Source organism: Nomascus leucogenys, chromosome 3 (genome assembly GCF_006542625.1).
Source record: "Nomascus leucogenys isolate Asia chromosome 3, Asia_NLE_v1, whole genome shotgun sequence".
Classification (NCBI taxonomy): Eukaryota; Metazoa; Chordata; class Mammalia; order Primates; family Hylobatidae; genus Nomascus; species Nomascus leucogenys.
Genome location: NC_044383.1, coordinates 86,591,777 through 86,663,865, shown reverse-complemented (window position 1 = coordinate 86,663,865; position 72,089 = coordinate 86,591,777). Strand labels below are relative to the sequence as shown.

General features: G+C 37.6%; 2 pseudogenes; both read right to left on the bottom strand.

Moving 5' to 3' along the window:
* Positions 1-20,007: 20,007 nt before the first annotated feature.
* Positions 20,008-34,718, bottom strand: LOC100587680 (annotated as a pseudogene).
* A 27,730-nt stretch (positions 34,719-62,448) lies between these two features.
* Positions 62,449-63,056, bottom strand: LOC115832369 (annotated as a pseudogene).
* Positions 63,057-72,089: the final 9,033 nt, after the last annotated feature.

Genomic DNA, 72,089 nt, shown 5'->3' with positions numbered 1-72,089 from the left:
TTTCCATGTACTGCTCTCAACAAGTTTTCATCCCATAATTCTAGCATCTAATGATGACTCCTAACTGAGTCAATTATTGTTATGATCCTAGATACTAGTAAATGAATTACTTCCTGTTTCTTTAATTCCTTCTACATTTATTAGTCGACTTTTTAAAAGAATAAAGAAAACTTTTCCTTTTCTCCCTCCCTAAAAGCAAAGGAAAAGAAAAACCCTTTATAAGTATCAGTGTAGACTCATGGAATGCCTTTGTCTTTCTTTCTTTAGACAGGGCTTCACTGTGTCACCCAGGCTGGAGTACAGTGACATGCACTAGAGTCACTGCAGCCTTGACTTCCTGGGCTCAGGTGCTCCTCCAGCCTCAGCTTCCTGAATATGTGGGACCACAGGCACATGCCACCAAGCCCAGCTGATTTTTTGTATTTTTAGTAGAGATGGGGTTTTGCCATGTTGCCCAGGGTGGTCTTGAACTCTTGGGCTCAAGCGATCAGCCTGCTTCAGCCTCCCAAAGTGCTGGTATTTTAGGCATGAGCCACCACACCCAATGACTCATGGAATTTTTTAAAACATTGAATGTGTAAAAGTTTATTCCTATCACTCTTTGACGTTCAGCGGCAATTACTTATTTATAAGCTGGGTTCCCATTGGCCTGTGAACCTCTTGAATATGAGTCATAGAATATGTCTTGCAGATTTTTTCCCATTACCTAACACACATATGGAACCTATATATATTTATCAAATGATTGAGTTAATATAACTACCAAGTTGTCTATCAAATTTGTTCATGCTTTTAGCAATTAAAGTAATAAGATACTATTATTATTTTTTATTTGACAAATATGAAAATATGCTAATACTCATTTTTTATATTAACTTTGTTAGGTTTAAAAGGCCACTCATAATAGCCTACTGGAGGATAATTAACATGTACTTAAAGTCTTTAAAATATACATTTTCTTTGACTCAACAATTTTACTTCCAATGATATAAAGGATGCCATTTCTGAGATACCAAACCAATGTGTTTTGTTGTAATCCCCTTTTAGAGTTGTTTGGCAGCTGCCCTACCCAATGGATCAGAGGAATTCATTGCCATGTGGAAGTGGGTGGGGAGCTGCCAAGAACAAAGGAATCATTGCTTGACTTTAAGTTTCAAAACAGAGGTTATTAAATCCACAGAGAGTTAATAGCTTAAAAGCAAATACTTTTGATTTTCAAAAGCCAGGCTTTAATGAGAAATGGGAAAAATTGCATGTTTCAATGAGTCAGAGCTTAAAGTACTGACCACAGAGTAGATGGTAAAGCAGAAAAAAATCTGGAAAATTATGCAAGACTTTCCTGGGGCCAGAGAGGAGGACCCAGAGACAAAGGGAGGGGCAGCAAGGAGTCAAACGTGAATGTCCTTTTTTCCACCCTTACAGGTTGAACACCACAGAAAGCGCACATTTTTGAATGGGAAGCCAAAAGCCTGTGCTTTGATTCTCATTTGCTACCCCTTTAGGAGAATTGCAGAGTGGCCTGCACCAACAGGAGAGTAGAAATGGCAACATGGCTAGCTTAAAGCAGAGAGGGGTCAGGGCTCCATAGGCTGTATGTGGTTGACAAAGAGTCAGAGATTGCCATAGGCCCAGGGAAGAACACTGGGCACAACTGAGAATTAAAGTCTTAATTTTAAAGACTTTGTGTCTTCAAAGGAGTAGAGGTGATACCAGGCAAACAGGCAGCCCAAAGCTGGACTCAGAGGTAAGCATCAGTGTGCCGAGGGTGGGGCATGATCAAGCCACAAAATCTACCCCTGGGAATGGCCCATGCCAGAAAATAGATCAAGGGTTTATCATCTGCAAACTTGGCAAGTGGGGATGCATGACTTCAAACTCGTACAAGAGACCAGAAAGATGGTCTCTATGGATCGTAGAGCTATCTGAATACATAAGCTACCCCGTACTCAGACACCATCCTGTAAAGAAGGGAAAGTTTAATATTTGTTGAAAGACTGTGGAACGAAGGAGAAAAAATTAAATTACAAAAACATTTATAGTGGCATCTTATTTTTGTTAAGAAAAGCTACATTTATAAGTATGGGTGGAAAAAAGTCTCTGTGTGTGTGTATATATATGTATATATGCATATATATACGTGTGTGTATATATGCATATATATACGTGTGTATATATATGGACGTATACATGCATATATACATATATACATATATGTGCTTATATATGTATATACACATGTATGTATATATGTGTATATACACACATATAGATATACACACACATACATACATATACACATGTGAATAATAGTTACTACAGGATGGTGGAAATACAGGTGATCTGAATTTCTTTCTTTTTTTTCTTATTGTACTTTAAGTTCTAGGGTTCATGTGCACAATGTGCAGGTTTGTTACATATGTATACATGTGCCATGTTGGTGTGCTGCACCCATTAACTCGTCATTTACATTAGGTATATCTCCTAATGCTATCCCTACCCCCTTCCCCAACCCCACAACAGGCCCTGGTGTGTGATGTTCCTCTTCCTCTCTCCAAGTGTTCTCATTGTTCAATTCCCACCTATGAGTGAGAACACGTGGTGTTTGGTTTTTTGTCCTTGCGATAGTTTTGCTGAGAATGATGGTTTCCAGCTTCATCCATGTCCATACAAAGGACATGAATTCATCCTTTTTTATGGCTGCATAGTATTCCATGGTGTGAATTTATTTCTTTAAATTTATTTTTATCTCCTAATTTTCTACAATGAATAGGAATTTGTTATGTAATAATTTTTGAAAATAGTATTTTTAGGTTTCTAGTGAATTGCAAATACTTTGAGAATGAATAGTAAACAATTTGGTTTTAAAAATGTATTTTTGTATACATTATTTTAAAAATATAGGACATTTAGAGTTAAGTTTCACATACATCCTTTACCAAAAACATATTCAATGATTTGATTCTAAATGTGGAGTCATTAAATATTTGACAATCATATTCTTTATTTTTGAAAAAGATTCAACTTTCTTGCTGAATCTTTGTCCCTGTATTTGTTTCTTTGCCCAAGTTCACTTACAGGCCAAACTATAAGATGCTTTTTCTATTGGCAAGCTGGTCACAAGAAGATTATTAAATTTTAGGGTTGGTTAGGACCATCTACTCTGAAGTCCCATACCGAGTGAAATAAATACTTCCTACTTTGTTCCTACATGGAACAAAGTAAATTTAAAAAGTATAGTAAAAAGTATAGTTAAAAAAAAGACCTCTGTTTTTATTACATATGTGGGAAAATTTCAATTTGTCCGCCTGTCAAAAATTTCTTAGTCTTATTGTTAATGGTCCAAGATCAAAGCAAGGTCTGAGAGTAGGCGTTCTGGAGTTGTTTGGGGTTAGGTCAGTTGTAGCAGTTGTTTGCATTTAAAGTTAAGTTTCTGTTCCATGTACTACCCATCCAATCATAAAAGGGTAAATGAGATGAGATTGGCCAGCAATTTATACCTGGGTCAAAACTTAAGAGGATTGTCAATGTACATGGCTCTGAAGCCGGAATATTGTCTCCTTTTGAGGTACAGTGCATTTTCATCATGCTATCGAATGGCTTTTGTTTTTGTTGCCTTTTGTTTGTTTGTTTGGTTATTTGATTTTTAGGCTTTGTTGTTGTTGTTAAAATAGATGTGCCTTTAAGCTTTGTTTACTCTTGGCAATAATAGATCTTTTTGCTTTAAGGAAACAAAGCTTATAAAAAAATCTTACACGGCATTTTGGACATCCAATGGTTCTTACAAATGATTTAATTATAAGTCAATCAGGAACATGTGGATTATATTTCTCTTCCTAAATGCTCATTGGTTTAACATTGCAGGCAAGCTCTTAGAGTGCTTCAGAATATTTGTTGTTACTTACTAGCTTTCCAAATAGTAATGAAGTAATGGAGAAAATAAAAATTCAGGCCGGGCACTGTGGCTCACACCTGTAATCCCAGCACTTTGGGAGGCGGAGGTGGGCGGATCACAAGGTGGGGAGATCAAGACTATGCTGGCCAACATGGTGAAACCCCGGCTCTACTAAAAATACAAAAATTAACTGGACATGGTGGCATATGCCTGTAATCCTAGCTACTCGGGAGGCTGAGGCAGGAGAATCACTTGAACCGGGGAGTCAGAGGTTGCAGTGAGCCGGGATCGCACCACTGCACTCCAGCTTGGTGACAGAGACAGACTCCGTCTCAAAAGAAAAAAAAAAAAAATCAAAATTTAGATCCCTTTCCCCAATCACCTCAAACTGTTAGAAGAACAGTTTCTGTGTAAGCATTCATTCATAGGCAGAAGTAGTAGTTAATGGAACAAAATTTGCCCAATGACATGCTCTATTTAAAAATGTTCTTTTTGTTATAGAAGTCAAAACTGACTTATTCCTTTGTGAAGATAGCTTAACCTAGGGCTTTCTTGGTTAGGGTACATCATGGCATTGCACATTGGCACGTTTTTCAGTGATATTGACATGCATTGCTTAAATGAATGAAAATTTTTACTGTATGTGACACGTTTTGTAGAAACTATACTTTCTTATACCAGTTCATAGACTGATGCATGTAACCTTGCTCTTGAAAAATGAAATTGTATTTTTTGCCATATTTATAATTTTATTTCTATTTTTTTTTTTTTTTGCTCTTTTTCTTTGAATAGGAACATCAGCTGAACTGTGCCTGAAACTCTTTCTGTATACATTTTCTAAGAAACGCTAAGGTGTGGTAATTGCTAAGGTGGACAATTGCTCAGGTGTGGCATTATCTCAGTCCATGCATTCATATGTAAACCCTATTGGCAAATTCTCTTTTCAAATGACTTACTCATATAATCATATTGATTTAGCTGATATGGTTATTCTTCTTTCACACTACTGCTAACCAAGAATCAAATTCCCTGCTATAGCCTCCTAGGCCCTGGTCTGGACTGCTTTGACCTCCTTTTGCACCCTTCTCTGCCTCACTGTTCTCCAGCCACACTAACCTACCTTCTGCTTCTCAAAGGAAAGCAGTAAGCATGCTGCCACCTGCTCTTTCCCAGGCCTCAGCGCTGGTGGGTCTCAGAGATGCTTTCCCTGTCCACCTGTTCGAAGACACTGCATGTCTACTCCCTTGAAAATTCTCCTTCCATACTTAATTTCCTACATTGGATATGTCACTATTTGGATCATTTTAATGCATTTATTTTTTTCCTACCTGCTTCCCTTCATTAGAAAATAAGATTTAGGGGAGCTTATTGTCTTGATCAATGATGTGAGAAGGAGGTTGGCACATCGTAGGTTCTAAATCAACATTGTATAATAAAGAAATAATGAACAAACCAATGTTACTTTCATATAACCCTTGCAGAAGTCTGTATATATATTTTTAGAAAGATGGGTTGCTGTAAAAAAATGGAAAGAATGACTCAGATAAAGAACTTCAATACTGGAGCTTCTGCTGGAGACTAGGACCCCTAAGTGTGCTCCATGTTTTCCTCTGGTCCAGAGAATTTCACCTCTGGTTGAAGAAAGAACCTGATCCCCACCAAAGGATAGTGCCCAATGGAGAGGAAGGGTCTCTAGGACCATTCCTGGAGAGATGGACTAACAACAGGGAACAAATGGCTATGTCACAGCATAAAGAGAACACTGCTAAAGAGATGGTGGCCAGGAAAGCCACACTGCATGTTCCTGAAGCTTTTAAGAGATGGAGAGTTGATAATGGGTGAGTGATCTTCATGATCGAATCTACTCAGAAGAAAGGGAAAATGAGAGCTGTCTGGAGTTTTGGTAATTTGTCCTGCAGGGCTTGCCAAGAGAGAAATTATTATAATTTTAAAAATCAATATTATTATTATGCTACCTCCTAATTATAGCCCCCAGGTTGTTGTATTCTGGCAAACTTCATTACATATTTTCAAATAAAACCTGCCCCTATGCTGCTTCCAAGAACCAACACCCCTTGGGTGCCACAGCTATACTCATCTTCATTTGAGCTCAATATCCTGTTTTTATAGTATAGTCTCCTTCTTCTCATCATTTGAAAACATTTCAAAAGTAAATTGGCTTTTTTTTTGGTGTGACCTCCTCCTTTCATGTCCCTAAAAGAATTAAAGCTGGGCAGCAAAAATAATATTGCTTACATTTTTACAAAAATTATTATTTACAAAAATTATTATTTGAATGTAGAAGATTTTCATTCTATGAATTATAAAGTTTTATTTTGTTCCTACTAATTTTAATTTGAGAGATTGAATGTATTTGTATAATTTGATTTAAGGTTTTCAGCTGGGAATAATAAAGTTAATAATAAACGAATAAATTTCTTTCCCCTCAAATAATGAGCGGAGTAATGACTAATGTGTGTGTGTTTGTGTATGTGTGCGTGTGTGTGTGTGTATGTGTGTGTTGTCTTTCTTTTGGTTATAGATGAAATAGTTTACAGATGGTGACAATAAGTAAAGGACCAGATCTCTCATTCCTCATTCAGTTCAGTTTAATACAAACCAACAAACATATCAAACAGATATAATTTAGCCAAATTAAGATTTGGACATTGGAGAGCCTGCCTATGAAAACAAGTGTTGTGATTTTCACAACCATAGGGCATAATTTGGTGATTAAATATGACCTTATTTGGTGGGCAGGAGGTTTCAGTCCAACATAGATCAAGGTAAGAATCTAATTTCTGAATAGAGCCAACTGATAAAAATCAAGATGCCATTTTGAGTAATCTAAATTTTTTCAGTCACTTTTCTTTGGATTAGAGTGTTCTAATAGGTAGCATTGCACAAAGAGGAAAGATTTTTGGAAGTGGGGAAATATGGCTTTGTTTTAAATGTTTTATTTCTTAAGTTGGAGGGCCAAGTAAATGAGGGCAAAAAAGAATTGTTAGGGTCAATGCTGGCAGTGGGGGAGTGATGGTCACAGAAATGAATCGTTTAAAGAAAGGGAAGATCTCAAACCTGCATAGATTAAGGGAATAGCTATTATGTGAGCCAAGCCTCCTTTTTCTGATCTCCAGCTTTCCCTGTTCCATCTTTTTTCCAATTCGAAAATGCTAGAAGAGGCAGCACAGGCAGCAGCAGCTCCAACAGATCACAAGCCTGGCACTGCCAGCATCTAGGCCAGTCACAGCTGCAAATCTTCCTTCAGCTTTGGGGTCCCTGGCATTAACTGGCAGCTTTTCTAGACTCGTGGAGCAGCTAATCAACAGCACAATTCACACAGGGGGAAGAGGGAAGAGGCTCTCTTTCAGGCCACCTCTGTAGACCTTCAAGTCACACAATGTATTTTTAAACAATAGTATAAACGTGGCATATAGACACTATCTAATTCTGAGATGTGTGATGGATTAAGTGTATTTAACTATAACTTTAAACATATTAGGGCATCAAATTGTCTTGCAGCAACATCTATTATTTCAAAGTAGATTTTTGAGCTCCAGAAAATGTCATGCTTGTTTCAAATAATGTTTCCCATTATATTTCCCTAGAAAGGCCCCAGAGAGTTTGCTGCAATGAGATTCAAATTACTCACGAGTTTACTACACAGTTCATATGAAAATTCTGGTGGGGAACATTGTCATGGATGGGGTAGCAAAAGTAATATTGTTTACGCATCTAATTTTTAGAAAAATAGTTCTCTTGATCTAATTAGAAGGTCTAATAATTAGAGGAGGACCAAAAGTTACATGTGAATTGGCAAGACAAGACCTTTTGGAATACGTGAAAAGTCCATTGTTATCTTTTATGAGGAAGGGATATATGTAGGCAATGAGAAATAGTCCTCATGTACTCAGTTTGAGACCTGCTTTGGCACATTCACTCTAACTTTCTTCTCTATTTTAAGGGAAATAAAAGGAGCCTGAAGGTATTGAAGCAAGTACAGAGGAAAAATAAAAAGAAAGAAAAAAATAACTTTCTAGATGATAATGGTGAAATTGGTCCTTATTTATTTATTTATTTAGTCTGGGAAGGATTCAAGAGTAACAATTTCTGTCTTCGAGTCACTACATTTCTGTAAAGATTAGCATAAATAAAAGGAGAGTCTTCAAATACAAGGAAAGTTTGGTCAAGGAACACAGAGGGCTCCTCGGGCATTTCTGCCCCATAAGTATGATGGAAGATTGGCTCAGACCCCAATGTTCTCACCAAAATACTTGTTGATTCCAGCAGGGCTCAATCACTCAGGGTCATCTATGGCATTTATGTCCTGCCCGCACTACTTTCTGTTCTCCCACCATACCCTGTCCTTCCTCTACTCTCACCCTGGCATGGCCCAAACACAATGCAATCTGTTTCCTTATTTACACACATACACACAGACACACATACGCACTAGCCATTAATGAAAGACCCTTTTGGAAGCAGCAGACTTTATAGAAGGCTTTGGGGAGATAATGGTTTATACCAGAAAAACTCAAGCCACATAAACTTAAAAATTAGATGTCATAAACCCTTTGCCATGCCTCCCAATTCACCCAACTGTTCCTTATTTATACTCTTCTGTTTCTCCACCACTCTATTTGTTTGTCTTTTCATCGCTCCAAATTGCAATTGCATAGCAACTTAATCCGTTTTTTGCTTGCCTTCTGCCAAACCTTGCTGTCATGATTTCACTTTTCAACCCAACCAGTTTATCAGGTATTTTCCCAAACAAAAGACAGTTATTTTCTTCAAAGGCATTCTAACACCAACTATTTCAAGGTATTATTATTTCTTTACTTTGCTACAGTTTGAAATAAGATGAACATATTTATATATTAAAATGATTAAGTGTAAAACAGACTGTCAGATGAGGTGATGTACATATCAGTTCTAGGAGAACCCTAGATGAAGAGAAATGCATTTATTGATTCAAGAATATTTATGTGCTCAGTTATTTAAAAACTAAAAAGCAAAGAAAGTCCTTGCTGTCAGGGAGTTTACATTTCAGTGGAAGAAGACAAGCAAAAATCACATAAATAAATCAATAATAGAATATGTCAGGTGGTGATATGTGCTATGGAAAAAATAAAGATGGTGCCTACAGAGTAAACAGGATATAGGTATGATATTTTACACAGCATTCAGCAAAGTCTTGAAGAAAGTAAAGCTGTAAGCCATGCCAATATCTGGGGAGAGATTCTAGGAAGTGGAAATAACAGATACAAAGGCTCTGAGTCAGGAGAGTGTGAGGCTGTTTTTAAAGAATAGCCATATCCAAGTGACTAAGGCAGAGTAGGTGAGAGATAAAATCAAAGGCTGTCCAATGTGATGGAGGGCCATTTAGGAAATAACTTTAGAGTTTATTCCATGTGAAATAAAAAAACCATTGAAAGACTTTGTGCAGAGGAGTGCTGTGACATTACTTTTTTTTTTTTAATTGCTGCTATGAAGATACTGAAAGGGATGAAAGTAAGAACAGAAACAGGAACACCAGTTAAAAGATTATTGCAATAGTGTAGACAAGATAGATGATATTGGCTTAGACAAGGTCAATAGTAGTGAAATCATGAGAAATGATCAAGAGTGATGCTGAGATTTTGGGGTAGATCAATTCGAAAGATGGAGTTGCCATTTACTGCAGGAGAAGCAGGTTTAAGGAAGAAAATTAAGAGTTCAGTTTTAGACATGTTATGTTTCAGAAGCATAGAGCAACAAAGAACAGGTGTAAACTGAATACACACTTCCAGAGTTAAGGAGAGTGGTTGATGATCATATAGACCATCATGTAGATGGTATTTAAAGCCATGGGACTGGACGCAATCACATCAAAGTGTGGTTCCGAGGATGAAACACACAAGAAACTCAGAAGATGTGGCTAGTACTGAACTAATCAACCTCATCATCCCACTGAATAATACTGAGAGGTAGACTCTTTGAGAGCCCTTTAAGCTTTCATGCTGAATTGCCCTGTTTTACAACTGAAGAAATTTATGGCTGAGCCTGGGAAGAATCTCTTAAAGCAGGTGTAGAGCTTATGATTTCTGAAGGCTTCATTTCCTAGGTCACTTCGAAGCATAAAAGTGATGGGAAAATGGTGACCATGAGTGTGGAGCACCCTCAGTAAGGTTGGCTAAGAAAGGTTGGGGGGGTAGGGCATAGCTAGAGGAGGCTGTTGGGCAGAGAGGCTATTTTTAGGATAATAAGACTTGAAGTATTTAAATGCCAAAGAAAGAATCCATTTTAGAGGAAGCGGGCAATTTAAGGAGAAAGGGTGTAATTGGTAATGTATGGCTCCTGAGGGAGAATAACGGGCCAAATCTAAAGCACAAGTGAAGGAACTGGCTTCAGGAGGCAGAACAGCTCCTCTACGGCTAGATTTAAATGACAGAATAATATCCCATTGGATAGATACACTACCATTTCTCTATTATTAAATGAATCTTCCCTCCCTCCCTCCCTCCCTCCCTTCCTTTCCTTTCCTTCCTTCCTTCCTTCCTTCCTTCCTTCCTTCCTTCCTTCCTTCCTTCCTTCCTTCCTTCCTTCCTTCCTTCTCTGTTTCTCTCTCTCTCTTTCCCAGTCTCCCTTATTTCTTTCACTATTACAGGTAATTCATGTATGAATATCTCTAGTTACAAGTAGAAAATGAGCGTTTAAATCCTGTTCTGTAAACACTGATAATAGTTGGGTTTTTACCAATATCATATCACTGTAGTTACAAGTTCTTTTTGTTTAAGATGCTATTATTTTGGCCTTTCTTATAGTAGTATCCTAACTGATAAATCCTAACTAACTTATACCTAATTTTACTGCAGCATTTTCACAATATATTATGTACTACCCTATAGAAACTTGTCTCCCTACCCCACTGAGAACTGAGTTCCTATCACTGTCCTAGAAATATTATTCTTAGATAACTACTAAATTTTGTCAAAAATTAAAATTAGTGAAATAGGGAAATATAATATGAAACAGTTGACTGGGCTTCAGGAAGCATCAAACTGTAGCATTATTATGAAAATTAAATGACAGAAAATAAACAGCATTGAAGTCCTGAAAATTTTTAATTACTATTTTAACTAGAATGCAAAGTTGTAGATTTCCTTCAAAAGCCTTATTTGTTCATTCTTAATTTAAAAAAAAAAGATTTTTAATTCATTTAAATGTTATAGAGTCTATTCTGAGTTACACATTGTTCTCAGTGCTGGGCACACAAGAATGGATGGTGCCTGCTCTCAGAGTTCAGCTAAAGGACTTAACAAGTAAGCTAAGAAGATAATAGTAAGACAATATACAGTGATGAGTACTACAATACAGATAGACAAAATTAATTGGAACATATCCATTAGGATATTTTTATAATAAAGGCCAAAATACAGTAGCTTAAACAAATAGAAGTTTATTCTCTCACTGAATAAGACACCCTGAGGTTGTTAATAACTGCTCCACAGTGTGGGTGACTCAGGCTCTTTGAGTCCTACTGCTTTGCCAGCCTCATCTGTTGCTTCTATTTTTGTGGTCTGAGATGGCTGTTCAGCTCCCTCTACAATGACTATAATCCGGTGAGCAAGAGGGGAGATGGGGAAGGGGAGGACTAGAGCCATCCTTCAAATGACCTGAAAGTGGTATACAGCACCTGTGATCACGTACCACTGGCAAGAACTTCGTTACACAGCCATACTGGAGAGGCTGAGCGGTGTCATCTTCAGTGGAGTGTTGACGTGCCCAGCTCAGGATAGTGCAACTAAAGGAGAGGTGAACCTCTACCACCCTGGGCAAAAGAGAGGTCCACGAAGGATTTGCAAGAAAAGTGAGGTTTGAGTTGAGAACTTGTTTTAAGAATAGGGCCTTGGATTTAAATAGTATTTTATTAATAATGAGCAATTTTTCCACACATTATTTGATACAATACTGACAATAGCCCTGATAGGTAATCAGGACTAATGTGACTAATTTTATATCATAAATGAGAAACAGAGCCTTGGGTTAAAGTGATTGTTCACGGTCGCTTGTCTAATAAGGGATCCTAAAATAAAACCCATGTTTTCTGACTTCTCTAATCCAATGATCTTGCAGGGAAGACAGCAAAATTTGACTAGTATTGAATTAAATTGGTATTTATTAACTTATGCCTTATTTCAAAGGCATTTTCTATTTAGGGACTCTTTGTTGCTTCAGCAATGTATCATCCAATTTAACAGTCTGTAAAAGTAAGTGGAATGATGATAGGAGAAATATAAATTAAGTGTTATTTTCATGAGTTTAATTTATCATACTGAGAAAAACATCTAGACTTTTACAAAAGTCTAGGAGAGGAAGGAAGGAGACCAAGGTCCCTGAGATACTGATGAGGAGTCACAGCCCTTCCTGCCCTGGCTGACTGTTTCTACTTAGTGTGAGTCATTTCATTTGCGAAAGTGACTCTTGACGCTAACTGTTGCCCTTCAGGGAGACTGTGGCTGAGGGAACTAAAGTCTTAGTTTTGCTTTCACACCTTTCACAAGTAGAGACTCAGTGGCAACTGCCTGGCTCAGTATAACACTGGCTGTGACCACCTTCCTTAAACTCTTCATCTCAGTTGTATCTCGGATCTTAAAGCCTTTGCAGCCATCATGTATGCTCTTACATAGGAAGCATAAATTGTGGGGTCCTCATTTCATATTACACATCGGTGCATGGCTGGCTTCCTGTTACTTACACTTAACACGCCTTATGGGTATTATTTTTTGTAAAATAAGAGAAAAAATATTACCCAGTTTCATAATTAATTTCCTTGCAATAACCAAAAAACAAAAATAAATAAAGCCCTATCCCCGAATCTATCTTGTGGTGTGCACAGCTCAGCCTCTTCTGGAAAAAATCCACAATAATAGCATTAGTCCTGGAACACAAATTCTCCACGTGCCTTTCTTCTTGTGCTTAAGGTTTTACATTTTGGAGTGTTTGTAAGGTGATGTATATCAGAAGCATTTATTTAAATGAATAGATGGATCTATGAAAATTGATTCAAAACATGATAAAATTAGTCAATGCTGTTATTAATTTATGATGGAGAAGTGATGGGGAAGATGAAAAGGATAGAAAGAGAGTGAGAGTAGGAGACTGAGTAACAGCCAAAACATCTGCTTCCTCTGACACCTTGTACAGTTAAGAAAGAGCATACTTCTGAAGTGGGTTTTTCTTTTCCTCAGAATAATTTTGGCATTATGATAATAACATCTACCATAACTTTCTTCTCCCTGATTTTTTTTTTTTTATTGAGAGGGATATAGTATATTTTCAAGGGGGAAGTGAACAGCTGCCAATGCATCGGTACCTTCCATCCCCAGTACAAAGAATCTTCACAAAAACCCCATGGACATTCCCTAACTTTTGTTCTCTCCAAAGGATGTGATGAGAAAAGAGACAATTCCAATCTGGAATAGACACAGGTCTCTTGTCAAAAAAGCTTGAAATCAAATGAAGGGTTTCCGTCTGCTGCACAGTGCTCCTCATTTCCGTGCGAGTATGTTTGTCCTCCCCTTTGCTTTGGTGTCACACTCTAGGGACTGCTGTGGTCATTATCACCATCATCATCATTGTGGGACATGCTAGACTTCACAGATCCCTTGATCTTTATACCTTGTCCCCAAGGGAGGATATGGTTTTCCTCCTTTTCCATCACTGGCCAACTCTCCTCCCCATGTAATAAATAAGGTCATGAGGCTGGTCAGCAGCTGCTCTCCCTCTATTTGTCACAACTAGTTGGGCTCTTTCTTCTGCCCCATTTGGCTTGAGACCTTTGCTCACCCCTCACTTCCTTTCTTATCCTAGTTTTCTGCTTCAAACCCTTTTGGCTAATATTAAAATCACCCCAACTCCTATAGTCTTTTAAAATTTTCCCTAACTCAAAGCTTAGAAAAAAAAAAAGATTTTTAAATCAAATTTGCTGAAAACAGTGATAATAGAAGTATTTTTCAGAAAAATAAAAAACTTTTGGAACCACATTTTTTTCATCAGCTATCTATTTTCTAATGATTTTTTAAAAATAAACCATAAGGCCAAAATTTTTAAGGCAATTAACCAGTTAGTTATGTCTTGCATCTGGAAATGGGAATATTTAGTTTGATTGCCAGATGTCCCCATGTGGATCAGCTGAGCGATCATTTACAATGGGGAATTATAAATTACTAATTTATTAATTTGTATTATTATCCAGATGTAGCCCTTATGATTTCTCCTTAGTTAATAGAATGAACTTTGATAGCTTATAGGCTTTTACGCACTTACAGAAATGTATCAAATAATTATAAATAGAAACATTTTTCTTTTTAAGGTAGAAATAAAATGTTAATCAAATAAGGTTATTTTACCTCTGTTACACCCTCAAATCTTATTATCCTCTGTATTTGCCTTAAATTTAACTTATACATTGGCTTCTCAGATGAAATGTTTTTCATAGAGTTACACAGATACACACACACACACACACACGGGGAGAGAGAGAGAGAGAGGAAGAGGGAGAGGGAAAGGCAGAGAGAGAGAGGAAGAGGCAGAGGGAGAGGGAAGGAGAATAACTGCAAAATTCTCTGCAGGTAGAATAGATTGCTATTTGTGGGGAAACAGATGTCTGAAGAAGGCAGACACTTGATGTTCTCTGCAGCATGTTTCTCATGCTCTCAGAGAAAATCTTCTCATGGTTGCTTTATCTTATCATCTAGGACTCAGCTCAGACTTCACATGCTCATGAGGTCTTCCCTCTTTTTGATGCACCCATCTAAAGAGTCCCAGGTTCCCCTGCCCTCAAATGCTTTTTGAAATCATTCTGATTCCTTTTCTTCATGATCCTGGTTTCATCCTGACAGTATCTTGCTTATTGTTCAATTACTTATTTATGGACTGTTTCACCCAACTACAGTGTAAGCTTCCCTTAATTATCTATTTTGTCACCACTGTGTCCTGAGTGCCTTATCTGACACCCAGGAAAGTTAAGAAGTATTGAATGAATATGTGAAGAATTGTTGTCAAGGTCACAGAGAAAAAATACAGAGCTGATACAAAATTGGAGGGGACATGGCACCTCCCGGGCAAATGACACTGGAAAATTCTTTACAAGCCATGCTGTTTTGTGTCATAAGAGCAAAAATTTCAGCTTCTTTATCTGCAATCACTGCCTTTAAAGGAAAAAGAGAGAACCTTTAAGATTGTTATTCCTGAAAAGTCAGAGAGAAAAATTATCTTAAAAGTAAAATTAATTGGCAAGAATAAAAACATGAAGGAAAGAAAAGATGATATTGCTGAAATGGTTAAAGAGTTAAAAGACATACTTTAAGGAGATCTTAAGAAAATATTTAATAAATTAAAATTGCATATATTCAAGGTATACAATGGGATGAATTAATTACATATACACTGTATAATTATTACCACAACAAAATTAATTAACACATATAACACCACCCATAGTTACCATTGTGTGTGTGTGGCAGGGGGGCAGTGTGTGTGTGTGTGTGTGTGTGTGTGACTTTTCTAGTAAAGATTACTTTTATCCTTTGAAGTGAGATCAGTGATTTTCAATATGGGGGACTTTATTTTGAAGCAGATCCTCAGAGATCATAATTGAAGTCCTACAACCAGAAGGACCTTTGCATCTCCTCATCAAGTCTGTACATCTCTTTGGAGGGCCAGGGAGGCCTTCACACTTGGGCAGAGATGGTCACTGTTGCCCCTTCTCTGTTGCTTTCTCAATATCCCTGCCCTTTTCTTAGACCAGCACGTGGACATGGGGGCGGGGCAGTAGCAACTCAGGAACCAGCTGAGCTGCATTTGCTCCACATGGACAGGAAGTAGGAGAAGCCTGGGGTCCAACCTGAAGGAGGCCTAGAAATCAGAGAAAGTTGGTGAGAGAGTACAGCTTGCTTTTAATTCCCCTGTTCACGGGTTTTGGTATCAAGTCTGGAGCTGAAGCTAGGAGTCAGCCAGGGGATTACATACAGAATGAGACAAGAGACCAGGTTCATTATGTGGGAAGAGAAGAGAAAGGGTAAAGGTTCCTGGGCTCAGAACCAAAAAATAAAAACAAAAGAGGACAGCAAATTTACTTTCAAATCAGCCTTATTTTTAAGCTCTGAAGTTCATCAGACAAGGGAGAACCCATCTTCTCAGAGAGAATAACTCTCTCTATTCTATTCAAGAAAAAATAGCAATCAGCTTTTAAAAATCCACAATCTTTAATACAGAAACAGTTATATAATACTTGACTATAAAATTCAAGACAGTCTTTAGATGATAGATAGACAGATCTGAGACAGACTTGCCCTTCATGCTCCTGGGGTGCCCGTTCTGAAGGACAGTGAGAAAAAAGACCCAGAAACTCACAAATTAACACTTTTGATAGGCCCAGAAATTGCACATCTCATAAACATCTCTCCAGGAGTGCTGTTTTTTTGGGTGAGGAAAAAAGAGGTGGGGAGGGAATTGGGGGAAAGATATCTCTGCTAATTTTTCTCTGCTTTTCTCTGTTGCTGATTTGTTAAATTATAAGCTGGATACATTTAAGCAAAGCAAATATAAATAAAGAATACTGCACCTGAAATCTTGGAACTGCCCAAGGAATCATGGGGTTTAGTTGCTAGTTCTAAGAGATAATCAATGGGGCTTGGTTTTTTATCTTTGTAACTATCCTGCCTCAGAAGGAACAGGTCCATCAAAAGTCTCCTCACTTTACAAATCATTCTGAAAGTGGCAAAACTATGGCGACAACAAAAAGATCAGTGATTGCCAAGGGTTGAAGGTAGCAGAAAAGGATGCATAAGCAAAACACAGAGGAGTTTTAGGGCAGTGAAACTACTCTGAATAGTCATGTAATGGTGGATACCAGTCATTACACATTTGCCCAAACTTACAGAATGCACAACACCAAGAGTGAACCCTAATGTAATCTATGGACTTTGGGCAATTATGATGTGCAGGGTTATCAGTTTTAACGAATGTATGACCCTGGTGGAGGATGTTGATACGGGGAAGGCATGTGGGAGGAGGACAAGAAGCGTATGGGAAATCTCCATACCTTCCTCTTAATTTTGCTGTGAATCTAAAACTGTTCTAATAAAATAGTACCTTTTTAAAAATCTAATAAAGCACTATGGTTGCATAGGATTTTTTATATGGGAGAAGCTGGGTGAAGGGTACACAGAATCTCTCTGTACTATTTTAGCTACTGCTTGTCAGTCTACAGATATTTCAAAATAAAAGTTTAGAGACCCTAAATATCTGTTTTCTCAGACAGAGACTCCATAACAATACATTTATTTGGATTCCAAACAGATATAAAAACACTTTCAATAGCCATCTCATGTACTCATTTAGGTTGAACACAGTAGAGAAACTCCAACCCCAGGTACCTATTAAGAGATGTTTATACTACACAGTATTGGCGCACTAAGCTGTGGTGCTGGAACATGGCACCCCAAGTACTGTGTTTAAATGATGGGTATATGATAGCCATTTTCACTGCTTCATTTCTCCAACATGAAATTGCCACTTAGCTTTCATAAAGATTTTAATGAAAAAAATTAAGAACATAATGAAATAGTCTGCAAACAAACCATCGGACTAGATGGAATAACAGCCTATGATAGGTCCACGATGTTGGCGTTACATAAGAAGGGCTAAAAGCAAATAACTAAAATTATTTCTAAACTCCCATGAGATGCTGATTGGACAGCAAAACGTAACTAAATTATTAACCCACCCCCTTTAGCTTCTAAATTGTCCCAAATTTTAGCTCTTTAGACTCAACTTTTTAAACAAAAGATCAGATTTTAAAAATGTGAAAATAGAAAGCAAACACTTAATAATTTGAGTTGTTTCAACTACAATTGAGAATGAAATAATGTAGATTATGCAATTAGGTTTCAACCTGACCAACATACAAGAGAGGTTTCTTTTTATAAGCTGGGGAAGAAAATAAAAAAAAAACTTTCAAGAAATTAATTATGCTTTACTTACCTTTGACACATTAGTTTTTCTTCAGAAAATATCTGCTACAATTTTCTTTATAGGACTCATTGACTTTCTGGAGACATCCTTTTTTTTCAACAGATACTTGTTTTTAGTGAGGAACAGCCAAAACCAAGCAAACAAAAAGTGAGTGATTAAGCAAATGCTTTGCTATAGATAACACCTCATTAAGAAAATGATAATATACCAGATATCAAGATCGTTTGGTGGATTAGTGTTACGAATATTATAAAACATATGTGAATTTATACATAGGATAAAGTAGAGTGTCAGAAAGCTAAATATTCCCACCAGGTAAATAATACATGTGAAGTTGGATAATGCAAACAAATTCTAAATATGCATAAAACATAACCAACTAAATACATATTTACTTAAGAGGCCCTGTAGAAATTTATACTAGATAATTCACTTATATTCATATAATATTAGTATGGAACCTATTAAAGGGCATTTGGTCACACATACCAAACATGCAAAGACTATGAATGACTATTATATATGAGCTAATGTTAGTTTTTCACAATGGAATGTGAGAGCCCAAGAGAGATAATTAGCCATTATAGTAGGAGGAGGTGACTGGAGCATTATCTTACCAAATAACTGATATTTATGGCAACATGATAAAGTTATGAGCACATTTGTGCTCACAGCAAAATAATTAGAATTTCAATCAATGTAGCAATCTTGGAGCTACCGATTAAAAAATTATTTGGGAGTAAGGCTGAAAAAACCATAATATGCACATAATGATACCTTCATTAAAGGAAACTTGCTTTCTTTCTTTCAAACGCTGCATATGTAATTAAATTTAAAATTCATTCACTCATTCATTTATTCATTCATTGAACGACAGTGAGCAAAATGATAGAAACCTCTAAACTTACGAGGAAAATAGTAAGACATATAATATGTACTGAATGTCAGGTAGAGAAAAATAAGGGAGGAGGAAAAGTGAAAAGCAGATAGTTCACAATTAAAATAAGGCCTCAAGAGGGTTGACATTCAGTAGACAAAGAAGGACTAAGCCATGCAGTCTTCTGGGGGAACAGTGTTCTGGGGACAACGAGTTCAAAGGCTTTCAGTGGGAAGAGGCCTGACATGCTTCAGGAAAGGCACACTGGCCACTGGTGCTGTGGGAGAATTGAGGAGACCCAGAGGTCCGAAGGGCAAAGGGAGGCCATGTGGTATAGTGACTGGCGGACCACTTTAAAGACTTTACCTTTCACCATGAGATGCGGGAGCATGTTATCTTCATGAAAAGTAGCAGATGAGAAGCAAGTTAGCTGGAGGGAAGGATTGCTGTGAGGGCTGCAGAACATGGCTGGTTACTCTGTTTTTCTTCTGTTGGAAAGCTTGAGCAGAATTATTCTTATTGATCCCAAGCCCATTTTCATGTAAGTGAGTGAAAAAAGGAAAGCAGGGTCCAGTCGAGAGGCTTGAGTTCTGTTCCCAGCCAGGATGCTGATACACGTCTCCTCCTTCCCTGCAGGCCCAGCATCCTCTGGCTCCTCCTTTATCTTTAGACAGCAGAATAGTAGATGTGGGTGGACTTAATCTCCTTCCTCTTGTGGCTTTTGGGTATTTATTTTTTCAATTAATTAATTTTTAAGTTGACAAATAAAAATTGCATATATTTATCAGTCACAACATATTGTTTTGAAATATGTACACATTGTGGAATGGCTAAATCAAGCCAATTACCATATGTATGACCTCACATAATTATTTTTTTGTGGTGAAAACACTTAAAAAATCTCCTTTCTTACCATTTTTTGATATACCAAGGTAACAAATGCTGCTTATGCATCTTTACATTTACATAGCCATACAATGCATTAATACCCAGTGAACTGCAAAAAAAAATATATATATATATATATATATACACACACACACGCACTTACAGTAGTATTATTAGTCACCAAAATGGAAAGGGGAAACTGCAATTGTGCGAATGTGCAAGTGTTCTCATTAAGGCACTATTAACCCAGATAAGCACTTAATACCTGTCCTCTCAAATGCCTTACAGCTCTGGAATGCCCATTGTGAAACAAAACAGTGCAGAGTATTTCCTAAATTCTCACACATGCTTCATTTTCTGACTTGGCTGGGAAACTGAAAATCTGGCCATGGGCAATTTGCCCTCCTTCCCTTGTCTGACCCAAATGTAAAGCAGTTACATCTACTAGCAGGCTAGCTGTGGCCTTTGCCCTTTCCTCTAAAGTGCCCAGTTGAGGATTGACTTCAACAAGATCCAGTGCTGACAGCAACCCTGTACTATGTATTTCCCCAGCAATATAGATGACTTCTTGAAAGGTCCGTCCCCCTACAATAGGGATTCCTGTGGCTGGAGCCAGAGTAGAGTCAAATACATCAATATCAAAACTCAGATGGACAGACCTTTGTCTTTTGCCAATCAGCAGATCAAATTTCTGTTGCATGACCTTCTGGGTACCAAGTGGATCAATGTCTCTCATGGAAAAATACTAGATATCATTGTTCTTTAAAAAAATGTTCCAGAGGGTCCACACCTCCTAGATCAGAATACACTATACTTGGGGAAGAGATACAAAGTTTGTCCAGGGAAATCCTGGAAGTTCTGGTACCTTTCCCTGTAGTTCTCTGAGGAGAAATGAAACAGGTAGTCCATGGAGATTTCCTGATGAAGTGGTAAGGGGTGTACTGATGTCTGCTGGGCATCAACCCAAGTGACACAAAGGTCTGGGCAGTTCCAGGCATGGCCACTAATGGTACTAATTGCCAGGCTGGGGTCTCCTCTCACCGTGACGCAGCTGTAGCCAGACAACACTGCTCTGCTAACCAACTCAGCCAGTTGCTGGTTGGCTGGGCCACTAAGCACAGATTCACTGCTGGGTTGTTGAAGAGCTCATCTGTGGGGACTGGAGTAAAACTAAACTTTCCAAAGTCTTTTAGGCAGCAGCCCAAATTGGAGACCCTTTTCATCAATCCAACTTTTCTTCTGGCAGCTGGACCATGTTCCACTCCTTTTCTTTTCTGTCCCTACAAAAACGGGGCTCCTATCACAACCAGACTTCTTCAGGACAGAATGCACTTGCGTCTGGAGGAGGCAAGTTCCTCAGGGACTTGACTGGCAATGTGGGGAATGACTGGGGCAGAGGCAGAGCTCAGTGCAGCTGGAAGCTTCCAGTCTCAGCAATTTTCAAGAATACAATATATTGTTATTAACTATAGTGGCCATAATTTTTAAATTCTGACTTCCCACACGCAAACACTGACAGCAGGCAAATATACCAGGCAAGTCAAATTTCTCAACCCAGACACATTTATTTAGCATATTTTATTTTAATGAAACAGAGTTTTTAAAGAGATTTGATACTTCATTAAAGTTGACTTACTGTGCACTTTCGCTCCCTCTGCTGGTTGTGAAGACTGTGGAAAACCACAATACACTGCCCTGCCAGTAGACTTAAAGAGCAACCTGACATCGTGTAGCCTTGACTGGTTAATCTAGAGAAGGAATGAAGTCAAGCAAGCAGTGAGCACTAGCTGTACCACTGACACAGGGACATCTCACTCTCTGCCCTGGCCATGATGGAGCTGTGGGGGATCACGCACTGCAGCCCCTATTGTGCAGATGAGGAGGGTGAATTCCAGAGATTCGAGGCCTTCCTCAGCTCCAGATTCATGTGTAATTTAGGGCTCAGGGCCAGGACTCTCGCGTGTAACTTGGAGAAATATTCCTAGTGCTTGTAAACTTCATGGACAGAACTTCATGGATAAGTGAGATTGAGCTGTTACTGAAGAGTTAATGTAGCTTTAGATGCAGCACCCCTTTCTTATGAGCTGATTGCAAGTGTCAAGTATCAACTGGTGGGAGGCGCTTATCTCAAATCCTTAACAGACAGAAAATGTTCATTTCTTCATGTGACAGAAGAACAGTAAAATTCCAGCTTAAAGTTATTACAGCTTACTCTCTGACCTCATTAAATGACTACTCTGCTTGGATTTTTAAAATGTGGTTTCATAAATTAAACACTGAGTCTTAAAACAATCCTTGAGTTTTAATGCCTTTCCTTTGTGAAACCATGAGGGAATCTACCACCAACAAAGCATTTTTTCCCATGTTCGTGTGTTTGCCTGGTGTCACCTGGGGTCTATGCCAAGTCAAACAAAAGAAGTTTGGAAATCGTTTGTGAAGAAATTAACTTGTATACTTAAGTATATTTAAGTAGGTCAAACATCTCCTACTCCCTCACATTCCATGACTAATGTCCCAAATAAAAGTATATTCATTTTACATGCACCACATTTCCCAGAAAAAAGCAGCAAATATAAGACATTTATCTGTCAGGGTGAATGCACAAGGTTCTGCTCATTTTTGCAGGAGGCAGGGAGCTGGAGGAGCTGCTGTCACCATCCTCTGACTCTCAGATGACATAGGAGTTGTTTGGTGCAGAGGTTAGAGGAGAACAAAATGCCTGGACCTTGTCTCTTGAGAATGCTGTGGCTATAGGACTGAAGAAGTTGGACTTCTAGTTTGGCCTTCCTGTTTGTATGACAGTTATTTATGCACTATTCTTTTTGCCTTTTTTGATTATAAGTTCATTAAAGGCTGATACAATGTCTTATTGCTTACAGCATCTAGCACGTACTAGTTGCTAAAAAGAGGTTTGTTAAATAAAGATTTATATACTAGGTTCTGAATAAATGTTTGTTAAGTGAAAAACTTTTAAAAGGTAATTCATCTGTGACTTTTCCAAAGCATTTCCAAACTATTGCCTGGACACCATTCTCACTTAATGTGATGAATTAGAAAAGCATCCAAATTGTTTATCCCTTTAAAAATATTTTTTATCAGTGAGTTGCAAAACTGTTTCTTAAAACGTATTTCTAGGTAAGTAATTTCTGAACGGCTCCAACCATTAAGATTTAGTATGTGATCATTATTAGTATAAATTTTTGAAAAGAAAAATCTATTTGCTACACATTTAACACTAAAGAACTAGTGGATAGCTGTATGAAATTTTGAAGCAAATGTTAGATCTAATTCCCCTTAATAAAAAGAAAGAATCATGTTTAATTGATAGAATACAGCACTTTCATGGTTCTCTAGCAAGTCAAAGGGCTTGTCCATTTTCTTGACATTGTATTTACTTAAATGAGTTTATCTAAAGGGAGAGAGCAAGGTTGCAGGCAGCTTAGAACAATGTAGTAATTGTCACTAATTAAGTGCCCTCAGCTGTGTCTATACTGGGCCACTGTTTACTTGCTTTGTACATACTCAGCTGCAGGTAGCCACACTAAAAATCCCTCCACTTGTTATCGCCCCTTGCTGTTTTAATTTTTATGTGGTGAAATATTGACAAACATGTCATGCTTGACTCTCACACTTTTTCTATGAATGGGTAAATTAAGGATACAACTATTATCTCTTATTTTGAATTTTCTGTCTAGATGGTAGTGCAGGGTAGATGGATGTTGGCACTTGCTCGTGAACTGGACTGATTAAATGATTCTGAAAAATAGAAATTCAGAATGATTGTTCTTGGAATGGTGCTACACTAGTATCCATCCATCAACATACTCTCAAACATGCTCTTTATAACCATTACAAGCAATTCCCAAAGCTGCCTGGGAGTTCAGCAAAGTTAACCTTTGTAGACCTGACCCACGACTGGGATCTACAAAGCACCATGCTTGAACCACCATAGCTTTCAGCCATAGATAAGAGTTAATTTTTGCCACCTTGAACAGCATTCTCAAGCTTTCTTTGCCTTAGTTGCCATGTTTATAAAAAGATAATGAAAGACTAAACAAGTACTTCTCAAACTCTAACATGCACATGAATTTCCTGGGCATCATACTAAATTTAGATTTGGATTCAAAGGTCTGCAAAGAGAGTCCACATTGGTTCCCAGGTGCTCATCCAAGACTGCACATTGAGTGCTAAGGGGCTAGTTGATCTCTATTGAGCCCTCAGCCCTGATATTCTCTCATAAAGCCTTTGCTTGTGAAATATACTTTATCCTAAATTATGTGATAATTCATTGATTTTTGATTATCATGCCATGAGGGTCTTATAATGTCAGTGAACAAGAATAATGAATGAAGGTATAAATTGAACCATTGGACTATTTTAGAGGTTTTAAAATTCCTAAGTGTACAATAATAATAACTGTAGGAATTAGATGCCAAGACTGTGTGTTCATGATTTTATCATGAAATACTAAACAGCAAAAGTAGATGGCATGTTGTGTCCATTATTATTATCAGCACCACTTCAAAACTTTATAGGCCCACATGAAATATCCATTAGTGCTAGCTATTTCATTTTCTTCAGTGTATATAAATACACAGCCTGAGAACAGAATGAACTTTCAAATATTTATTTGCAAAATATTACCTAGATTTTATTTTGATGCATTGTTTTTCTTCAAGATATCTCAGAATTCTGGGCACCCCTTAAAATTATCTTTACTTTTGCCTTCTGGCCACATTTCTCCCATCTACCACAATACCACTCCACCCCAAGACCAAATTAAGTAGAATCTTATGGTAAAGATATCTACTTCTGGTGTCTTTTTTATTTAATTCAATTGTACAGGTAGGTTTTTTAAAACAGCAGAAATACATTAAGAATTTAAAAGGCTCTATGTTCTCGTTTCTTGGGATGTTATTTTAGCATCTGCACTTAACGCAAAATCAGCTTGACTATTTCACATTTCTAGGGTTTTATAAATCTTGAGCAGCATACCTCTTCATCACTTGGTTTCATTGCACCAATTGCTAAGCAATAATATGCAAGATTTTAACAAAAGTATTTATTTCACATTTTTCTTTAAGAGATTAAATGTAGTACAAGCAAGTATTTAAAAAACAGTGATTGTTTCAAATGTTGTTCAAAGCATAATGCGAAGGGCCAGAGTAAGGGTTTATGCAGATAATGCATTCATGATTGAACTATTTGTATATTAAATATGATGTTAGGTTATAAATTAACTTAAGCTCTTGAAATTTATAGACGAATTCAAAAATGTAAATCTGCTCAGAAAAGGCTATTTATCTCATTCATTTGTATGGTAATTGAAGGTTCGTAATGAAATAATCTGATGCACAGAGCCCAGCTAAATTAGCCTGCCCATAATGTACTATCTTGAAGTGACTTCACATTTTCATTAGAGCCTTTCTAATTTCTAAAGCAAAATTAATGCAATTAGTGATCAAATCAATACATATTGATCATGAGTTTCTTCAATATGGCATGAACATATTAGGTCAAAAAGAAAGGGCTTTTTAAGATCATAGAATAAATATAAGAAATTTAAGTTGTGAATAAGACAGCTTTGTGCTACTTTCTATTGTAGCTACTGTTTATGAGAAAGTGGCAATATTATTTTTATCATTATTTGGATGAAATTCAACATAATGTACTACATCCCTCCCTTCCCCCCAACGCATTAATAGGGTATTCATTGTCCATATGGATTTTTCTCTCCATAAATATCCAAAAGCAATTTTTTTTCCTCATGGTGCAGAATTTCAGATGACTAATTACTCAAAAGCATTTCTTTCTTTTCACATGCAAATGTAAGCAAGATTCCAGGGAGGAGCCCATCCCCCAAACCCTCAGCCCAGTAAATGTACCTTTGGTGGAGTGGGCTGCGGTTAAATGTATGCAGGAAAGACTTGAAGCCCAGAATAAAAAATCAAAACACATTTGTGGAAATCAACGGACTGTTGCTTTTCTACATACTAATCAGCTGATTTCACAGTGAAATAAAATGATACTTCTAAGAGAGAGAGAAAAAAGACCCAGTCCTAGAAGCACCCCTCCTCACCCCCAGCTAAATGTATTCTGAGATGTGGTTCAACTGGTGTCTATTCCTGAGGTGTGAGGGGAAACTATGATAAACTGTCTTAACTGCTCAGCTTCTTAAGAGCAGATCATGTAGATTCTGGGGGAAAATGTTGAGTAAACCCAAAAGAAAAGATCATATTGTTGAGTCAAGTCTGCCTTTGAGATCCTGCAAAAGGTAAGCTGAGGAGAGAGACCAAAGCCACAAGACTGTGGTTTGCAGTTATGGCCAGCTAATTTGCTTTTCCATCTTGAGGACATGTGAGGGCATGAGCTACTTTTCCTAACTCATATTTCATGACTGTATTTTCAGAAGCTTTATGGCATGTAAATAAATTCCCTTACTGTCTGTGATAAATTTCAATTGCTTTCTTTAAAAAAGGGTAATTAATTTAAAGTTTTTCTTGCAATTTTCACACCATATGAACATAAATAAAGCTTTTCATGGTGTATAAATTTATAAACTGTAATGACTCAAAAGAATGGCAGTGACAGGTGTACATTCTATTTTGTCTACAGACTGGTCCCCTTTACTTGAAAATGATGTCACAGATTTTGAATTCAGACATTTATTCACTGATATGAAACTCGTCGGTGCTTCTGGTGAAGCAACCTGGTGAAACTGACTTAATATCATGACTAATCTCATAGTTTCTGAAATTAGCGCATCATTGATGAAAATAATAGATTTATATTTGCAAAACAAAATTTATATTTGCAAAAATATATAACGATTTAAAAATTCTCCTGACGGAGTTAGTATATGTGTTTACAGGTGTTTCTAGATTACTACTTAGAACAGTGTTGCCAAGCAATGCAGCATTCGCTTGTCACTGGTCACATGTGATGCTTTGGCAAAAATGAATTTCATGGATAAATATAAAGTTGGGAAGACTGTTATTTTGTGGGAAATATACAATGTACATTAGCACAATGAGGCTCTCAGAAATCCTGCAAGAAAGATGACTATTTAACACTAGTTAGCTCAACATTTCCCAAATTGATTGAGTTACTCAACCTTTTGGTTTTTCTTCTTCTAACATATCTACTTTGGGATACTCTGATTTTGATTTGGTGAGTTACAGGGAAATCATAAAGTCTGAATTCTGGGGATAAGCTAAATGGCAATAACCACTTCACATTTGATTTTAGTCATCAGGAAAGAGCCGACAAATCCAGTTCATCAACATACTTCTCTCCCTGCCATTAAAGTATTGTTCCTTAGCCTGAGCTATTTCAATCAAATCAAACCACTAAGACTGATAATAATAGGTGATAATTATCACCTATTTAAGAATCTCTTACTTCCTGGCTGGGCGCAGTGGCTCACACCTGAAATCCCATCACTTTCAGAGGCCAAGGTGGGAGGATTGCTTGAGGCCAGGAGTTTGAGACCAGCCTAGTCAACATAACCAGACCCTGTCCCTACAAAAAAAAAAAAAGAAAGAAAATTAGCCAGGCATGGTGGCACGTACTCACGGTCCCAGTGTGCACCTATGGTCCCTCTTACTTGGGAGGCAGAGGTGGGAGCATTGCTTGAGCCCAGGAGGTCAGGGTTATAGTGAGCTGTGTTCAGAAAACTGCACTTCATCCTGGGAGGCAGAGTGAGACTACATCTCCAAAAAATAAAAAATAAGAAATAAAAATCTCCCTCTTCCTGAGGAAAAAATAAAATAGCTCTTTCAAAAAAGTAAATAAGCAAATAAATAACACATAGTCTTCATAAAGAAGACAGATAGCACAAGGAAGAAAAAATACTTGTAATAATCCCTTCATTGTAAATATCCTGATGCATATTTTTCTGGTCTTTTTATATGTATATAATGATTTACAAAATTGGATTTGGTATTTATTTCTCATAACCTATTTATTTTCACTCAGTGATACATAGTGAACATGTTTCCATGTCAATAAATCTATAATATCATTGCTTTTCATTGTATGCATGTGCCATATATTTTAAAAGGCTAAAAAGATGGCAGCCTTTTAGTCACTAAAGATCGGTATGTTTAATGGCTTTGGTGTATTCTTGGTAGCTGTATGGCAGGGACAGGCCCTGTGCAGGCATCACTGCTGTGCTGAAGGGGTGGAGGGGGAAGGGAGGTCTGTTTTTCCTGGAGGTCAATCTCCTCTACAGAGAGAAATCAAGGACCAAGCAGAAGCTGAGGATGCTGCCTGCGTCTGCCACTCCCTTCTCCCTTCCTCCTCCCACAATTCATCTTCCCCGAACACCTTCTCCCCACTGAGTTGTCTTCCTGTAAGTGGGGTCTTTCTGCAAGGTTGGAGCTCTGATTTGGAGGTGATGTTTGCTGTAGAGATAGTCCCTGCTGGGTAGAACAACTGCTGCTCTCCCCTCATGCTTCATCTGGGCAGGATAGTCAGAACCTCTGCCCATCGGGACCTCTATGGTGATTGGAGAGTCAGCCAAACTCACCAGGCAGCTAAAGATGCTCTAGAGATGTCTCATGGCTAACATCTTTTCAGAGGGGCAGCTGAGTACCCTGAATTGTCCCCTGGTTTCTGGTCAAGCTATGGCAGGCTGAGTTTTGCTACTATGGACCCTGATCTTAAAATAGACTTAATAGAAGCTAAGGTTGGTGCTAATTTTTTTTTCATATTATATTTGAAATTATTCCTGTGGACATGCTGTGCATACTTAGGCCAAAGGTTGCAAGAATGCCTGCCAAAAAATAGGGGCACATATAACTAGATTTTCTAAGGAAATGGAAACCACAATTCATTATCTTCTTCTAAGATTTCTTTGAAGGCCCCAGTCTGAGCTAAATGCTCCCTTATTTACATTTCCTGACTATTCTGCACATTCCTGTAACTTCTATCACCCTATAGTTGTTTGCCTGTCTGTCATTGCATAGGCACGTGAGGGCCTGAAGGATAAGCTGCCGTGTCTTACCATATTTATTTATTTTTTAATTTTTAAAATCAAGCAGAGACCCTAGACACTAAGTGTGGAGCCAAAAACTTGGGCTCTTTTTGCAGGTTGAGAAGTGGTTAAAAGCATGGACTCTGGAGTCCAACTGCCCAGGTTCAAGTCTCAGTTCTCTGTGACCTTGGGCAAGTTATTCAATCTCTCCGGGTTTCTTTATCTTAAAATGTGGATAACAGTAGTACTTGCTTCATAGGGCTATTCTGAGTAATAATGGGTTGATTTTTCTATAATCCATTTAGAATAATTCATTTAGTAAGTATTATATGGCTATTAATTTAATTATAATTTGGTCATATCAAACTGCTTCCCAAGCCTCTTTTCCTCACAGGTATAAGGGACATAGTGCTACAGGCTCAGTGGATACTTCCTGGGTCAGATTGATAATCCATCGTGTCAGCCTGTGAAAGTTCTAAACGGGGCAAGCATTAAGTACACTAAGGGTGTGTACTGTAGCTACTTCTTGGGCCTGCTATGCTCCCTGTTTATGGCACATCTGTGGTGGCCATACGGTTAGCTAAGTTAAGTTATACTACTTCTGGTTGTTTTGTTGTTGTTTTTGTTTTTGTTTGACATGAAGGTAGATAAGAGTATGTATGCTTGTAATACTCATATTAAAATAGTAGGGAATGCCCAATCCTGTATTTCCTCAATGCTTCCACTCATGCGCGTGACTTTGTATAGCGTAAATGAGAAAAAAAATCATAGCTGAGTCTTCAGATTGGAGATTGGAAGGAGATCCATTTTTAACAGCATTGAAATAAGAAGTGAACCTAAATTCACCATTGCTTATTTATGGCTGTAGTTATTTCTCTCTAGTACATCCCAGAGGGTTACTTTCTGTTGTTAATTGGAACTTCTAAGCCATTTTTATTTACAAAGTGTTTTACAGTCATTGGTATTGATGACTTATAATTCCCCCATGAGTTAGGTGTCAGGATGAGGCATTGACACAGGCTCCACACTCAGGAAGCTGAGACGTGAGGGTGGATAAATCTGTCCCCTCCCACATGGCAGCCATGGGGTCCCGGTTTGCTTTGTTTTGGCTTGTCGGATTCATATTACCTTCTCCATGTGCACAATAGCAGTTACAATTGGACTCCTGGATACAGGGTCTTTTGAGGAAGGACTGAAAGAGAGTGACACCGAATCCACTTAGCAATTTTTTCTTCTCTCTGTTCGCCATTAAAATGAGTTTTCCTTGCAACTGTATGTCTTTCGGCACACTTATTTTGTTTTTTTAAAAAGTAAGACAAATAACTGCCTGTTTATTGTTAAATTTGTAGTGCCAGTCATGACAAGCATAAGGATAGTAACACTTTTGCCAGCAGGGTGCTTATCTGTTTTACTAGTTCAGAAGGACTTGATTGATGCGAAAGACTAAGGTCTCAGTAAAGACAATTTAGCCATTTCCATACAGTTTATGCTTGTGTTAGTTGTATCCTGCAGGGGAGTCCCCAGGGGTGGCTTCTTTGACCTTCCCTCTAAAAGGTAACACATAGAGATTCCTAAAGGAACCATCGTCTAACAAGACTAATGACGACTCCCATGCCTATTATCATTCAGAGACAGAGAAGGAGGCTTTAGAAATGCAGTACCACATTCCTCCCTTGATGTTTCACATGATCTATTAAAGCGTTATGTGGCAGATAAATTAATCATTAAAAACTTACAGTTAAGTCTTTACAAATAATAACCAGGTGTACCTTGATTATCTTTGATCTCAATATATATATTTTCTGTCACTAAACAGATGATACATAGCAGTTTGTTTTACTGACAATGAGTTTGAGAGACTCAAGGAAAAAAAAAGCTATTTTCCTCCAGCATTCTTTCTTTTTCTTTTCATTTCTTTCTTTCTTTTTTTCCATTTTTCAAGTTAGAAGAGCTAAAACGAAGTTCTTCATTCAGTAATAGCTCATGACAGCTAGGATCACTTTTTCATCTTGCTTTGCTGGAGTGTGAGTATGAAGCATCTTCACTGTTTATTATTCCAGCTATCCTCCCATTTGATTTATTTCTCCCATTCATTGCTACTTAGTATTTAAAAGTTCTGACCAGGGGACATGCTCCACATCTTGTGTGCATTAGGTGCTCCATGATACACTGGATTCCACTTAATGCCATCACTTTGGATTGAGGTGGATTTTTTTTTTCTAATGTGCTTGTCGTCACATTAACCACTTCCAGGACTAACATTTTCTACATTCCAAAAAGAAAAGAAAAAAGATGATAACATGAAAGAATGCAGTTGCAACAATCAGATATATGCCAGACAAATGAAAATTCATGACAACACAAAGCAGGATTTGTACCATAAATGATTTCTTCATTCTCTGTTAAGAAAAATACTTAAATGTTTTAATATACTACTGGTGAAACTTAGGTTAATAAAAATTTTTTGGGTAAGTGATAAATTCAGGAGCAGCACCAGGAATGTGGTGGTGGAGATAAATGCAACCAGAGAGGGAAAAGTACTCCTCAGCAGACAGTAGACTTCTTAAAGAAGTTGAAGAAGAAAAGAATGAAGTGTGGTTGAAATCTTTGTTTATGTCGCAGATATTTACAGTCTATCCACAATCTACTCCATTAAGTAATGATGTGTTTTTATTATGTCAGTCCAGGAAGGTAACAACTTTAATTTGTCATTTCAAAATTAAATGTGTGATTTTCGTTTGTATTTTGCTCAATAGTATAACGACTGTGTTATGGCTAGGTATTAAAATGTGGGGATTACTTGGGAGCAGAAATTAAGATTATTTTTTCTGGTTTGTTGAATTCCTTATATGTAAAAAAGAGTCTTTGTTCTGAGCAATTGGTGATGATAATATGAATTTTTACTTTTTAAAACTTCTTACTAAAAACAAAGTTCTTATTGAAAAGTGTTAATTGGAAACAAAGATAACTACACCTTCTTGAAATGCCAGTTATAACTAACTCACTCTAGAGCTGACAATATCTCAGGGTTGTTGACATAACTAATTTTTTTCTTTGAAAGAAAAATAATTCTTGGAGAAAGTAATAGCTATTATTAGTTATGATAATAGATAAAATATATTAAGCATCTTTTACATGTCAACTGATTTAACTCCTTTTATTATCATGACATCATAGTCTAGTAGGCATTATTTTTCCCTGTTTGCAGATAAAACAAAAACAGAGGCAAAGAGAGATGAAGTAAATTTCCCGGGAACATATGGCTAGTAAGGGGTCAAGCAATGATGGGTGGGATAATATATTTCCCCTGCTGAACCAATTACAAGATTTCAGTGATGTAAGTTTTTCTCTTTCCTTTCTTGGTAAGACTGACAGACCATCTGATGACACTTCAACATTGTATGATGCTGAAACCAAGGTCCAGAGATGTTAAGCAATTTGCCTGGAGTCACACAGCAAGTTAGTGGTGAATAGGGAGAGCTCTTCTGAACCCTACTATGTTATCTGAATTGAGCCAGTTTGGCAGCCTACACTGGACAAGAGTAGGGCTAGGAGTGAATGGCTTGTACTCAGAGAGCAGGAGAAAAGAGGAATGGTTAAATAGAAATGACTGTCTCTTCAACTAAAAGTGTGACACATTTGGGAGTGGAATAAAGAGCATGAGTCAGGACCACTGCAGGCACATTTATGGGGCAACTGATGTTTTTCTTGGGTATGATCCTCACCTCCTCCCACAACCTTCTTGTCCTTTTTTGCACTATCTGGTGACCTGAATTAAGATTAATTATGTTTATGCTGTCTGAACTCCGGTATCCCTATAAAATCATTCACTTAAAAGTATTAGTGCTGTAATAATCCCTTCCTGGAGATTTAAAGAAACTGATAAAAATGAATATTGGATGCTGATCTTTTAAGCACTGTAGCATTTAGGGAGAGGAAATAATTTGACATAAGAGGAGTTTCCCAGCATTCTTCAATTTAGATTATGTGAAAACTAACATTGATACCTATTTATAAATATGCCTGACCCTAAAAAGGTAATACTTTTTTTAAAGAACATTTACAATATGAATAATATTACATATTTACTTAAAGACTACCCACTTTTGAGATGCCCCACAATAGTCTGATTTTTTAAAAACCCAACTCCATCTTAGACTGTTATCCAATATGGTGGCCCTTCCATTATTCAAATCCCTGAAGATAAAATGGAAGCGTGGGGAAGTTATTTTCCAATAGTAAAATCAAGGCAAACATGGAACCTTTCTAATTCCCATTTGCCTGACCCATTATGCTGATTTATTTATTGTTAGATTTTATGGATAAGAGTAGATGCTGGGAATATGTAACTCTCAGACTTTAGACTACACAATCACTTTGAGTTCTTAGACTTCTGGACCAGTTTGACTAAACTCTATTTTTCTAAGTTATTTTTCCTCTAAATAAGTGGGTCTTCACGTGGAGAACAGACTTGTGAGCAAAATATTTATATCCCTTCCTGTCTTCTCTAAATTAAACAAAGAGAAAAATGGAGGATTTCTACCCAAAAAGGGAAGTAATTTCTCCCTACCACAGGAATAAGATTGCCAGATTTAGCAAAGAAAAATATAGGACACCCATTTACATTTGAATTTTAGATAAAGAATGAATAATTTTTTAGTATAAGAATGTCCTATGAAATATTTGGATGTCCTGTATTTTAACTGGCAATTCTACCTAAGAAGGACTCAATCCACTTCCCTTAGAAAAGAGGTGTCAGCATTGTTCCAGCAACCTGTGTGTCCCTGTGGAAACTGTTGCCTCATCAGGATAAGTAGAAGAACATCACTTTTGCCAGCAGCTCTTGGTATATGCGGTAATAGCAGCACTGTCCCAGTATTTGTCCTGTCGTCTTGAGCTTCACTGGCCTTTGGGTCTTTTTTGCTTCTGGTGTCAAATTGGTGTAGGAAATGTGGCCATGCGTTCTGGAACTGGACCACTGAGGAAGAGGTAATCCTTTTATATTATGTTGATGGAAGCCACTCATATTTTAAGCATGGCATTAATGACTATATTCAAATTGCTGCATTGTAATCTAGTTACATTAGCTGGATTATATTTAAGGCCTGCTGGCTTTGTCTAATTTAAGGCAGAGTTCACTGACCAAATAAATAAGTTTTATAACAGAGGCATTTGTTTTAGGGCCCCCTGCATAGTATCCCAAAAGGGACTTTCCAAGGTATCCTTCTATGGCAGTCAAGGTAAAATTATTTGTCCTTTCTCAGTCTTGGCTTTCTTACCACCTTTATATGAAGTATAGCTATAGTGGTGCCTGTTGGAGGAGTAAGAGTTAACTGAATGATATTATAACTAGAGCTATAATGATAGTATAAACTATAATTGTTTAGCAAGTAGTCAAATTAAAATTGGTGCTGATATTTTAAAAATGGTAAAGCAGTTCCCAGAATAATAATTTTATTCCCAACCCTGGCTATCTATGATTATTTTAAAATGTAACCTAGAAAAAGGCACAAGCCATTTATAATATTTCAAATATGAAAAGTGAAAAAAAAACCCAAAACATCACCTTCATTTATTATTTAAAAAATATGGTGAGTTATTTTAGCCAAGAAGAAATGAACACAGATTGTGATGAACATGCTTAACATGTACTTTGAATAAGAAAATCAATACATCAAATGACATGTTAGAAGCATTAAACAAAGGAGAAAAGCCAAAGAACTATATTGAAAGGCATGTTTTCCAGCATAGCTGTTTTCAATTGCTAAACGTTCTTCTCCTGTAGCATATGAAGGGCTCCTAGTGACCCCTAGCTGAGGAATCCATATAGCTCTGCACCCTTCCCCCACCTGACAGACAGCTGATGTCCTAAGCGCGCCTCTGCCCCTGCACTCTATTAACTCTTGGGATAGAGCAGCTCTCTATGCAGCAAAGCATAGTTCCAGCAGTCTATGTCTTTCATGTATTTTAACAATCAAAACTCACTTCTCTCGCCCTCTAACGATTTGTTTCTCTCCAGTACTTATATCCAAAAGGAAGATGCTCACAGTTATAAAGTGGTCCATAGCCTCTAACAACACAGTGGTGAGGCACGCATTGCTCCCTGGAAATCAAGTACACTGTAAGTCACAGCCTGGAAAACTGGCCCAGTGTGTACCTACAGCTTTTCCACCAGTGGCTTCCCACATGGCCATTGTTCTCTTAATTTGTTAGAAATTAAGACAAGTATCTATATGGAAAAGGCTTTTTTTTAAATCTTGCAAGAAAATGCATCAAGATGGATATTTTTAGATGAGGGACTGTAGCTTATTATTTTAATTGTATTTGCTATAATTTAAAAAATGTGCTCAAATAAACAAATATAACTTTTGTAGGTAAAATAATTGAGTAAACTTTATCTAACAAAGAAAAAGGAATTTTGATGTTTTTATAATTTGAGTCCATGCCTTTCAGTACATTTCAGGAGTTCAGTAAAATCTGAGTTTATGCCTTAAGCTATTACCGAAGTGTAAGGAAAACAGGACTCAGGGCCATCACTGGGAAAAGCTAAAGCTGAAATGTCCTGAAGATGTCTCGTTGTTACTTTTGTGAGCTTTCATGGTAAAATCAACTCAGTCATGTTACTGTATAGCAGTGGTTTGTATACTTCAGAGAACTAAAGAAGGAGACTACAGCTTAAGTTGTGGAAGCCCTCTACCCTTGAAGCCCTGAATGTAGGATGCAAATGGACATGCCTCTTCAATTAAGGGAATAGTGTTTGGCTCTAACCTACCTGGGCTGAGCTGGCATATAGTAAATCATGCAGCAGCTGAAAGCTAATGTAAAAGTTACTTTAGAGCCTACAAAAACGGATTGCGTAAATGAAATGCAAAATGATCCACAGTGATGGATTGTCTGAATATGTATGTATCCATTCTCCTTTTCTTCTTCAGTACTGTGGAATCTCTCTGGTGAGGTCAGAACCACATGTATTTTGTGTAATTTCCCCTAGAAGTGCCTGACACATAGTAGGCACTCACTGAATTTCTCTTGAATGAGTGAGCTGTGAGGCTGACTCAAAATTAAAGCATCAGATGTGATCAGAAGCTAATTAAATGAGCAAGCACACACTATGACCTCTAGCACAATGCCCAGGACAAGAGCAGGTGGGCACACAGCAAGTGCTAGATGATGTCTTTCCCATAGACCTTGGTATTTTCTGCTTTCTATAAAGTTGTGTACTTTACTGTACAGGGATAATTTGCCAAATGGTAACATTCCTGCCTTTGTGGATATTAATAAGTAATTGTTTTAAGAAATAAATTTTTTAAAGATTCTAGAATCAAATAAGATTGGGGAATGCTGATTACACTATTCCACCATTAGAATTTTTCTACTTAACTAAATATTTGAGAAGTACAATGGTAAAGCAACTTGCTTAACCTTTTTGAAAACATGTTTTTATCTTTATGAAGGTTTTGTATGTACAATAGTTCTACAATATATGTTATGAAAAATAGCAATCCTTCACCCCAGCTTCTCATTTCCTTCTTCCCCAAGGCACTGATTGATTCTGTTGTCATTTATTTCAATGCCTCTAAATAGCCGTAAACAGTTGCTTACACTCCCACTTTTTTTGTTTTAGGCACTACATATTGACTTCCGACAATGAAAGTATTTGGAGAAGGGTTCAGGCAGTGTCACAAGCATCAATCAGTGCAGGCTGGAACTCACAGGCAAAAGAACGGGCAGAATACATGGAGACCCCAGCCAGCAGACCCTTGGCATCACATAGAGAGGTGTACTTGGGCCAGGTTTGTACTCTAGGAGAGGAATGCCTCTGTAGCCTCTGTTGCTTTCTTTGCATATGGGGTTGGGGAAGGCAGGCAATGTGACAATAGGGCTTTTACATACATAAAAGTGGTGTTGCCAGTGGAGACCAACACCTTGCAGCTTGATACCAGCTGCCTAGGGGAGTGGCAAACCAGTTCTGATAGACCCTGTGGGGAGAGGAGCACTGGTCCCATTGGCTTGTTGCCAGGTAACCAGAGAAGAGAAGTGCTGGCTCACTAGTGGACAATCCTACAGGACTCTTTCACTCTACTGCCCCCACTTCCAATGCCCTATCCTCCTAGTAGAGTTTTTTTTTTTTTTAATACGTTTGATTAGGTTAGTATTCAGTTGCTCAATGTCATGACCACTTGAAATGCTATTCATGGTTGAACCATATAGTATCCTTTGATTAATTTCTCTTTCAGTACAACTTTTTATTTTCCCTGGAATTATTTTATTGTTTTATGTTTGCAAAGTTCTCTATGTACCTGTCACTAATTTATACACAAACTCTCTCTCAATCATATGGATCTCTTCTTAATATGTTCAAACACATTAAGCATTCCTGCAGTTTTATTTTCCTGAAATACCTTTCCCAGAGTCTTCAGACCTGCTCTGTCTGAATATCTTGCCCTCAATGCCTGTTGCACACTTGTACTCTGGTTTCTCACTATTGAAGTGGCCTCTCTTGGTACCCTACCCAGATCCCCTTATAGGGTTGGGGCACATGCCCTCCCACTGATGTGAACGCTTAATGCCTCAAAGATGCCCTCTTCTTCAGGAATGACTTTCAGCCCAGTGAGAGTAACCTCAACCAGAAGGTTACACCTTTCCCACTGGGACCTCTCCACAGTCAATGGTGGATTGACACAAAAATACAAAAGTTGGCTCTCCTTGCCTCTAGGTGGTACCATCTCTGTGGTGCAATTTATGCCCCAAAGCTACCTGTGGGACCAGGCTGAGATATCCTCCAGCTGAGTCGACATCTTTGCTTGCTTCCTTCCCCTTTCCTATTCTGCTCCCCACTGTCTCTCTCTCTCTCTCTCTGCTGAAAGTGATCCCTCTGTAAATAACAAGCACATGAATTCCTAATTCAGTCTCTGCTTCTAGGATACTTGACCTAAGACAACCACGACCCTCAGGTTTATTTTCACATCTTTTGAGTTGACTCTCTCTTTTTCTGGATCTAGGTCTTTCTCTTTCTTGGTGTATTTTCCCGGGTAAAAGACACCTTTTGTTAACTTCCTGAGCACGTGGGCAATTAAATTTTTAGTTAGTAAATGACACAAAACATTTTTATTCTACTCTCACACGGGATAAATCATTTTACTTTGTGTAGAATTTTATATTGGAAATAATTTTGCATCAGAATTTTGGAGATAGGACTTCATTACTTCAAGTGTTCATTGCTATTGTTGAGAAGTCTGGTGAATTTCTGACTCCTGAACTTTGTGTTATCTTTTTTTCCCCTCGCTGTACATTCTTAGGGTCTATTTTCTTCTCTAGTGTTCTGAAATTTCTCAGTGATATGGATTGATATGAGTCTATTTTGATTTATTGAATTGAGTACAAAATGGGCTTGAATCGGCAACTTACATACTTCAATTCTGGGAAATTTTAAGAAATTATTTATTTGAAGACTTTCCACCCTTAGTTTTGTCTGTTCTCTGTTTTTATAATCCCTATTATTTGGATGTTGGAATTCTTGAATTAATTATTTTTAAAAATATTTTTCTCTTATTTATCATTTCTTTGTGTTTTTCTCTACTTTCTGGAAGATATTTTTCAATTTTATTCTCTAATCCTCACTAAATTTTTCATTTCTGTAAGCATATTTTTAACCTTTAACAACTCACAAAATTTATATGTATATATATATTTTTTTTGAGATGGAGTTTTGCTCTTGTTGTTTAGGCTGGAGTGCAATGGTGCGATGTCAGCTCACTGCAATCTCCACCTGCCAGGTTCAAGCAATTCTCCTACCTCAACCTTCTGAGTAGCTGGGATGACACGTACCCGCCACCATGCCCAGCTAATTTTTGTATTTTTAGTATAGACGGGGTTTCACCATGTTGGCCAGGCTGGTCTCGAACTCCTGACCTTGTGGTCCACCCGCCTCGGCCTCCCAAAGTGCTGGGATTACAGGCGTGATCCACCATGCCCGGACTAAAATTGTTTTTTGTTTGTTTTTGTTTTTTAAAAAAGGAAAAAATTGAACAACCCTCCTCCACAAAAACTTATATAGCTTTTTAAAACCAATAATTATCTCAGTTCCATTTTTATGGTGTCTTTATCTTGTTTAACAGACCCCATATTTTATCTTATTTATTTAAAGATTTAATAATTCTTGGATTTTTTTTCTTGCATAGTTTCTATTTTCTCCAAGTTGCTTTCTTGCTGTTATCTTTTTTATAAAAGATACTCTTTTCTGTTGTTATCATTACAGTTGTTTGGTCTCTGTCCTTAAGATAGTTCAAGAATCCCTCAGATTTTTGGTAATTCTTGGTTGACTTAACTTTAAGAGTGAGGCGCTGGAAAGCTGTTTGTTAATTCCATGTGCTTGGCCAGAGTTCTTCAACTATATGCCTCTTTGTATGGTTATTAGGCTATGCTGTTTCATGTGGGAAACATCTTACATTACTGTACTGGTTAAAATGTGTGTTCAGTTTTGGGTAACAGAGAAATGAAAGAAGAGAAGCTTAAACAAGAAAGACACTTACTTCCATTCAATGTAAATCTGGGCTAGTAGAGTGCTATAGAGTGTCCAGGATTCAGACATCTTCTGTCTTGCTGCTCCACAGTCTCTAGGATGTTTCTGTGCATTCTGTGTTCCAAGAAGCCTTGGCACCATGTCTACATTCTAGCTAATAAGAAGAAGGAAGGAAGGATATATATCCCACCTTTTGAAGTTATACATACAGCATTTGCTTACATCCCATTGGCTAGAAATATTGGCCACATCTCGTGGCAAGGGAGGTTGGGAAATGTGTCCATTTTTTTTACAATCTGCATATAGCCATATGCTTAATAAAAAATTATATTATGGAAGAAGGGAAAAATAGATATTGGGAGACACCTAGAAAACTCTGCCAGTCATGCGTTTAGGGGATTTCTCTCAATCTGGTTACATCCCCCAGAAAATATTCTTCCAAAACCCTGCCTGGAAAGCTACAAGTCTGGATGCCAGAATTCTGAGAATTAAATGGGACACAAAAGCTGAGTTAGTGGTAGTGCTAGTAGTGGGAACTGTGTTTCATTGTTTAGTTGTGTACTTTTACTTCATGATACCACGTGTTCTCTAGTCCAAAGACCAGCTCTCCAGAAATAACTCAGTTTTCTGTTGGGAGTGGAGAGCAAGTTGATTGAAATGTTGAACAGTGATGTTTCTGGAGTCAGGAGGAGGTCTGGGAGTCTAACATTCAACCAGTCCTTGTGTTTTCAGTCCATCCTAGTTCCAGAAGTAGTTGTTCCTAATTCCTAAGGACAGTAGAAATTGGATTGCTTCTCAGAGTTTCCCGCTCCTTGACTTGGGATTCCATTTTTTTTTAAAGTCTCCTAAGTGATTAACCATTCATCCATCTGTGTTATAGCTTCCAATATTTTGTTTTTGTTGGCTCCTCACCAGTTCTATTAGTCCTGTTGAGTTATGATTTTTTAAAAATCCCCTTGCATTTGTTTTAGTGAGAAGGAATGGAGACAAATGAATAGGTTCAACCCATCATCTTTAATTCAAACTCTGAACTGTTTTTTAATACGTTTTGTTTTAGCACCTCACTTCTTTTATTGTTGAAACACATTTCCAATGGAAAACACAGTATTGGTAGGATCATGATGGTGATGATAATAATAGCCAAAAGCGCTTCTTACTTTTTTGTTGTTTTGTATAAATTTAAGGGATACGAATGCAATTGTTACACACATATATTGGTGAAGTCTTGGCTTTTAGTGTATCCATCACCCAAATAACATACACTGTATCCATTAAGTAATGACTCATCACTAACCTCTCTTCCACCCTTATAGTTCTCCAATGTCTATTATTCCACACTCTATGTCTACGTGTACACCTTATTTCGCTCCCACTTATAAGTGAGAATATGTAGTATTTGGCTTTCTGTTTCTGAATTGTTTCACTTAAGATAATGGCCTCCAGTTTCAGCCACATTGCTGCAAAAGACATGACATAGTTCTTTTTTATGGCTAAATAGTATTCCATTGTGTATATATACTACATTTTCTTTATCCAATCATTTAGTGATTGACACTTAGGCTGATTCCATATCTTAGTTATTATGATAGTGCTGCAATAAGTATACTGGGTTTTTTTTTGTTGTTAATTTTTAGGGCACACCATTTATATGTGCTCTTAGATCCAGGCACATGAGGCTCTTACACAAAGCCCCAAGCTCAAGGGGTCTTGCACTTTGGGAATGCCTACTTTAACCATTTCTGTGGTGGTTACTTTTTATGTGTCAACTTGACTGGGTTAAGGGATGCCCAATAAAACATGATTTCTGGGTATGTCTATGAGGGTGTTTCTGGAAGACATTAGCATTTGAATCAGCAGACTGAGTAAAGAAAATCCACCCTCACCAATGTGGGCAGGCACCATCCAATCCATTGAGGGCCCAGGTAGAACAAAATGGTTGAGGAATAGCAAATTAATTCTCTCTTCTGGAGCTGAGATATCCGTCTTCTACTGCTTTTGGACATCAGCACTCCCCCAGTTCTCAGGCCTTTAACTTCAAACTGAGAGTTATACCATTGGTTCCTCTGGTTATCAGGCCCTTGAACAAAGGCAAAATCATGCTTTCCTGGTTCTTTGGCTTGCAGATGGCACATCATGGAACTTCTTGGCCTCAATAATCAGGTGAGCCAATTGCCATAGTATATTATCTTATTCTATCTATCTATCATCTATCTATCTTTTTATCTATCTATCTATCCTATTGGTTCTATTTCTCTAGAAAACCTGGCTAACATAATTTCTTTTCTTTTCTTTTTTTTTTTCTTGAGATGGAGTCTTGCTCTGTCTCCCAGGCTGGAGTGCAGTGGCATGATCTTGGCTCACTGCAACCTCTGCCTCCCAGGTTCAAGCGATTCTCCTGCCACAGCCTCCTGAGTAGCTGGGACTACAGGCAAGTGCCACCATACCTGGCTAAGGCTAATATAGTTATTAGGCCTTCTGTGGGGCTTGGGATTAACCAGGGCTGGCAATGCCACCCAGACAGAGTACTCCAAGCCCTAATTAGAACCATATAGGCCCTGGTTCTTGTTTCTTTTCTTTAGGGTACTCTCTGACCTCTACCCCTTGTGTGGTATTGACCAGATGCCTTGGGAAGCTCTGAAACTCATATCAGTCATCCCAAGGCCTGGTAGCCAGCCTGGTTCCAGTGGTCCACCCTGATAAACTGAGCCCTCCCACTGGCTGACAGAATTCTTTCACAAAACATGTGAGATTGGGTTATAAGAATGAGGCTCACATGCTTATTTTGGGTGACTCTCACTCAGTCAGAGTAAGAATGAAGTATTTTATACTGCTTGGGCAATACACAAATACGTAAGTTCCTTTTCTCTACCATAATTAAATCTTCATTGACAAATCACTGGATCTCACTTGGCCCTGTGAAGATTCTTCATCCTGTGTCTAACTGAACAAGAGTCACCCCAAATGCAAGTCTTACCTAGGTTATACCAGAAAATGTGAAGGCATTCACTTTATGACTATGTTAAACTTACCATTTGGAAATTGATAGTGTCAAAGTAGATTAACATATCTTTCAACTATGTCTCCTCTCAAATGCTTTAGGATGCAATCACTGCATTCCTAGAAAGTAATCTGTCCCAGTATCAGCTGCACCTCTGACTTTACACACTGCTATCAGCAGTAGGAGGGGGCGTGTGGGCAGTGAGTAAAGTAGTTCCTACACATATATAGGGCTATGCTGGTGATTTTGGCTGGTTCTGATCATTGGGTGCCTTGTTCTGCACCAGTCTTCATACGTTTTGAATATGAACCCTTGTTACTTCATTTAACTTTGTTTTATTGTGCTTATTACACTGATATAACTGAAAGTTAAATTGATAAAGTACTTTGCCTAAATTTGCAAGCTGAGAAGTGGCAGAGTAGGGTGTTGCCCAAAGGCTATCTCACTGTAGAATTTGTTTCCCAGACTATCGCATCTCAGATTGGAAAACTCTCATGCAGAGTTTAGGCATTCCTCCCTATGCCCCAAGAACCCATTGCACTTTTTTAGTACTCTCTACCCCAAATAAAGTAGTTAGATTATTGTACTATACTTGTATTATAAATATTCTGGTAACTTCATGTAGCTGCAGTGTCTGAAAGGGAGAATAAAATGAAATGGTAAAAGGCTTAGGTTGTGGAGCAGTAAAAAAGTTTTTAGGCTTTTATTCACACCAAACTGAACACAAACTTCAGGAAGTTACTTCAGCTTTCTAAGTGTCAATTTCCTCATGTGTAAGAGGAGAATACTTATAGCTATTTTGGTAATTAGTTGAGGGTATTAAATAAGATTACATAGTTCAACCATAGTGACTATACACAGAAGGTACTAAATGAATGTATCTTGTTTTTCCCCAGCTCCCAACACACACGTTTAAGCATATGGATAATTCTGGTGTACAGATCTCTCTAGGGAGAACGAACTCTGTCAAAATATATCCTTGAGTCCGATCAGAGATATAAAAGAATCAGGCACATAAATAAATGTATGTTGTAGATTCTCATCTTTGATTACTTAATTTTGCAAAATAGTTTAATCTCATGATAGACAATTTTATAGAAAAATTTGTTTAGTATAACCTAGGCTTGAGTAACTATTTTTTAGTTTTCAGGGCTTGGAATGAGCCAAAACTACATATCAGAAAATACTTGTTAAAATGAGCTCAACACTTTACAAAAAGGAAAGCAAAAGCAAAAAGGATGAATTTTTAAAATGCATATAATTTTGTAGATCCACTTTTGGGAATCTTTTGAACATGAAAACATAGTGAGGGCAAAAATTATTTTTTTATGGTAAGTTGGTGAGTTTGCAAAAGTGAAGTTGGAGAGGTTTTTGACATCCAAGAGCCAAGATTTGTAGGCGGCAGCTGGCTAGTATTATCCTCACATTTCCAAGCACAATAGACATGTAGAAATGAGGTAGTTTCTGAATACTAATCTTGGGAGAAAACCAACCAGAAATTCTGCTGCTCATCATTGTTATCCGAATTGTCTTTTTCCCTTTCCTGCCACTGCTTTCCATTTGCAGGACATACTATCCTGGTCACTAGGCCTATGGGAGAGGTTTTGCACATTCATGCCCCACCTGCTTTTCACACTGGATGTGAAGGTCGATTCTTCATGGAGCTCTTTGCCATGTGTGGAGAGGACAGAGTGAGAGCTGTGTGATCCCATCTGGGAAAACTGTTGCTGAATGTTTATGAAAAATAGCCTTGTAGTGTTGGATGGTAAAAACTGGCAGAGACCATTTCTGGCTATTCAGAGAACTAAATTACATGAAGTCTTAGCCCTATTCCATAGGGAAAAAAAAACTGCACATTTATATTTTTTAATAATGCTTCTCCATTCTTAGAATGGAAGCCTTCACAGAAGTCATGGCCACCATACTCCACCCCCAGAGGCAAAAGCATTCACATATTCATATTCATGATGATTAAATCCCAACTTTTATACATTTTCTCATTAATCATTTCATAAAGGAAATATAAAATTGAACATTAAAATCTTACTGAAAAGACGCTGGTTACTAGCTGTGCATCCCTTGAAAAAAACAGAAATTAAATTATAAATCAAGTCAACTTTTAAAGTCACAGTGGAATCGTGCATGTTTGAAATGTATGCACAAGCTCAATAGACTCTGCATATAATATTATCTAGCAAAGATAAGGATCAGAGAAAAAACTGAAAACTGCTTATTGCATGCAGTCGCTGAACACATATATACCTCCAAACAGGACGGCAGATGTGGAACAGCTGTGCGTTATCCATATTGGAAGAGGGAATCTATCTTTGAAATTATTTATAACCTGCTTCATGATTAGGTCTACTATTTTTCTTTGGGGTAAATAAAATTAAGCATTCATGAACATAATTTTAAAATATATGTTATTTGCAACAAAAACACTCACTTATATCAGATTATCAAAATGCTTCACACTTTAATCATAGCCATATTCGTGAAGGTCCTATTACACACAGTAATGATAGCAAACACTTACCAAATGCTTACTGTACGTATCAGGCTTCACTCTAAATGTTTTAAACTCATTTGATCCTCGCAACTACTTTAAGAGAAAGGTGCTATTCTCATTCTTGTTTTACAAATTTTAGAAAGGTCATTAACTTGCCCAACATCACATAGCTAATAAATGGTGTTGCCAGGATTCAAGTACCAGCATTCTGACTCCAGAATCTGCATTTGGCTAAACTGTCACGTTGTATACTATTGTTCATAAAACAAATGTAGATTATTTCCGGTTTTTATGTTATGTAGTGTGAGAAAACTGTTACCTTGGAAGAGAAACTTTCCAAGCAACAGTATTACCAGTCAGGATAGCCTTAGCTAAACTGTGGCAATAAAATGGCACAATAACATTACATGTCCAAGGTGGGTCTGTACCTCAGGTTTTTTTTTTTTTTTGGCAGAAGAGAGGACATGGAAGTGGCACATCAACTCTTAAAAAATGCCTTAGCACAGAAGTCTCACATTTCATTTCCACTCATGTTTCATTGGATGAAAATAGTCAATTGGCCTCGCCTAACCACAAGGCTCTTGGGAAATGTGAGCAAAGAGTAGACAGATTAGAAAAAGGCAGTTGAGGCCAAAGAAGAATAAAAAGGTTGTAAGGAAGCATTTAGCTGCTCTAAATGTATATGTCACAAACTCTTAGATTACAGGAATTTAGTAGACATGGTATGTCCAAACTTCAAGAAAACATTTGCCAACAGTGTCAAGTAGACTGATAGAGAGAAAAAGGTTGGAAAGCATTGTAGTTAAAGAACAAGGATAGCCTTTGGGAAGGTCAGCTGGACACTTAACAGCCCCTTAGAGGGGCCTTGGCCTGATCCTCAGCTCTTATGTCCAGAAACACCAGATGGCTGGCACGTCTGAAAGTACAGGTCTCCCAAAGACAGACTAAGTATAATCCTACTGACAAGAGTAATGTTTAGATCAGATTACCAATATTATTAATTTATAATGAGAATGATAAAGGTGGAGCAGTCTTCTTATTTCGACTGACATAAATTCTGTATGTGTGGAATAAATTTATAGGAAGTCAAAAAATATATGACAAAAGCAAAAAGAGTGAGCTAGATTATTTGAATTATAATTGGCTTGAAGCTAGGAGAACCCTTCACTATGCCAGACTACAAAGGTAGGTCCGTGTGTAAGCACGGGTGAGAATGACATCTCGAACTCAGCCAAGCCTATTTTCGCTTGATCTGCTTGTCACTTCAGCTAGCAAGCAGAGCAAAGGTCTTGTGGGCTGAAATGGATCAGCTGAATCTAACACTGAGAGACCTATTGGTTGTATATTCCAGATCCTTTACCTGGGCTCCAGACTTCAACTACACAAAGGCAGAGCAGGGATGTATGGAGATTATAAATGCTCACTGGTATGTCTTTGTTCTTTTATATTTTCCAGGCTCTCTGGCAGTTAAGTTTGCCATTCACTGGTTCTGACAGTGGAATGTGAGTGGAAGTGACATGTGTCACTTCTGAGATGAGGTGGTTAAAGATCAGGTGTGCCTTTCTCCATGTTCTCTTCCTCCTTTCTGCCAGCAGGATGATGCCAGGAGACTGTGAAGTGGGAAGATGGTGAAGCCACAAGTTTAAAGCAGCGTGATTCCTCAGTCACCTGTTTGAAGTGAGCAACCTAAATCTCATCAGACTGGGATGTGAGCAAGAATAAGTCTTGATTTTATCAAGCCATTAAGATCTTGAAGTTGTTTGTTTACTTCTGAAATATGTTTAAGAATTTTAGTTGGCAGTAAATTTACATGGATCAACTAGAAAGATGCTTTCTATCCTTGACTTCTCAGCAATATTTAACTGCAAGCCTCCTTTCCTAATAGAAACATTCAATTCCTTTTGCTTCTGTGGCCCAACATCCTCCAGGTTTTCCTCCTATCCTGCTAGCTGCTCCTTTCTCTGCCTTTCTTTGTATCCTCTTCCAAAGGGCTATTAATTGTTGAGTTTCTTTTGGTTCAGTCTTCTGGCCTTTCCTCTTTTCATTTTTTTCATATGATTTGGATTACCATCTATATGCCGAAGAAGACTCGGAAATTTATTTCACTACCTTAAATGTTCTTCTGCACTCCACACACATAATCCAACTTCCTAATTGATATTTTCTCATGGACTTTTCAATGACTCTTCATACAAACCTGCACTCATAATTTTTCTTTCCAAATCTGGCCCTCTTCAATGTTTCCCACCTCAGTGAATGGCACACCACGTATCCAGTCACATGAGACAGAAACCAAAAGTCCAGCAATCTTTCCTCACCCCGTCCACTCTTCTCCCACCTTAGCTGATCCATTACCAAGTCTTATCAATTTCCCTCCTAAATATTTATCAAATGCATTCTCTCCCTGCTGGCTCCACCAACGATCCTGCCATTATCTCTTACCCAGGCTCCTGCAATAGCCTTTTTACTAAACGATGTGCATATGCTCTGGTGTCTCTTCAATCTTGATCCACTCTTCATAGTAATATTTAAAAATTAAAAACTTGTCTCTTTCCTATTTAAAGTTCCTCAATAGTTTTTCCATTTGTTGTGTTAGGCTAACGATAAAACATGATTTTGATGATCCTGCACATTCTGGCGCCTTCTACCTCTCTGGCTCACCTCACCTCCTGCAGACTCCACAGTTCTTTGCTCCATTCATACTGGACTTCCTTCCATCCCTCAAACTTTCATCAGGTTTTCTCCTGTGACTCCCACTGCACATGTCCTGACACACTTCTTTCTCTTCTTAACCTATCAAGTCTACCTTTCCTTCAGCTTCTGCTCAAGAAAGAAGCCATTTTGATCTCTGATTAGTTCGAATCTTCCTATAACAGGTTTTCATAAGACTGTATGCTTTTTATTAGGACTTGTCACGGGTGCAATTTTACATCTATTTGTGTGATTACTTGATACCTCTCTGTATCCTCCACTAAACAATAAGCTCTAAGGAAGTAGGGACATGTTGTCTTTTGTTCGTTTTTATCTCCAGCCTCTAATACAGTGCCGGACATAGATGAGGCTCTCTCAGTAAGTATTTGCCAAAGGAAGAATGGTAGGAAGATGGGAAAGAAGGGAGGAAATAAAATAGAAAGAAGATGAGTCCATGTCTTCTCTACATTTGCCAATTTGCACCTGGAGCATTGGATTAAGTTCTGGGTGCCATATTTTGAGATAAAAACAAGCTGGAATATATTCAGAAGAAAGGAATCAGAAAGATCAGGAGAGGCAAAGTTGGGATTGATGCATCAAATAGGTAATTGGATGCTTTTTTCAATTTCTCCCAACCAAAAGATTCTATTTCAAAGAAACATATTATGCAATACTTCATGTTGTAAAATAATTTACATAATTCCTCTTTCACAAATTAAGGCATTTAAAATGAAAACACTTTCAAGTTTTAAATAATTTTCAGAATACTTTACTGAGAAAAAAATGCATGAAAAAATTCTGCAGTGTCTCTGGGCACTTATTTTGATTGACTGGTAAAGGCACTTTTAGCCCCATTTTCCTGCTTTCTATTTCTATTCTAATACAATGGAATTATCTTTTTGCAATAAATTTCATGAGTAGTCTACTGTGAACATATATGTTCTAATCAAGGAAGATATAGCTTATAATGATTGTCAAAATCATTCTTTTATATTACGTAGAGTTACTGCCTGATTACTTCTAAGTGGATTTTTTGACTTTTGATACTCTTGTATATGTACATGAAATTTAGAGTTATGGATTAAAGAATATATAACCAAATTAGCTGCAAACTATGAACATTAATAAAAGAGACTAACAAAATTATAAAACTATCTACTATGGCTATTTATTGAAAATTACAAATTTCCTAAAAGTTGCTGATATTTGTTACGTATCATAAGCAATAGTTTTGACTTCCACAACTTTTTCCATTTGTGCTTCCCTTTTGTAAAAATACAAATTTTGTTTATTAATATCTTTTTTTAGACCAAAACAAATCATTCAGTGAAGGAAGAATTTATGTCAGTTTCCGGAAAAAGTATGAAGATTAATCCCTTCATTAGTCAAGGAGGAATTATAACTGATTTCTTCATTTTCTTCTGCATTATTTCAAGCACTTCTCTTTTATACTTCAGAAATCCATGATGCCAAATATTTACTTCTCACAAATTATAAATCTTTGAATTACATCCCCGAGGAGTTTTCTGTTTGTTGGTTTCAACACCAATAAAAACAGAGAATTGAATTACATATTTCTGAATTAGGGAAGGATGTTAACAATTTCAAAAGAAGGCATTGCATTCTGCAGCATTTAGTTAGCCACAGTGGAACAATGTTAAACTGGATCTGCCTCATTCAGTAACCAAGCACTCAGTCAGTGACCACCTTAAGGGAGCCAAGCTCTAGGGTAGAGGCTATTGGAGTCTTGTGGCCATGATGTTGGAAGGAGAGGAAGGCACCCACTCTGTTTGGGAAAGAGGCCTGGGTTGGAGCAACACTCACAAGGACATAGTCAAGGAACAATTCTTAGAAATCACATAGGATTGACCCCCAGCTCCCAACCCCAAGTAGGTAAAGGCCAAGGATAAGACAAATGGAAGAACTGAACCTTAGTCACTGGTAAAATCTCATGGGATTGTCTTAGAACAGAATCCAGATAAACTCCAATGCTGAGGCAGACAAAAATTTAGACGGAGCTAGCACCACAGAGTGGAGGACAAAATTGCTTCAAATGAACCCTAAATAAATGGAAGGAACTTACAGAGTCCTCAGGTCACGTTGACAGTATGGTCATACATGTATTCCGAAAGTTAATGATTAAAAAAAACACACACACACTTTGCCTCACTTACATTCATGTATCTTATGAAAGCATTCTGCAAAATAACGATAATAAAAAATTATTTGGCTAACTACCTCAGACTCTTCCCCATTTTTGCATATCTAGCCATTGGCAGCATCTATGCAGAACAGGGAATGAAGATTTCAGATTGCTAAAAAACATTTCTAAAATCTCTTCTGAGAAATATTTTTGAAATGCACTTTGTCATCTTATCTGAATAAATACATTTATAAACATCGTTACCAGGTAGCAAGAGGTGATTCTGTCCAATGTTTGCAGAGATTTTATGGTTGGCAAATATAGTGTGAAATTTGCAAAGATATTGGGCTATGAGTGTGTTTACATTGGATAAGTGAAAAAGCCCAGCTTACCCGGTGAGCTTTATTAATGTAGACAGTCAATTTGAATAATATAGTCCCCAAAGTTTACTTTTTCTTATCAAAACTTTTAGGTCAAAACTATCGAGAGAATGTTTCATCTCACACCTCTCTTTCATTTTTATGGGAAGAGGTTTCAAATTTATGAAACACCAAATATTTACTACTTAACAAGATTAAAAGAAATTCCATTTGAAAATATTTGCTGTCAGCATACTCTATGATTTTAAAAAAATTTACTAATGAGGCTTTAAAAAAATAACCTTGGATCTCACAGACTTGAAGCAGTTATATTCTTTGCAGTAACTCTTCGGAAGTCGCACATGTAATTAAACCCTGAGTCTAAATCTCTAATCACTTGGTTTTGACAACTTCTGTTTAGTGTGTTCTGCCAACAATATATTAATTAGATGTAACCCAGTGGTTTCAGGTCATTTCAGGAAAGCAAACAGAGCTCCAGGGATTATATGCTAAAACTCAACTATCTTCTTGGCTATTTTGTAAAATAAAGAAAGTGGAGACCTACAGTAATTCTCATAAAGACCAGCTATATGAGGAAAAAGAGGCTTTGGACCCATGTATTACCAAGATTATATGTCTCTATTGTTTACTTTGCCAGCTTAGACCTATTCAGAGTAATCTGCTGAGTTCCAAAGGAAAACATAAAGGACTAAATAAACAACTTAAATCTTATGAAATAGTTTATATGGAGAGTACACTGCTAAATAATAGAAGCAAGTGTGGAAAACATTTGTGCACCACACCAAAGATTTGTACCTAAGTCACTTGGAGGGGAATTATCATATCATCTGTCCTAGTCATATCAGTGTTTAGTTGAGAGTACTTGTCCTCCCAAAAGATGGATAATAAAATAATATGTCTCATCTTTATTATTATAGTAATAATAAAAATCACTGGACAAAAATCAGTATTCATCTACAATGTTGACTTGAATCATAACATTATTAAAATCCTTACATATATCAAAATAAAGTCATACCAACAGGCTTTATATGATTATAATATTGATTTAAAAATCACTAGGGAAAATGAATCTCTTTAGTATATTTTAGTTTTTTGTTCTTAGAATTTTAGAGAAAAATGTTCCCTGACCTTTTAAATAATATCCCTGTCAGAAACATTAATTTCCTTCTATATTCAGTGCTGGGCCAGGATGTGGACACTTTCGCTTTTCCCAACATGTGGTATTGCCTTTGGAGTAAAATTTAAATGGGACCAAGGTATTTCTGCTCCTGGCCCTACAGCTCCTGCCTCCAGGTCTGCAGCCTCTGGGTTTTCCTCAGCACCTTTTGCAGTTCCTTGAAAAGAAGCTTCCCTCTCAAAAGCATTATTTAAGATAGACTTTACCGAAGACCATGAGGAGAGAGAAAGGAGATTTGCTTTGCAAACTTCATAGAAAACAATATAAAAATTATATATATATAAAATAACTCCCAAGCTCCTTTCTCAGACACCCCCAACTCTTCTCTCTTTCTGATCATTCTGGCTAGTTTTTACTCTTCTTTCCTTTTGGATCTTCTCCTGGAAACTTCAAATCACTCCCCATCTTTTGTGCAGAGCCATTCAACTCTGCCCATCTTCCATGCCAACATGGTATACTCAAACCTAGCATATAGGGCTCTCAGCCATAGGGCTAGAGGGACAAGTCCCACAAGCTTTGTAGGATGATTAATTAACCCATAGGGATCTCATCTGCCATACTAAGACGTCTGTCCAAATGGTTTCTTTTTCTAAAAATATAAGATGTTCTCCCTAGGAGAAATTTTGTAGAATAAAAAATTCTCCATTTATTTTAATAATACTATCATTTTTCTGATTGAGCAATCCCAATATCCTTTTAACTACACAGTAAGAAAGGCCAAGGAATAGAATAATGCACAAAGATATCCATCAACTCTCTGGAGAATTCTCTCCTAAAATAAACTCCAAGCAATTATAATATCAAAGTATACATTGCCACATATGTTTTGGTCAATCTAGAAGACCTGATTCTAAATACATATTTTTGTTTGAGAATGACCTTTAATTACTCATCATCACTTCTCCACTACACCCCCTAAGAGTAAATCCAGTTTTTAGATTAAAAAGCCTTAGAAAGTTTTATATCTCATAAGTTTATATTAAGGGGATCTAAATTATTTAAAAGAACAGATTCAGCCAATGAAAGAGCTTCTATTCAAAGATAAATGCTCTTTTCTTACAATATCAAAGAAATCTGGATTTGTAAATGTAGTTATTAAAGATGTCACTGTATGTTTAAGAATGAACTTGCAAAACTAAACGAGCATTGGCTTAGAAACCTAAGAAGGGCCTTGGTGAGGTGATGAGGAGTTGCGTAAGGGTGGTGTGGGGTGAGTGAAAATGACGCCCATTTGATTTTCTAGTTGTGTGTTGTGTTGCATGTTAACTTGACAAGAGAAAGGACTGGCTGCTCATAGTAATAGATCCAGGTCTGACTATACCTCCATTTCTAACCTGTAACATTGGTGAGTTATGTAATCTTTCTAAGTTCCAACTGTCTCATCTGTAAAAAGGAAATAACAAATCCTGCCTCAGGGCATTACTGTGAGCATTAATTATGTGAGAGTTTTACACATGGAAAGACATCAAGACAGTGCCATTGGATTTTCACAGATGCAGAGTAGTTAGGGTCTTACTGGTTTTTTTGGTGAGCCTCTTCTTCCTTCTAGTCTCAACCCGGTGTGTCTCCCTGTCAGTTCCCAAAATCATCTGTGCTTAGCACTGGGCAACCTTCTATGGAGATTACTTTGACCTAATATTTCTCAAAAATGTGCAGGTTTAGCTCTAGGGCCACCTTTTCCATAGGCGTTAGGCACATTTACTCTTGTAGGCCTCTGCCTCCAAAAAAATTAAAAATTGTGTTTTGCAAATGTGTTGGTATAAATATAATTCAGGCTTGATTCATTTTTATATATTCATTATTATGTAACATTCACTTTTCCTTCTGATTTTTAAAAGAACTTAGCACTTCGTGTGCCTCTAAAAGTATATTGGCCCCTAGGCAGGGTGCTTACTGTGCCTAATTCCTTTTTTTAAAAAAAAAATTTATTTATTTATATTTTATTTTTTGAGACTGAGTCTTGATCTGTCACCAGATTGGAATGCAGTGACTCGATCTCGGCTCACTGCAACCTCCGCCTCCTGGGTTCAAGCAATTCCCCTGCCTCAGCCTCCTGGGTAGCTGGGACTACAGGCATGTGCCACCACGCCCGACTAACTTTTTGTATTTTAGTAGAGATGGGGTTTCACCACGTTGGCCAGGACGGTCTAGATCTCCTGACCTCGTGATCCACCTGCCTCTGCCTCCCAAAGAGCTGGGATTACAGGCGTGAGCCACCGCTCGCGGCCACTCTGCCTAATTCCTGTGGGAGTCTCCAACTTTTCATTTGTAGTACTTTTTCTCAAGTATTTAAGAAAAATTCTCAATCCCCTCTCCTCTTTTGCTCTTCGTTGCACACATTAATTTTCTCTAATCTTTCTTCGTAGATTCATTTCTTTTATCCTTTTATCATCTTGGTTTCCCTCTTTTGGATCCCTTTGGATTTTAGCCAAGGTATTAATGTTTCTTTCTGGTAAGCAGAAAATTATACATGATACCCTGGGCCACCCGATGGAGGCCATAGTGAATAAAATGATTTATTTCCTCTTAGACATGTGAAACTCTACTTTTTGAACTTAGTTCTAAGTGCATTTGTGCTTTTTAATTTTTATTTGTTTTTAGTAGCTATTAGGGCATATTTAATTTCTTCTGAACTCTTACCCCCAGATTTTACTGCTCTCCAAATGTCATTGTTTCATTTATTCCTTTTTGACTTCATACACGAAATATTCCCAAACCAATAATAAATCAAACATTTAGCCATGGAGATTGAACCCACCATCACCTGTCTCCAAAGTGTAACTGTTAAAAGAAAAGAACAACCTGAGGGACCCAGATTTTAAGAGGGCTTACAACAGAGTGGCTCTCGAAATATGACACAATTTGCCTTTCAGTGGTACTTGGTGATCACTTACTAAAAATGTTCACTTCACATTGATCTAGAAGTCATTTATGCTAGTTTTCATTATATCTCATTTACTAGTCTATATTTTATTTGATTCCCAGTTTTAAAAATGTAGGTGTGCAGAAAAACAAAAAACTAAAACAAAACAAAAAAACATGGTTTATCTCCCTGCCACCCCAGTTTTACTAATGAGCATTGGATTCAAGTTCTTAAAAAACTAACTTTTTATTTATACTCTGCCTTATTTCATAGAAAAGACTTAAGGAGGTCTATAAAGATGCATACATTTTGGTAATATAAAATACATTTAAGTAAATTGGGGGGAAATCAAAGAGAACATAAGGAAATAAGTTGGAAACAGATATGATGAGGTATGCCACCCGCGCACACACTCTTGCTGGAAGCAGGTCATAATTGGACTCCAAGCTGAGTTTTTGAATTCTAAGTAACCCAAACAATGTAGACCTCATCTTTTCCACCTAAAAACTGGTGAGAAAAAATGTTTACCAGATACTTACTTAGGATAAATAGAAATAATATCAAATAATTTTTAAATGACTATGACTCCTTTAAAGGAAAGACAAAGGCTCATACTGTAAAGACTCCTGCTGCTTTCTACCGCCCTTCTGTCCCCCTCCCACCACCACCAACCTTCCCATCCTCAAGGTCTAATTTCTCAGTAACAGAAGAAAGTGTCAATTATATACAGAAATTCTCACCTGCTTTTAAAAAATTATTAGGGCCATCAAGCTGTGCACTGCCAAACTCTAGGGAGTACTGTTCACAGACTACATGCTAGAAATTCTAAAAATTAGGAAACGCAACATAAAAATTGGAAAAACTCTTATAAAGAATATAAGAAGAGCATAAACTGTATCTTAATTACACAGAGATAGCACCTGTTAACACTTTGTTTCCTTCCAGTTTTATTTTTATAGGACAAATTCCTAAAAGAGAATTTCTTGTGTCAAAAGATAGGAGATGTTTAAAACTCCTGAGACATTTTGCCCAATTACCCTCCAATCTGTAGTGTATATGAATGGCTATTTCAGTACACCTTTGTTATTTTATGGGCTCATTCCCTCATTTATTACATGAAGATAATATTACCTTATATTAATGATATTAATATACCACCTCAGGTTCCTCATTTATACAACGAAGATAGTAATACCTAGCAATAACCCTATTTCCTCACAGGATTGTTATAAGTGTTAAATAAGTTAGTAGTATAAAAAGTACTTAAGGCAATGTCATACACAGTTTTGCTATTATTATTTGCAAATATGGTAAATAAAAGCAGTTTATTTCATTTTGTTTTTAGTTATTAAGAATATGGAATGTATTTTTATATATTTATTAAACATTTTTATTTCTTCTTTCATGAATTGTCTATTCATATCTTTAGCACAACTTCCCAATTAGTGTTTGGTTATTATTTATGTACTCTTTATATACTAAGGATATTAACCCTGTGTCTGGCATAAATGTCTTAAATATTTCCCTCAGTTGTCATTTAATTTTGGTTATTTTTTTTTTACATACAGACATTTAAGTTTGTTATTAAATCAAATAACTAACCTGTATGTACAGGTTTTTTTTCTTTTAATATTTAGGAAATGTATTATTTTTCTGTGGCTGATATAACATATTACCACAAACTGGGTGACTTAAAATAACAGAAATTTATCTCTCATGCTTCTTAAAGCTAGAAGTTCAAAATCAAGATCTTAGTAGGGTTGGTTCCTTCTGGGGGCTGTAAGAGAGAAACTTTTCCATGCTTCTCTCCTAGCTTTTTGTGCTGTCGCCCATCCTTGACATTCCTTGGCTTGTAAATGCACCACTCCAGTTTCTGCCTCCGCTTTTACACGGTCTTCTCCCCTGTATATCTGTGACTCTGTGTCCAAATTTCCCTCTTCTTATAAGGACACCAGTCATATTGGATTTAGGACACATATCTATCCAATATAACCTCATCTTAATCTCTGCAGATGTAATCTGCAGAGACCAAACGACGTCGCATTCACAAGTACAGGTAGACATAAATTTTTAGAAATAATATCAAATTATTCAACCCAGTATAGGAAGTAATTTTATATTCCAAAACCACAAATGTATTCAGCTATATGTTCATTTATATATGTGTTTATTTATTTTTACATTAAATTCTTTAATGTTTCTGGATCTCCAATGTTTTCTGATATAATTAGTAATTAATTAATTAGACTGAAGTACATTACCTTGAAATTTAAGAGTCCTCCCACCATACTACCTGACTTCAAACTATACTACAAGGCTACAGTAACCAAAACAGCATGGTACTGGTACCACAACAGAGACATAGATCAATGGAACAGAACAGAGACCTCAGAAAGAATGCCGCATATCTACGACTATCTGATCTTCGACAAACCTGACAAAAACAAGCAATGGGGAAAGGATTCCCTATTTAATAAATGGTGCTGGGAAAACTGGCTAGCCATATGTAGAAAGCTGAAACTGGATCCCTTCCTTACACTTTATACAAAAATTAATTCAAGATGGATTAAAGACTTACAGGTTAGACCTAAAACCATAAAAACCCTAGAAGAAAGCCTAGGCAATACCATTCAGGACATAGGCATGGGCAAGGACTTCATGTCTAAAACACAAAAAGCAATGGCAACAAAAGCCAAAACTGACAAATGGGATCTAATAAAACTAAAGAGCTTCTGCACAGCAAAAGAAACTACCATCAGAGTGAACAGGCAACCTACAAAATGGGAGAAAATTTTCACAACCTACTCATCTGACCAAGGGGTAATATCCAGAATCTACAATGAACTCAAACAAATTTACAAGAAAAAAACAAACAACCCCATCAAAAAGTGGGCAAAGGACATGAACAGACACTTCTCAAAAGAAGACATTTATGCAGCCAAAAAACACGTGAAAAAATGCTCATCATCACTGGCCATCAGAGAAATGCAAATCAAAACCACAGTGAGATACCACCTCACACCAGTTAGAATGGCCATCATCAAAAAGTCAGGAGACAACAGGTGCTGGAGAGGATGTGGAGAAATAGGAAAACTTTTACACTGTTGGTGGGACTGTAAACTAGTTCAACCATTGTGGAAATCACTGTGGTGATTCCTCAGGGATCTAAAACTAGAAATACCATTTGACCCAGCCATCCCATTACTGGGTATATACCCAAAGGACTATAAATCATGCTGCTATAAAGACACATGGACACGTATGTTTATTGCAGCACTATTCACAATAGCAAAGACTTGGAACCAATCCAAATGTCCAACAATAATAGACTGGATTAAGAAAATGTGGCACATATACACCATGGAATACTACGCAGCCATAAAAAATGATGAGTTCATGTCCTGTGTAGGGACATGGATGAAACTGGAAACCATCATTCTCAGTAAACTATCGCAAGGACAAAAAACCAAACACCACATGTTCTCACTCATAGGTGGGAATTGAACAATGAGAACTCATGGACACAGGAAGGGGAACATCACACTCCAGGGACTGTTGTGGGGTGAGGGGAGGGGGGAGGGACAGCATTAGGAGATATACCTAATGCTAAATGACGAGTTAATGGGTGCAGCAAACCAACATGGCACATGGAAACATATGTAACAAACCTGCACATTGTGCACATGTACCCTAAAACCTAAAGTATAATAATAAAAAAAAAGAAATTTAAGAGTCCTCCCATTTTTTTCAAGCAGTAAGGTAAAGGTAAAATACCAAATGTACCATTTAAGTCAAACCTTAGAAGTTTCACACACAGAGAAAAAATAAGAAAATATTTTAAAAGGGCAATTTGATGACCTAGAACTTGCCTAATATCACCTGTTGCAAAATAAGTACTTCTTCTTTTGGAAATCTTCATATTTACTAGATAATTCTCATGCCTCCCTTCCAAGGATTTATATCGTTTTATACAGATGAAGTTATGCCCTAATTTATGAGGTGCTGCTCAGCTAAACAGAAGATATTTGTATCACAGAAAGCCCTGCAGCATTTTTTTTTTTTTTTGGTCCTCGATTACCCCATCTGTTCGCTTTCATGTCACATTTTCTCTGAGATCTAGCTTTCAGATGCATGAACCCTCCACCCAGTGCTTTGACTTTATTCATTTCCATATTTATCCCTCCTCATCCTGGAGTGGTTGTACTGATAGGACCCTGTTTGTTCGCCATATACTTTTCTAATAGTCACATTTGATTCTTTAGTGATTATCAATTATATTAGCTTTCAACAAGTTTCCTTCTTGGGTTGCCTTGCTGTCTATGTAATGTTACAGTCTGCAATACCTTGTGCTTTGATTCTCCACAATAGTAAAGAACACATATATTTTGGCCACTAAGACTATGATCCTCTCTATCCTGCCTGGAATATCTGTGCATAGACTGGTATGCTAATTTATCCTGTATCAGTTATCTCTTTTCTGGAGATCTCTGTACTTCTACTAAAGATTTTAGGTGGCCTTATACACCACTAAAAACTACTGCATTGAAGGCATTTTATCTACTGCAATATTTTCTGTGTTGTGTAAATGCCACTTAATGTAAAGTTTAAGCTGTTCTTTAAATTGATATATACATCCTATATTAATCCACCCAAAAGTGAAGTTGGAAAAATTGTTTTCAATCAGTTGCTAAAGATGCACGAATAAAAATATTCCTTCTGGATATGAACTTCTGGGTGCTGGGAGGAAATAAAACAAATCAATAGACTAATATTTAATTAAGGAAATATCAAAACAATACAATAAAAATTATTTTTTGGCAGAATGAATCACCATATCTATAGCTTGTATCTCATATATAGCTCAGTTTAGAATGTAAGTGGCTAACCAACATTAGGACACATGGTCATTAGAACTCATTGGGTGTTATTTTATATATAAATATATATAAATATTGTTATCATTGTACACAAAGTATACACAAGTATGCCAGGCCCCATTCTATTTTGTGTCTGCAAGACCACTGCAAAATTGTCCCACATGGAAATGTTATCATGAACTCTCTGGGCTTCCCTTAGTTTTTCTACATAATTGTTATCATCAAATAGTCCTGAGATCTACTGGGGGTGTTTCTTTTGAAACATGCTTTTATTGGACCACAACTATAGTTGCTAATAGAGAACTTTGCTTCTGTGTGAGTCAAGAGGTCCTAATTAGAATATTTAGTCAAGAGTTGTTAACAGATGTTAACAGGTTTCTGACCTGCAATCATTGCAATGAAGGCCTGGCTATTATCATGAGCCATCTTTTTTATTCATCTGACAAATAATTATAGGGCACCTACTATGCATCAAATCCAATTCTAGGCATCAGTAAACAAAATAGAAAGTGATTTTCTGTTCATATGGAATTTACTGTACAGTACATCCTTTGCAACCCAAACTGTAAATTCCACAGCTTCCTAAGACTAATGTTCCAAAAGGGATGTTAAGAATAGCAGAAAGGCCGGGCACGGTGGCTCACGCCTGTAATCCCAGCACTTTGGGAGGCCGAAGGGGGCTGGTAACCTGAGGTCAAGAGTTCAAGACCAGCCTGGCCAACATGATGAAACCTCATCTCTACTAAAAACACACAAAAAAATTACCTGGGCATCGTAGCAGTCCCAGCTACTCTGGGAGGCTGAGGCAGGAGAATTGCTTGAACCCAGGAGGCGAAGGTTGCATTGAGCCAAGATCACGCCACTGCACTCCAGTCTGGGTGACAGAGGGAGACTCTATCTCAAAAAAAAAAAAAAAAAAAAAAAAAAGAATAGCAGAAATAAACTAACTTTTTACTGAGATCCAGTAAGAATGACATTTTTTCATAAACTGGAATACATATGAATTCTCAATTTAGAAATGCAATAGCGTCTATATTAATACAATAATAACACTGGAAAAAAACTATTATAAGGTAGGGTGTTACTGCCATTGGGATGAAATGAATGTGAGGGCCATTTGGATTCTCTTTAGTAGCTGTTAAGTCTAGTTCATTAATAGCAGAGCTTAAAAGCAGCCGTGCATAGCACAAATTAGGCAGCTTTGGACTGTGCTTTCTTGCAGTTCTAGACTAAAGGTAAGAACAGTACCAAACCAAATACTGGGTTCATTCGGTCCTTTAATCTTTTTGTTCAGCAGTGGAATGCTAAATGACAGGAGAATGCATCTTCATAAACAATAATGATTTGTGTCTGATGTCAGCTGCAAAGCCATCTAGAAACAAACCACAGCCTTGCTCAACTGAGCAGCTGCCACTTCCCTGGCCCTGCTTTTATTGTTGCAGAGCTGGGAAACACAAACAATGGTCCTGCACCTGCTGTCAGGCCTGCCAGAGTGATGATGGTGCTGTCATTCAGGCCAAGAGGAAAGGACCATAAAAACAGACACATGCCCTCACAAGCTCAGCTGCTCCCCTCCCTGGTGCTGCCGTCCTGCCAAACCTATGGCCAGTCCAGGTTGCCGCCCAACTGTGCAGACCATTGCAGGAGACAGACAGATTCTCTGGGGAGGCACAAGTAAATTTGGTCAGGTTGGACTCAGCTTTATTAACTTCCTGTGGGAGAAAAAGTGTAGCCTGAGTGTTAGAGATGGGCACATGTGGGACTCCCTAATGCACATGACTGTTCTCTTTGTCTTCTTATATTTTTATCTGTCAATTCCCTTCATCAACACAATGGTGATGAGATATAGCCTGTTTGCCATACCCAGAAAAGGGAGATAAGAGTCTTTTATGATAGCTTATATCTTCTCATTGACTTTCTCCTCCTGGATGATTTAGGCTTTCACCACTACTTCTCTTGGGATGACTCTCCCAAACCATCAGTTCAATATGGAATCCTGGAACTTTAGTGCTAAAAGTTGCCACTGAAATTGCCCTGTCTAACTTCCAAATGTTAAAGTTAAGAAAACTGAAGCTCTGAAATGGCAAATTACTTTCCAAGATTGTACAAAGAAGGGGCTAATAAAATCAGATTAGAACCAGCCTCAACTCCCAATCTAGTGCTCCTTCCACCACTCCATATCCTCTCTAATGCCTCCTACAACATCTTGCCCTTTCCCCTTACTTTTATTTCTACAGTTGATTTTGTATTCCAAGTAGATGTTAAGTTTCACACAGCTTTGTAATAGCTTCCTGGCTCATATCCCACCTGCATGCACAAATCTCTTCTAAGATAACCACTGCAGATTACATGTTAAAAATGTATTTTAAAGTGCTTTTTTGGTTATTTTAACTAAGGCTTCTTGTTGCCTCAAATGAGGTCAAAGTAGATCCAACCCACCTTGCCTGCCTATCTCCAAAAGGCTACTATGTCTCTCTTATGCTCTAGCCTAAACTGACAGTTCCCTGTTCTTGGAATACTGCCCATATTTTTCCACTTACTGATCCTTCCGTTTGGAATGGTCATCCAAAATCTCTGCCTGTCAGTGTGCGCCCCAGCCTTTAAGACTCAGATGAGACGTTACCTCTTCCATGAAGCCATCACTTAGGCCCCAAACTCTTCCTTCTGTATTTTCCCATGATGTGTAATTCCTCTTTTATATACCATGTGAAAGTGTAGTTATTAGTATATATATTTTATCCTTTCAAGTAGATTTAAAATTTTCCTATGCCTGAGATTCTGTCCCATACAGTCTTCTACCTTGCACCCCCTCCCAACAGTATCTAACATAGTGCCTTGAATATAATCGATGTTCAGTGATATTAATTGAATGTTACACTATTTGATCAAGGTCTGACAACAATATTTTTACTCTAGCTTAGAAAGTTCATTTTGGAGCAGAGCACAGTGGCTCATGCCTGTAATCCCAGCACTTTGGGAGGCCGAGGTGGGCAGATCAGGAGGTCAGGAGATCGAGACCATCCTGGCTAACAAGATGAAACCCCGTTTCTACTAAAAATACAAAAAATTAGTCAGGTGTGGTGGCGGGAGCCTGTAGTCCCAGCCACTCGGGAGGCTGAGGCAGGAGAATGGCATGAACCTGGGAGGCAGAGCTTGCAGTGAGCTGAGATCCCGCCACTGCACTCCAGCCTGGGTGACAGAGTGAGACTCTGTCTCAAAAAAAAAAAAAAAAAAAAGGAAAAGAGAAAAGGGAAAGTTCATTCTGACTTTTCAAACTGTATCTATTGCATCATGGCATCTTGGAATTAGAAACCAAAGACCAAGAAAGATATTTAAAATTGTAGGAAAACATACATAACAGAATATCGACATTTTTTTTTTTCTGTCTCTTATACTTTATTGGTCAACTCTAGGCCTGTGTGCGGCTGGGTGGGCTTGTAGGAGGGCATCACTATTCACCAGTTCCCAGGTGGAGGCATGAGAAGGCCTTGGTCTAGCCTTCCAGGGTCCCAGACTGTGGACTTTGGAGGGGCAGGTCTGGCCTTTCTTGGGTCAGCACAGGGCTCCCAGGTGGCGGCACTGGTGGGCAACCAGCACAGGCTCCTAGGTTAGGGCACAAGCTCACTATCCGTCAGCCAGCCTAATTGTGTTTGGATAAATATTCCTTGCTGTCACCCATGTTGGGCTTAATCGTGTCACTGCCAGGCTTCCAGCCAGCGGGACAAACTTCCGCGTGCTCTTCTGTGTACTGGAAGGCCTGGACCAGCCGCAGAGCTTCATCCATGGAGCGTCCCACAGGCGAGTCATTAACAGTGATCTGGGAAGAAGACCCTTGCCATCATTGATAAAGCGGCCCCTGTAGGCAATGCCCCCATCTGTTTTCAGCACGGCGTAATCCTCAGACAAGCCTCTGGTCACCTCAGCAAGCAGGGGGATGTTCAGGGGGCCCAAGTCTCTCTCCCTCTAGGGGTTGTTGATCCAAGCCAGGTGGGTGAACTGAGAGTCCACTGAGATGCCCAGCACTTCGCGGCCCAGCTTGCGGAAGTCCTCGGCATGGTCGCTGAACACGATGATCTCCGTGGGGCACACAAAAGTGAAGTGCAGAGGGTAGAAAAAAAGGACCATGTACTTCCCTTTGTAGTCCTACAGCTTCACTTCTTTGAAAGCGCCATCCATCCACCACGGCAGTGGCCTTGAAGTCAGGGGCGGGCTATTCCATGTGCGCGATTACGGAGGCCATGACTGAAAGCTGCGTGGGCTAAGGCTGGACTCACGGGCAACCAGACGCGTGGGCTCACGTTCTCAGGACCAAAATTGACCATCTTAACCATCATTTACACGTAAAGTTCAGTGGTATTAAGTACATTCATATTGTTATGTAATTATCACTACTATCCACCTTCAGAACATTTTTCATTCTGCAAAACTGAAACTCTATACCCATTAAACAATAACTCCCCATTCCCCTTTCTTCCCGGCCCCTGGGAACCATAATTCTAATACCAAATTCTATGAATCTGACTATTATAAGCACCACATATAAGTGAAATCATACAGTATTTGTCTTTTTGTGCTGGCTTATTTCACTTAACATAATGACTTCAAGGTTCATTAATATTGTAACGTGTCAGAATTTCCTTCTTTTTAAAGGCTGAATAGTGATTATATAGAGAGAATATTTTGTATATATATTATATATGTATTATTCCATCTCTCTCTCTCTCACACACACATACACACATACCATGTTTTAGTTATCCATTTATCCATAAGTGGACACTTGCTTTGCTTCCATTTTTGGCTATTGTAAATAATGTCACTGTGAATATGGGTGTAAAAATCTCTCTTTGAGATCCTGCTTTTAATTCTTTTGGGTACACACACAAAAGTGGAATGGATCATATGGTAATTGTATTTTTAATTTTTTAAAGGGATCTCCGTGCTGTTTTCTACAATTCTACATTAAAAAGTTGGATTCTAGGCTGGGCATGGTGGCTTATGTCTGTAATCCCAGCATTTTGGGAAGCTGAGGCGGGTGGATCACTAGGTCAAGAGTTCAAGACCAGCCTGGCCAAGATGGTGAAACCCTTGTCTCTACTAAAAATACAAAAATATTAGCCAGGTGTGGTGGCACGCGCCTGTAATCCCAGCTACTCAGGAGGCTGGGGCAGAGGATTGCTTGAACCTGGGAGGCAGAGGTTGCAGTGAGCCAAGATTGCACCACTGTACTCTAGCCTGGGTGACAGAGTCAGACTCCGTCTCAAAAAAAAAAAAAAAAAAAAAGTTGGATTATTTAAAAAAAATCTTCCAAAAGTCTAAAATATAAGAGAATATCTGAAGTAAGAAATAACAGAAACTACAGCAGAGCACTGCTATCTATCCAAGCTGCTTTAGTCAGATGAATCACAGCTGGTGTTCAGAAGCCAGTTCAGTGTAAAAAATATGACACACATCCTGTGGTTCCTGAGCCTGACTGTGCATGAGAATCTTCACACCAGATAGTTGAAGCTAGAACCTCTGGGAACTTGGAATCACATAGAGCTCCTCCAACAGTTATAGTCCTTTTCTGGCCATATGTGAGGAGTCTTTTCATGGATTATGAGTATATCCACAAACTTGGACTGATAGTATTGGCGCAATTAATATTTACTTAAAAATATCTAGTTGTTTAAATAGGTTCACATCCATGGACATACCTTGAGGCAACCATGTACACCCTCAGGTAACTCCAGAGTGGTAAGGCAGATAAACTGGAGACAGGGAGATAGACTGTGGAGCCAGACCCAACAGGAAGGAAGTGGACAAGAAAACAGATGAGTGTGCAGGAAATCAGTAGCTACAGATTTCATTGGCCCTACATATGGTAGTCAGGGAGATGAGAGAAGTCACAGTATAAAAGAGGATCCAAGAGTAGGCAAAACTTGGAAACCAGGTATTTGGGAAGGCAGTTGGCATCAGGGAAGTCCATCAGTAGGGGGCAAGAGCAAGGGAAAATAGGGGACAGGGAAAAGATACTAGGCTTAGAGGAAATAACATGTTAGGCAGTTCACAAAATTAAAAAGAAATTAGGCACAAATGAACAACTAGGGCATAAAATAAGAACAAATATCAAAGGCAGCATCCCCTCTTTCTGCCATTTCTTCATTTTGTCATTCTTTCATCCATTCAGTGGCAATTGCTGTAGACCTACTTGGTGCTTGGCAATATGGGTCCAGACTGCTCTTCTGGAATCTTTAATCCCTTTTGTTTAAGATAAGGAATAGTCCAAAAATCCTACCACAGAATGTCATTATTAACAACGTGTACACTGGTTGCTTCCCTTACTTTAAGTAGTGTGCATATGCATGTTTTCCAAACAGCCTGGGTCTGTAAATAAAAAGTGGTCACTCTTTCAGTAGGTATCTTAACAATACCATTAAAAGAGGCTTTTCACTGTCAGCATTGTTTTGAATTCCAATTTTGCCAGTGCTTTCTTCATTAATTTAAGAAGTGATTACCCAGCCAGTAGGCTATTTTTTTCCTGATGTTCTTTTTTTTTTCCTCTTCTCTCTCCTGTGCTATGCTTTATGAACTCTCATTGCTCATTAAATTAATATGTGAGCAGGAGTTGGAAAAATAACTAAACTAAAATTAGTCATGTTTTCTAGTTTTTAGCAGTAGTGATATGATTTACTAGAGAAGGAAATTAGAACTGTGAACTAAATTAAGCTATTGAATTATCTGAAGATTTCATTCATCCTTGTTATTCCCAACCCTAGGGAAGAACTCTGTTCACCATGAGTGGGGAGAAAGTTTCACGCAAGAACATAATCTAGCTTTAAATGCTTTTTCTGAATTCTGAACAAGCATAAATTGTCTCTATTTCTTGAAATTTAGGTTAGCAATCTTAATTTAAAATATGCTGCCCATAATTTCATCATTTGTGTATGCGTTAATTAAACTGGTAATGTTATCAAAACAAATTTGAGTTTCAATTTAGTTTTGTGAATATATTTTTCATAACTAAAAACAGTTTTATAGTTAATGTAGGCATAGAGCATTCTTCGAATAGATAATCATCATTACCCAAATTAAGCAAGTGTTTGAGTGTCCTTTCAGTCCTCTCATGGTACATTATTTCTGACTGTAACATACCACTGACTTATCTGCCCCTCAGCAAATGACTTACTTTATTGCATCCATTATTCTTTCTGAAACTGTGTTCTTTTTTCTTCTTGCTTTGTTTTACCTTCATGATATCTTTGTTGTCAAACAGGTATTTAAGGTTATCACTATTTTTAAAATTATTATTATACTTTAAGTTTTAGGGTACATGTGCACAATGTGCAGGTTTGTTACATATGTATCCATGTGCCATGTTGGTGTGCTGCACCCATTAACTCGTCATTTAGCATTAGGTATATCTCCTAATGCTGTCCCTCCCCAGTTCCCCCACCCCACAACAGTCCCCGGAGTGTGATGTTCCCCTTCCTGTGTCCATGAGTTCTCATTGTTCAATTCCCACCTATGAGTGAGAACACGTGGTGTTTGGTTTTTTGTCATTGCAATAGTTTACTGAGAATGATGGTTTCCCGTTTCATCTATGTCCCTATAAAGGACATGAACTCATCATTTTTTATGGCTGCGTAGTATTCCATGGTGTATATGTGCCACATTTTCTTAATCCAGTCTATCATTGTTGGACATTTGGATTGGTTCCAAGTCTTTGCTATTGTGAATAGTGCTGCAATAAACATATGTGTGCATGTGTCTTTATAGCAGCATGATTTATAGTCCTTTGGGTACATAGCCAGTAATGGGATGGCTGGGTCAAATGGTATTTCTAGTTTTAGATCCCTGAGGAATCGCCACACTGACTTCCACAATGTTTGAACTAGTTTACAGTCCCACCAACAGTGTAAATAAAAGTGTTCCTATTTCTCCACATCCTCTCCAGCACCTGTTGTTTCCTGACTTTTTAATGATGGCCATTCTAACTGGTGTGAGATGGTATCTCATTGTGGTTTTGATTTGCATTTCTCTGATGGCCAGTGATGATGAGCATTTTTTCATGTGTTTTTTGGCTGCATAAATGTCTTCTTTTGAGAAGTGTCTGTTCATGTCCTTTGCCCACTTTTTGATGGGATTGTTTGTTTTTTTCTTGTAAATTTGTTTGAGTTCATTGTAGATTCTGGATATTAGCCCTTTGCCAGATGAATAGGTTGCGAAAATTTTCTCCTATTTTGTAGGTTGCCTGTTCACTCTGACGGTAGTTTCTTCTGCTGTGCAGAAGCTCTTTAGTTTAATTAGATCCCATTTGTCAATTTTGGCTTTTGTTGCCATTGCTTTTCTTGTTTTAGACATGAAGTCCTTGCCCATGCCTATGTCCTGAATGGTATTGCCTAGGTTTTCTTCTAGGGTTTTTATGGTTTTAGGTCTAACATGTAAGTCTTTAATCCATCTTGAATTAATTTTTGTATAAGGTGTAAGGAAGGGATCCAGTTTCAGCTTTCTACATATGGCTAGCCAGTTTTCCCAGCACCATTTATTAAATAGGGAATCTTTTCCCCATTGCTTGTTTTTGTCAGGTTTGTCGAAGATCAGATAGTTGTAGATATGTCACTCAGATTTACACAAAACCAAAATACCATATTGAACTAGGCAAAAGAGCAATTTCACTTTACTCACATCACTTCCTTCCTCAGGCACAGTTCAGTGTCAAGAAAGATTGCTTCAGCCCATGACTCCTCTCTTAGAGGGAAAGAAAGGAGTATGTACCCAACATTCTCAGTCTTTTGGGGTGCTAACTGAGAGATCTGTTTCTGTTCTACCTCACTCAGAGTGCTAAGGGACCCACGGCATAGTTTTAACACCTAGGGATAGCTAAGAACAAAAAACATGGGGAAGACAGCTTACTGCAGCCAGCATGGTTCTGCAAGACTGGGAGAAGGCATACAATCCTAACATTTCTCTCCCAGAAGATGAGGAAGAAGAGTGAAGCATGCATCCAGTGCCCTGGTCTTTTATTGCACTTCCTTAGGGAAAAGGGGTTGGCAGCTTACCATGGCCAGCATCGCTCCTTGCAATTGAGAGAAGGTGCACAACACTACAATTTATCCCTCAGGAAGAAGAGAGAGAAGTAGAAAATGCAATGCACATCAATAGAGAAGGTTTGGGAGGCTCCTAGAATCTGTAACCAGGTTTACTGGTGAAGATCTTTTCCTACTGAAGTCAGTCTTTAAAGAATAGGGGAGGTGGCTATTTCTTCAAATGTGCAGGCATCAACAAAAACTACAAAAAGCACCAAAAATTAGGAAAATATGACACAATCAAGGAACAAAATAAATGTGTAGTAAGTGACCGTAAAGAAATAGAGATATATGAATTGCCTGACAAAGAATTCAAATTAGTCATCTTAAAGAAGCTCAGTGTGTTACAGGAGAGCACAGACAACTAAATAAAATCAGGAAAATTATACATGAACAGAATGAGACTATCAACAAAGAAAATCATAAAAAAGAACCAAATAGAAATTCTAGAGCTGAAGAATACCATACCTAATATCTAAACTGAAAAATTCAGCAAATTAAATTGTAGACTTGATTAAACAGAAGAAGCAATTTAAAAACATGGGTCATTTGAAATTATCTAGTTAGAGAAACAAAAAGGAAAAATAGTAAAGAAAATCTAAGGACCTATGAGACACCTTCTAGCAAACTAGTTTATGTACTATGTAAATTTTAGAAGGAGAGAGAGAAAGGGGTAGAAAGTTTATTTAAAGAAATAATCTTGAAAACTTCCCAAATCTTGGGAGATATATGGAACTGCAGTTTCATTAAGTCTAAAAGACCCAAATAGGATTAAATCTACACCAAAATACATTATTATAAAATTGCCAAACATCAAAGACAAGGAATTTTCAAAGCAGCAAGAGAAAAGTGATTTGTCACATACAAGAGATCTTCTATCAGACCATCAGTGAACTTCTCAGATTAAGGCTTGCAGGCCAGAAGAGAGGAGAATAATAAAGAAAATAATGCTGGAAAAAAATGACAAAACATCAACCAAGAATACTATAACCAGCAAACCGTCTTTCAGAAATGAAGCAGAGGGAAGGACTTTCCCAGACAAACAAAAGCTGAAGTTTATCTCCACTAAACTTGCATCTCAAGAAATACTAAAGGGAATTCTTTAAATTGCAACAAAATGATGCTAAACAGTATCACAAGAACATATGAAAGTATAAAACCCACTGGTAAAAGTAAATACATAGATAAATACAGAATATTGTAATACTGTACAGGTGGTATATAAATCACCTGTAGTATAAATGTTAAAAGACAAAAGTATTAAGAATAACTATGGAAGAAAAACTACCAAATTTTTTCAATGTATACACAACATAAAAAATGTAAATTGTGACATAAATAACATAAAGTGTGAGTGGTTGGAGAAGTAAAAGTAGAACATTTTGTGTGACAGTAGTTAAGTTATTATCAGTTTAAAATAGACTGGTACAACTATAAGATGTTCTATCTAGCCTCATGGTAACCACAAAGAAAATACCTATAGAAGATAACAGGAAGGCTGAGAGATGGCTCATGCCTGTAATCCCAGCACTTTGTGAGCCCAAGGCAGAGGATGATTTGAGACCACGAGTTTGAGACTAGCCTGAGGCAATATAGTGAGAGCACATTTCTACAAAACAATTTTTTTAAAAAAATTAGTCAGGCATGGTGGTGTACCCCTATACTCCCAGATACTTGGGAGGCTGAGGCAAGAAGACCACTTTAGCCCAGGAGTTTGAGGCTGTTGTAAGCTATGATTGCATCACTGCACTCCAGCCTGGGTGACAGAGCGAGACCCTGTCTCCAAAAAAAGAAGCTACAGGGAAGAAAGAGAAAGAAATCAAAACATATTATTATTTTTAAAAAATCAGTAAAGCATAAAGTAAGATAGCAGGAGAGGAAAAGAAGAACAAAAGAACTGCAAGATCAACAGAAAATAACCAACAAAATGACAATAGTAAGTCCTTCCTATCAATAATTACTTTAAATGTTAATGTATTAACCACCCAAATCAAAAGAGATAGAGTTGCTGAATGAATAAAAAAAATAAAAACAAGACTCACCTATATGTCTACAAGAGACTTGTTTTAGATTTAAGGACACATATAGGCTGAAAGTAAAAAGATGTTGTATGCAAATAATAAATGAAAACAGGGATGGCTACACCTATATCAGAATTAAAATAGACATTAAGTCAAAATGCAATGTAGATTTCATTATTCCAAACACTGGCTAGATGATATCTAACAAATAATGCCAGATAGTTAATATTAGTGTGCCGAGGAAAAGTACAAAGGTGAAGTATTTCCTGGGTCTTTAGGATCTTCAATCAATTGTAAATCAAATTTATATAGCTTAAAATTACTACTTGTTTCTTATTGAAAAAACAAGTACAGTCAGTGTTCCATATCTATGGGTTATGCATCTGTAGGTTCAGCCAACCACTGATAAAAAATATTTTTAAAAAACCCACAACAATATACAAAGTAACAGTACAATAAAAAATTGTACAGATTTAAACAGTATAGTATGACAACTATTGACATAGCATTTCCATTGTATTAGGTATTGTAAGTAATCTAGAGATGATTTAAAGTATGCAGGAGGATATGTGTAGGTTATATGCATTTACTATGCTATTTTATATAAGGGCCTTGAGCATTTGCAGATTTGGGTATCTGCAGAGGGTCCTGGAACCAGTACTTTGTGGATACCAAGGATATGAGAATTAGTGTCATTTCTTTTTTTGACCAGATGAACTATTTTAAGTTCTAGTATTTCTCTTTTAAAGATGGTTACTCTTGCCAGCAAATTTTTGATAATTAGAACTGAAAAAGAATAGTTGCTTCTTCTCTTTTGTCATTTCCTTAAATCGAAATTATGTTTCAATGAAAATTTACTGTTTTCTTCTTATACAACTGAGTTCTTACTTTCCATTAGACTAACATTTCCATGGGCCTTTGGGATATCAGAGGAAACAGCATGGGAGGGGCAAGATTATGATACACATATTTCTATCCCATCTTTGCTCTTGTGAGTAAACAACTCCATTTAGCTTCTCATCAAGTTTTCACATTGTGATAGGTAAAGCAACGAGATGCAAATGGACTTCAAAACACCTGGCCCTAAATAAGGGGCTTGGAAAATAAATTAATTTAGAATGTAAAAGCTAGATGTCACCTCAGAAATAATCCAATTCCAAAGCTCTCAATGCTGGCTGCAGCATAGAACCACACAGACGCTTTGAAACAAACAAACCAGCAAGCAAACAAACATATGGCAATGGTTGAGGGCCCAGTACACACAGATTCATATTAATTAATTAATTAGTACTCCAGTGAAATCTGGAGTCTGAGACTTAATATTTTAAAGAACTCTCCAATGGTAGGGAGAGGGAGAATCAAAAGAGAAGTTAAAGTTGATAACAACTAATCCTCTCAAACTCCATCACATTCTGAGTGAGGAATTTCTTGAGCAAGTAAGCGATTTTCTTGTTTACTGTTGGAAAATCAGTTAGTCCATTTGAATTAGAAAGCAGATCTTCTTATCCTTAACCTGAGCACTTTCCATCATATAGCATTGCCTTTCCTCACCATTCTCCTTAGCTACATGAAATTTTTTTTCATGGACAAGTCATACAACTTCTTTGATGTTCATGTTTTGCTTCACCTGGTCAATAGTACCCAACAGGACCATTTTAGGATCAAATAATAACTATAAAACATGCCTGTTTTATATGTATTATTAAATGTATGTGGCATTGCTGATATATTACAAATGATCCAAACTACATTGTTCATTTACCCTAATTAATAGAATGTTTCCCGTCAGCTTTTACTTGAAGAAGTGTTTTCCCAATTTTTCTTGGAAATCTAAGACCATCTCTCAGCATGTTATTTACTCCCAGATTCAATCTCTTTGCTGAAGCTACTGAGTTATTGTCAACATCCAACCCACTCTGGGATATAATCCCTCCTTAGTGACTTCACAAAAAACAAAAAAACAAAATAAGAATTCTTAAATAAGTGACTAGCGCCATGTCCTGGACTGTGAGTGTTTTGTTGCGCTACAAAATAAGAAGTGAGAGCAAGAGAAAGTATTTTCTCCACACCGGAGTCCCCACAGGGACACAGCCAGCAGCCTGGCCCCTTTGGAATGGAACACTTGCCTCCTCTGCCTGCTGGGTCCCTTCTCCTTTGAGCCCCCACCTCACACAGCAGGTTCTA